The 58,253-nt window shown below is 55.9% G+C and overlaps 2 protein-coding genes across 2 annotated transcripts; both read right to left on the bottom strand.

Moving 5' to 3' along the window:
* Positions 1-5,256: 5,256 nt before the first annotated feature.
* On the bottom strand, positions 5,257-7,584 carry LOC142003541 (serine protease 1-like). The gene is made up of 3 exons (XM_074980579.1): positions 7,355-7,584; positions 6,576-6,712; positions 5,257-5,567 (listed from the first exon to the last, which is right to left on the bottom strand). The coding sequence occupies exons 1-3, from the start codon at positions 7,497-7,499 to the stop codon at positions 5,418-5,420; spliced, it is 432 nt and encodes a 143-aa protein (XP_074836680.1). The 5' UTR covers positions 7,500-7,584; the 3' UTR covers positions 5,257-5,417.
* A 16,110-nt stretch (positions 7,585-23,694) lies between these two features.
* Positions 23,695-27,826, bottom strand: APOC2 (apolipoprotein C2). The gene is made up of 3 exons (XM_074980606.1): positions 27,766-27,826; positions 25,385-25,514; positions 23,695-23,785 (listed from the first exon to the last, which is right to left on the bottom strand). The coding sequence occupies exons 1-3, from the start codon at positions 27,824-27,826 to the stop codon at positions 23,695-23,697; spliced, it is 282 nt and encodes a 93-aa protein (XP_074836707.1).
* Positions 27,827-58,253: the final 30,427 nt, after the last annotated feature.

Consider the following 58,253-nt stretch of genomic DNA (forward strand, 5'->3'; position numbering starts at 1 on the left):
CCTTTCGACTTTCCCCGTTGCTACTTGGATGCTGAACGTCGATGGCACCAGCCCTGGAGGCCGCGTAGACGATATGCGTCGAAGTCGCCTGTCGCGATGCTCTTACGTCGAAATAGGCGACTTCGACGCAGCGCGCTCGTGTAGACGTAGCCCTCGCGTTCTGGCCGCATTGTCACCCAATACCCAGCCAAGCCCGGCCGCTTGGGTCGAAGGCTGTTCCACCTCCCTGTTGCCAGCAGGGGGCGCGATGCTCTGGAACGGCGTCACAGGCAGCCAGCCAGGACTCTGGGCTGGCGCCTCCTCGCTCTGAGCGTGGCCACCAGGGCCAGACGCTTACGCAGCTCTAGCCGTTGTGGGTCTGACCTGGGAGCAGGCGGGAGCCGTGTCCCACACCGTGGCCAGTGTGTTAATTGCCTGTGGTGTTCGTTCCCTCCGGAGCCCTGGCATTGTCCACTGTCAGAGGACAGGGCACTGGGACAAGGGGACCATGGGTTGGACTGAGTATGGCTGGTCTTACAGGGGGATGTTCTCACCACAGGGCTCCACCCACTGTGTCTTCTGGGGAAGCTTTCCCGCAAATATGAGAGGGGTGGCCATGTTAGTCTGTACCCACAGAAACGAGAAGTCCTGTGGCACCTTGCAGGCTAGCAGATTTAGTGGCTGGGGGGGGAGGCTGGTACTTTGGGATCAGAAGAACCTTTAACTGGGGGCACTGGTTTTAATAAGCACTCACCTCTATAAGCCAGGGGTAGGGATCCTACAGCCTGCGGACCAGACTGGGCTCGCAGCTTGTCATGATCCAGCCCTCAAGGCCCAGGGCCTCCCCTCTCTTTGCAGTGGGGTGAGCCAGCACTGGCACTCCAACCACACCGGGGGGCACCCAGGGTCGGTGCCCCACCCCACTTGGCTGGCTTGCCCGCCCAGGCTCCTTGCTGCGAGGAAGGAGGGAAGCCCTGAGCCTCAGGTGCCGGATCAAGTCAAGCTGTGGGCTCTGCCTGGCGGGGGAAGGACATTGTAACAGTATAACCCAGCGGTTCCCAAACTTGTTCCTCTTGATTTCTGAGAAACCCTCATGCCCCCCCCACCTCCTCTTTACCAGCATCCAACCCCCAACAAAAAGCTCAATTCGTAATTTCAAATAACCACAAAAGCACGACATAAACATGTTCCTTCCAATTTAAAATAGGCACAAATAGTTTCGTTGGCCCCCTGTGGGTGCCTGGTGCAGCCCCCGCTGGCCAGCTGCCTGAGCCCCATGCCAGCTGCCAGCCCGACTGCCCTCTGTGCTGCCAGAGCTGGTTGCCCAAGCCCCCCAGCCCTGAGCTGCCAGGGCCAGATGCCTGCCAACCCGCCAGCCACTGGGGCCAGCCGCCTGCCCACCATCCAAACCGAGCTGCCTGAGCCCCACACTGCCGGGGCCAGCTGCTCGCCCGCCTACCCAAGCCCTGGCCCGCCCCGCCCCTCCCCCCCAGGCACCACCTCTCTGCTCTAACCCCATTCCCATCCCCCTCCCCAAGCCAGGCACCCCCAGCCCCTCATCCGATCCCATCCTCCTCCTCCTCCTCCCCCCCACCCCACACTCCCTCACTTTTGCAGGAGGCAGCCAGCTCCACATGCGTCTTCGCCAGCTGCTTGCTTTTTCTAGCAGCTGTGCTGGGTCACCCCTGTGAAATGGCCAGGGCTGAGAGCTGGAAGCAAAGGCTGGATTTCTCTTCAGGTGGCGGGGCATGATGCGGGGAGGGGGCTGGGTCACCTTGTGCCCCCCCAGGAATTTCTTCATGCCCAACGCCCCCTATTTGGGAAACCATGGTCTGACCAATGCAGTTTTTCTATAGCCATATTGAAAGTTCTTCTACAGCCAGTAATTGTGAAGCTACTGGTCACACCCTCACGTCCCATCTACATTTCAGTACAACAGAGTCACGTCAGGCTGTTCAGAGTAACAGAGAGGGAGCTGGGCTAGGCTTTATACTATCAAAACAGAACAACTGTCCAGTAGCATCTTAAAGACTAACAAAACAATTTATTAGGTGATAAGAGGGAGACCATGTCCTAATGCCACCCACTGTTACCAGATAAAGAAACAGATCTCAAGATGAGTAAAGAAAACTTAGTTACCAGCATTTCATCCGGTGAGCAATGACTCCTCAATAGCTGAGGTTGTGGAATCCCCATTCTATGATGATTGTCTTCCCTCTTCTATTGTTTTCTGTATAATTTCTGTCTGGTTTGTAATTGCTCCCATCAGATGTATAATGAATTTTGCTAGGTGTACATCTGTTAAGGTGGTGGGTTATGATTGGTTAGGTAATTCTGTTACAGTAGGTTATGATTGGCTAGTAAAATTATGCTAGAATAATTGGTCAAGGTAGAGCTCAGCAGGGCTCAAGTTTCACTACTTAAACTGGGGTCCAAGAAGGAAAAAGCAGGAAGGGAAAGGGAAGGGAAGCCGGCAGGCAGGGAGCAGCAGGATGGAAAAAGGAACCCAACCAGCACTGCCAGACCCTGCGGTGTGCAGCCACCAGCATCCAGACAGTGGCTCTGTTTGTCCCAACAGGGGAAGGCTGCTGCCTTATCAGGATTGGTGAGCGTGATCCTGAGTGCTCAGCATGTATTCTGCTTTCTTGGTAGTTGCAAATAACTAGAGAATAAGACTATTACTGTACAAGGTTTTTTCAGTGGCACAGATCCTGCAGACCTGCAGGGAATTACACCCTGAGCCCCACAGATTGGGTAAAGGTGTGTGTGTCTCTGAAACAGGGAAGGGATAAAGAATTTGTGCGGGTAACAACATGGTCCTCCAAGTTGTGAGTGAGGTGAGTGTGCCTCTCTTTATTTTCTGCTTATCAGTCAGGGCCGTGTCCGTGGGGTATTGGTTTTCAGTTTTACTTCTCACTTGTGTGGTCCCTGACAGATTTTTCTGTGGGTCCATGTTCCCAAGCCAGGATAGGTGCCTGTGATGGAGTGGGGGATACCTGTGTGTGTGTGTGTGTGTGGCTCACAGAGGGTGTGAGGCTCCTGCTGAGGGTAACCCTGATGACCAGGTAACACCTTTGTACTGCAGACAAAGGAGGAGGTGGAGCCTGAGGGGTTTGAACTGGAACTGGGAGTTGGAAGCAGTGAGTCTAGGCTGAGGGAGAGAGAGACAAAGGAGGGGGCAAGGCCCCAGCTCTGGGGGCCCCTCGGGGCCTCGTCTCCTCAACATGGATTGCACTGGCTGTCTCTGCCTGCTGTACTGACTCCTCTGTACGATGCTGTGTCCTGTTGGCTAATAAACCCGCTGTCCTCCTGCTGAGTGAGAGACTCTCCTGCCTGCGGACAGGGTGCAGAGCTTGGGGGACCCCAGAACCCCATCACAGTGCCCCACCCTCACTCTAACCAACACTTCCAGCGGGAATACTGAGGAATTGGAGTATCAGAGGGAACAGCTTTTCTGACTTCTTGGTAGCCAGCGCGGTGGGACGGAAGTTCTCTGTGCGGCTGGTTGGGTGTACGTTATACCTGGTGAATCGCCAGTCTTGGGCTGTCCCTGCCCACTCTCAGCAGTTCAGAGGTGCCCCTTCTAGAGAGGCAGGGATCAGTTCTGTATCTAAAGTTCAGAGCATTGGCTCCTCATCTGTACCACAAAAGTGTTTGCAGCTGGGAGCCGTCCCCCAGACAGAACGCAACTAGTGTGGCTGGCTGGGAACAAGTTGATGGGACCTTAGGGAGGTCACCACATCTCTGAAGATGCTCATCTAACAGCTTCCTGGAAACCTTTCCTGGGGATGATGCAAATAAACTTTGAGTTGTGGTGCAGGATCATGTGATCAAGTCACTGGTACTGAACGCCAGCTTGGCATCCCAGTATTTTTCCCCTAAGGAGCCGAGTTAGGAACCAGAGGGTCCCACCCAGTGCAAAACAGGTTTAAGGTAGGGGAGTGGCACAGAAAGGGTTGTTCTTCACTGAATCCCACCCAAGAGGTCTGTGGTGAACTTCGAAGCAGCAAGGGCAGAGCGAGGGAGGAAGGCGCGGGGCCAGGCTGGAGCTGGGCCAGTGCAAGAAATACTTGGGCTTTTGAGCTGCCAGGGAGAGCAGGTTGCCTTCAGGTGCTTCTGCTCCAAACACCAGGCAGGCGAGAAACTGCTCCTTCCAGCCACTTTCTTGTGTTTCGGGGGGTGGCCGTGTGAGTCTATATCTTAACAAAACAACCAAGCAGTCCGATGGCACCTCAGAGACTAACACTGCTATTTGTTAGGTGAGGAGCTTTCCTGGGACAGACCCACTTCTTCAGATCTGGAGAAGAACTGATAAGTGAGAGAAAACACCTGAGGCATCAGCGAGACGGGGAGGGAGGGAGGGAGGGAAAACCTCTGGGATGTCTCTGCAGGTCCAGGGGTGCCTGCCCATTGTGAAATTCTGACATGGAGGGCAGAGCTGCTCACATCTCCCCCACCTGAGGGACGAGGTGGACTCCAGGAGCAGACGCTGTATTATAAGCTCTGTGGTATAGCATGGGGAGAAGTGCCCGTGAGCACCAGGCAGTTCCCAGGCTGCATCTTCCCAGGCAGAGCCCATTTCAGTGTCTGTGTCTCCCGGTGGGGGGTGAGTCCCCACCTGTGTGTGAGCCGGAGGTCAGCAGGGCAGTGGCAGGGAGCCCAGGCTGATGAAAGAGGTGGGCTCAGTGTTACCCCAGCACATCGGCTGGCACCTCAGAGGGGACGTAACCCCTCCCACTGGAGTCCCTGCAGAGGACAGGGTCTGTGGGCATAACCCCTCAGCGTAACGAACCTGCTCAGGCACAGGTGCACCTGTGCAGCCATTCTGGCTCCCCAAGACTGGACCCTACTGCACACGAGCGCAGAACGAATGCAGGCTGGGAACCCCGCCACCGTGTCCATGCAATGTGGTGCATGGCCGCAGAGCCAGGAGCTGTCAGGTGCTTTGCAGCCAGGCCGAGAAGCCGTGTCTGGGGTCAAGGCCCTGCTGTGCCAGCCACGGTCACGTGATACCAAGGCAGACGACCGCAGCCACCCCTCTGAATCTGTCTGGGAATCCCCAGCGAGCACTCAGCCAGGAGGCGTCACTGGGGAAAGCCGCCTTCACCTCTGCTGCTCTTCTGTGGCGTGGGACGTCACCCCTCCCATGATGCACCTGCCCCCACTGGGCTGGCACCCAGCTGGCACCGCTCGGGCTACAGAGGCAGAGAATTCAGCGGGAGCAGGATGGAGTTTTATTGGGTCATTGGGGATTTCACAGCAGCATCAGTTGTTTCTTTCCTAAACATTTTGCATCTTCCCCTTTGGGTCCCTTAGTTTCAGGACACCCAGCCCCATTCTCGTCAGAAGGGTGCAAAGGCTTCTATCTAGGCGGCCGGCGGAGTCAACCAGGGAGGTGTGAACGCAGCCCCTCTGCCAGAAGAGTGGCTCTGGGCGTGTCAGTTGTTCGCAATGACCTCCTCGATCCAGGACAGATACTTGCACACTGCAGTGTAGACGCCAGGGTAGTTCTTCTGGGCACAGCCTATGCCCCAGGATACCACCCCCACGAGCTCCCCGTTGCAGACCACCGGCCCACCAGAATCTCCCTGCAGGGAACAAAGAGCCGATAGAGCAGGGCTGGGCAGGCCCCTTGATGGCATTAGAGACTGGCAAAGACTGGGCCCAGGCAAGTGGGAGTCACCCCCTGGGGCTGGAGGTGGCGGAAGGGACAGCAGACAAGTACACCAGGAATCAGTGAGTGCCGAGGCCCTGGGCTGGGGCAGAATTTCAGGACTTTGCCTTAAGCAGACATGACTATTGGTGTGGATTTATTGTCATGCATCAATTCCAGCCCCTGCTGATGGCTAGAGCTCTGCGCAGATACCAAATCAGTCACTGCAGCCGCAGCTGTATCCACCAAAGGCAGCCGCCGATATCCATGCTGAAAGCCCGGCGGCAGGCATGGCCCAGCCACCGCATCACTTCAGCCGCCCTCCGCCGGACCCTCTCCAACGCATCCACATCCCTTCTGTGCCGGGGCGGGGAGCAGAACCAGAGGAAACGCTCCAGATTCGCAGCCTCTTGCTCGTGTGCGTGCACACAAATGCCTGCACTGCTCTCAGCCGGGGCCATAGCCCAGAACCTGGCAGTGCACCCTATAAGGACAGCAACGCCCTCATGGATCCCTGAGCCCCACACCTCCAGAGCACAGGCCTCCAGCTCCGTGGGCTGGCACTAGGACTGCCACACGTCCACAATCCACGGCACAGTCCGTCATTCCCTGACAGGTCCCACATTGACACAGAAGTGCCCCCGGGGCTGCCCAGGTCCCGCCACCCCAGAGGCCCCAGGGGACATTGTTGCGTAAATGGGGAACTTGCCAGGGAAATGCGCCATCCCCAGCTGGGGATCCAGGGCCTGGGGCTGCCAGCTGGGCTCCATGTGCCACATACACATTTGGACAATCTACCAGCCCTCGCTGGCACACCCAAAGCCCAGCATGGCCACGGCTGGCTGCGTACTGAGCCAGCAGCTCTCCCAGTGAATCCTGCAGCAGCTGAAGGAAAGGCCGCCGGCCCTCATGCCTCCCTCCCACCCAGCCGTTCCCACCGTACCTGGCAAGAGTCTTTGCCCCCCTCCAGGTAGCCAGCACAGAACATGTTGGCAGTGATGCGCCCTGGGTAGGCGGCGCGGCAGGCGGAGTCGGAGAGGATGGGCACCTTGAGGCACTGTAAGGCGTTGGGGTACTGAACTGCGGAGGATAGAAAGTCATAGAATCAGAGGAGCACAGCAGGAAGGGACCTTAGGAGGTCACCGAGTCCACTCCCCTGCCCTCACAGGAGGACCAAGTGCCGTCCATCCGTTGCCCTGTCCTCAGAGTCCAAGGGGAACAATTTTTCTTCTGCCTTCTTGTAACTCTCTTTTAGGTACTTGTCAGCCTCTATCCTGTTCCCTCCCAGTCTTCTCTTTTCTGAACTAAACAAGCCCAGTTCTTTCAGGCTTCCCTCATAGCTCCTGTTCTCCAGACCTTAATCATTCCTGTTGCTCTTCTCTGGACCTTCTGCAATTTCTCCACCTAGTCCGTGAGATGTGGTGCCCAGAACTGGGCAGAATTCTCCAGGTGAGGCCTAATCAGCACAGAGTAGAGTGGACGAATGACCTCCCGTGTCTTGCTCACAACAAAATGGGGATCACATGCCACAGACCATTCAATGTCAGGGCAGCTGGGCCAGATTCCCACACTCCCAGGCCAGTGTAGATCAGGAGCCACCCCACTGGAGTCGGAGAAGCCAACTCCCCTCTCTCTCGCCCTGGTGGAAGTCAGGACTCTTGCCGAGGGCCCCTCCCTCCTGCCAACGCTCCCTGAGCTGAAGTTGTCCCCGATGGGTCTTACCCCCAGACGTGAGGAGGTTCCCCCAGCCGGAGACCAGGCACTCCTCCCCGGGCATGGGGCAGATGCTGGAGATGGGGATGGGCTGCACGTAGTCATTCAGCCGGGCCGGCTGGGCCAGCTTCACCAGCATGATGTCATTATTCATGGTGAATTTGCTGTACCGGGAGTGCGGGATGGCCTTGGCCACCTGGATGTGCTGCTCGGTGCCCTCATCGGTAGTGGTGTCGTGCTCCCCAACATGGGCCACCAGTGTCGAGGGCCTATGGAGAACAGCCACAGAGTCAGAGAAATGCAGGGCCGGCAGAGACCTCGAATCCTGCTGGCCAGCCCCTGCAGGGAGGCAGGGTCAAGGAACCCCAGCGCAGCCCTTGTAGAACAACCAGGGCTTTTTGTTCTTGAACAAAAGGTGCCGGCTCTCAAATCTGATGATTCCTCATAGGAGTCGATGTGTTCAGTTTTAATGCCCCAGTCCCTGCACTTCTGTAGGAGCAGCAGGGTCTCCTGCACCTCTCCTCGCTCTTCTGCAGAACCGGTGGTGAAATTTTTCTGCTGTTCTAACAGGAAAAAGGTGCCGAAACTCCATTCTGGTGCATTCCACCAGAAAAGCAGCCCTGAGTGCAACGTCCTGCTTTGGTTGCATGTAATTTAGGACAATGGTGCTACAATGTTGTCATCGTTTGCCTGTCTCTGCTGTTGAACTCAGAGTTTAAAAGTTTGAGGAGTGTTTCTTTGAATTCCCTTGATGTTCTGTGTCAACGTTCACAGACAGGTCGCCGTGTTAGTCTGTGGCTGCACACAACAAAACACCACCTGTGGCACTTTAAGACTAACGATATAATTTATTAGGTGATGAGCTTTTGTGGGACAGACTCACTTCAGTATTTTCCAGCTCTAGGCTACATATACACTTACAAAAAACTTCAAAACGGCCATGCCAAGGAGGCGCTGAAATGAATATTCAGGGCCTCATTCTCATGCCGCCAGCCACAGCACTTGGAAAGTGCCGCGGTCGAAGTGCCGTGGCTGGCGGCATGCTAATGAGGTCCTGAATATTCATTTCTGCGCCTTATTAGTATTCTTCAATTTGGCCATTGGTATGGCCATTTCAAAGTTTTGCATAAGTGTAGACATGGCTGTGAAGAAGTGGGTCTCTCCCACAAAACCGCATCACCTAATACATTACATTGTTAGTCTTTAAGGTGCTACAGGACAGTGTTTGGTTTGGTTTAAGTGCTGATATTGTCACAATGCTGATGAAAACCCTAGTTGGGTGAGTGAGGAGTGTGGGGCAGACCTCCACCAGATGTTCTAGGAAGGGACCAGGACAGCACCGTCTTGCTGCATATCCTCATTAAAGCCTGAGAAGTGGGCACACTGACAGCTCAAAGCCCTGCAATGCATCATTAAAAACCCACAACCTAGTCAGGGTGGTCAAACGCTGGAATAGATTGCCTGGGGAGGTTGTGGAATCTCCATCTCTGGAGCTATTTAAGAACAGGCTAGATAAACATCTATCAGGGATGGTTTAGACAGTACTTGGTCCTGCCATGAGGGCAGGGGGCTGGACTCGATGGCCTCTCGAGGTCCCTTCCAGTCCTAGAGTTCTATGATTCTATGATTCTAGATCCTGATGCTACACTCCAGAAGGCCCTGGGTGACTGGCATGTCCTCTCCTACAGACATCCTCCAACCCTAAGAGAGATTCTCATGAGCAATCACAGGCTACCCCACAGTGATACTAATCCTGGAACTCTTCCTTGCAATAAACCCCACTGACAACTTTGTCCACATATTTATCACTGGACCAAACCACTTTATTTACAAGACCAAGGGCTCGTTCTCGTGTACCTTAACCAATATTATATATTCCATTATGCGCCAACTATGCCCCACCGCTATGTGCATTGGACAAACCAGGCAAATTTTCGCAAAAGAAAGAATGGACACAGAGCAGACATCAGGAATCTCAATACATGTAAGCCAGTCAGTGAGCCCTTCACTGGGGTGGGCCGTTCTGTTAAAGACCTGAGAATTTGTGTTTTACAGCAAAGAGACTTTAAAACCAGATTACATAGAGAAAGTTGTGAATTGGAATTCATATTCAAATTCGACTTGTTAACACTTGGTATGAACAGAGACAACACTTACCTCACCCATAACAAGGACTGCTTCCCTTCCTTTGATGCTTGTGATTGTCTCAGGCAAGACACTTAACATCCCCCACCCCTCACCTGCCTCCTTCAGTCTTGTGTACTTGATTTGTCAGGTTTTTATTTTAATTTTTTTGGAACCTCTGCCACTTTTAGGTGCCAGTCTGTACTACTGAGCTAACGAAGTGGGTTTGTCCCATAAAAGCTCGTCACCATTTTGTTAGTCTTTCAAGTGCTACATTTCTACTGTTTTGTTTTGTCAGGCTCCATTGTTTTAGCCTGTCCTCAGGGGTCAGGTTGTCTAAACCTCTGAGTATTTCTCCTGTTGGTCTCTGGGTTTTCTTCTGCTTGTCCACGGCTGTCCCAAAGTGAGTTGCCCAGCTTTCGTCCCAGCATATCAGCCAAAGCATCCCAGAGCTGAATCAAACAGCCCAGGACCTCCTTTATCTTGTGGCACTTCTCTTAGAGTTATACAGGTTGAGCATCTCTAATCCAGCACTCTCCTGTCCAGCCAGCTCCGTAATCCAGCATAATTTTACTAAGCCAGATGACCACTTAGCTGGGGTGTGGTCATTCATCACATTCTCTCATTAGCACTGGTCAGGTCCTGAAGATGCCGGGCCAGAGAGGTTCAAGATGTATTGGCCTTTTCTGGCACCTGCACCACAGTGTTTCCCATGGTTCAGTTGCTTGGGAAATAAAGCTGAGATCCCACGTAAGACCCCAAGGCCCTGGGTGCCCCTGAAGACCTGTGTCATCTCCAATGGGGCCTGGGCCTCGGGCTTGGACGGGGACGAGTTCCTACCAGCTGCTCTACAGCTGCCCCAGCCAACTCACCTCTTGTAGCAATGTGCTGCCGAGATGATCCACTGCTCATTGATGAGTGACCCCCCACACCAGCGGTTGTCTGAGCCGTAGGTGAAAAAGACCTGCCAGGGCTGGGAGTGAGGCGAACACTCGTACCCGCCGACTATCTTGTCATCATCCTCCAGCTGGGAAGCTACTGCAAGGCAAAGGGGACAGGTGGGGATTAGCCAGGGGAGTCAGAAGCAGGAGAAAGGAGAGGCCGGTGCAGAGCCCCGTTACCTGTGGTGCTCAGGAGAAGAGCGAACAAAATTAGCTCCATGCTGCCAGGCTGAGCTGAGCACAAGGCAGGGGCTTTATACAACCTAAGCCGTGACCCTGATCGAAGAAAGCCCTGTGATTAGGAGCTCCATTTAGAAACAAAACCACATCTGTCTCCCCAGGTAAATAACTGTCTGCTCCACCTGTGGGTTTCCCTTGCTGACGGGGAGGCAACTGGGGCTAAAATTAACTCAGGGCACAATGTGCGTCCCAGGCCAGTTGGGTGAAATTTGCCCAGTGCAACTGAGTCTATAAGATGGGATGGCAGTGATCAGTAGATATTGGGTATGTCAAATTCACCAGCCCAAGGCTGAGCAGCCCACATAAGGCCTCCACTGGAATACGTGGGACGGAAAGGCAGGCCGTCCTGTTGAATGTGCTGGAATGGGAGTGGGGGTCCTGGGTGGAGCTGGTTGGGAATTTTCCTGTTCAGCTGTTGGTGGAGGTGTTGGGCAATGTCTTTTGCTCAGAACAGAGATGGTCTGTGAAACAGAGTCAGGCTTTAGGGAACAAATAACACAAAACAGTTTTGGTTTTAATCATTTCAGAATGGTCAGCCCAGGAAGCCACACTCAGAGAGTAGTTATTAATGGTTCTCAATCCTGCTGGAAAAGTATAACAAGTGGGATTCCGCAGGGGTCTGTGTTAGGACCGGTTCTGTTCAATAGCTTCATCAACGATTTAGATATTGGCATAGAAAGTACGCTTATTAAGTTTGCAGATGATACCAAGGTAGGAGGGGTTGCAACTGCTTTGGAGGACATGGTCATAATTCAAAATGATCTGGACAAATTGGAGAAATGATCTGAGGTAAACAAGATGACGTTTTATAAAGACAAATGCAAAGTGCTCCACTTAGGAAGAACGTAACACAAGAACATAAGAATGGCCATACGAGGTCAGACCAAAGGTCCATCTAGCCCAGTATCCTGTCTGCCAACAGTAGCCAATGCCTGGTGCCCCAGAGGAGGTGAAGCAAAGACAATGATCAAGCGATTTGTCTCCTGCCATCCATCTCCTGCCTTCGACAAAAGGCTAGGCACCATACCTTACCCCTTGCTCATAGCCATCTATGGCCCTAACCTCCAAACATTTATCGAGCTCTTTTTTAAACTCTGTTAGAGTCCTGGCCTTCACGGCGTCCTCTGGCAAGGAGTTCCACAGGTTGACTGTGCGCTGTGTGAAGAAAAACTTTCTTTTATTAGTTTTGAACCTGCTCCCCATTAATTTCATTTGAGCTGCGTCTACACGTGCACGCTACTTCGAAGTAGCGGCAGCAACTTCGACGTTAGGCGGCGAGACATCGAAGTCACTAACCTCATGAGGAGATAGGAATAGCGCCCTACTTCGACGTTCAACGTCGAAGTAGGGACCGTGTAGACGATCCGCGTCCCGCAACGTCGAAATTGCTGGGTCCTCCATGGCGGCCATCAGCTGGGGGGTTGAGAGATGCTCTCTCTCCAGCCCCTGCGGGGCTCTATGGTCACCGTGGGCAGCAGCCCTTAGCCCAGGGCTTCTGGCTGCTTCTGTGGCAGCTGGGGATCTATGCTGCAGGCACAGGGTCTGCAACCAGTTGTCAGCTCTGTGTATCTTGTGTTGTTTAGTGCAACTGTGTCTGGGAGGGGCCCTTTAAGGGAGCGGCTTGCTGTTAAGTCCGCCCTGTGACCCTGTCTGCAGCTGTGCCTGGCATCCCTATTTCGATGTGTGCTACTTTGACGTGTAGACGTTCCCTCTCTGCGCCTATTTCGATGTTGGGCTGAGCAACGTCGAAGTTGAACATCGACGTTGCCGGCCCTGGAGGACGTGTAGACGTTATTCATCGAAATAGACTATTTCGATGTCGCAACATCGAAATAAGCTATTTCGATGTTGGCTGCATGTGTAGACGTAGCCTTGGTGTCCTCTAGTTCTTATATTATGGGAACAAGTAAATAACTTTTCTGTATTCACTTTCTCCACACCATTCATGATTTTATATACCTCTATCATATCGCCACTCAGTCTCCTCTTTTCTAGACTGAAAAGGCCCAGTCTCTCTAGCCTCTCCTCATATGGGACCCGTTTCAAACCCTTAATCATTTTAGTTGCCCTTTTCTGAACCTTTTCTAACACCAATATATCTTTTTTGAGGTGAGGACACCACATCTGCACACAATACTCAAGATGTGGGCGTACCATAGTTTTATATAGGGGAAGTAAGATATTCTTTGTCTTATTTTCTATCCCTTTTTTAATTATTCCTAACATCCTATTTGCTTTACTGACTGCCGCTGCACACTGCGTGGATGTTTTCAGAGAACTATCCACTATAATTCCAAGATCCCTTTCCTGATCTGTTGTAGCAAAATTTGCCCCCATCATACTATATGTATAATTGGGGTTATTTTTCCCAATGTGCATTACCTTACACTTACCCACATTAAATTTCATTTGTCATTTTGCTGCCCAATCACTCAGTTTGCTGAGATCTTTTTGAAGTTCTTCACAGTCTGCTTTGGTTTTGACTATCCTGAGCAGTTTGCTGTCATCTGAAAACTGCCACCTCACTGCTTACCCCTTTCTCTAGATCATTGATGAAGAAGTTAAACAAGATTGGTCCCAGGACTGACCCTTGGGGAACGCCACTAGTTACCCGCTTCCATTGTGAAAATTTACCATTTATTCCTACCCTTTGTTTCCTGTCTTTTAACCAGTTCCCAATCCATGAAAGGATCTTTCCTCCTAACCCATGACCATCTAATTTACATAAGAGCCTTTGGTGAGGGACCGTGTCAAAGGCTTTCTGGAAATCTAAGTATACTATGTCTACTGGATCCCCCCTGTCCGCATGCTTGTTAACCCCTTCAAAGAACACTAATAGATTAGTAAGACACGACTTGCCTTTACTGAAACCATGTTGACTTTTGCTCAACAAATCATGTTCCTCTACGTGTCTGACAATTTTATTCTTTACTATTGTTTCTACTAATTTGCCCGGTACTGAAGTTAGATTTACCGGTCTATAATTTCTAGGGTCTATAATTGCTAGGAACAATCAGCTTCACACATACAGAATGGGAAGCGACTGTCTAGGAAGGAGTATGGCAGGAAAGGATCTAAGGGTTATAGTGGACCACAAGCTAAATATGAGTCAACAGTGTGATGCTGTTGTGTAAAAAGCAAACATGATTCTGGGATGCATGAACCAGTCCATTGTAAACAAGACATGAGAAGTCATTCTTCCACTCTACTCTGTGCTGGTTAGGCCTCAGTTGGAGTATTGTGTCCAGTTCTGGACACCACATTTCAAGAAAGATGTGGAGAAATTGGAAAGGGTCCAGAAAAGCCCAACAAGAATGATCAAAGGTCTCGAGAATGTGATTTATGAAGAAAGGCTGAAAGAATTGGGCTTGTTTAGTTTGGAAAAAAGGAGATTGAGGGGGGGACATGATAGAGTGTTTCAGGTATCTAAAAGGGTGTCATAACGAGGAGGGAGAAAACTTGTTCTTCTTGGCCTCTGAGGATAGAACAAGAAGCAATAGGCTCAAATTGCAGCAAGGGAGTTTTAGGTTGGACATTAGGAAAAGTTCCTAACTGTCAGGGTGGTCAAACACTGGAATAAATTGCCTGGGGAGGTTGTGGAATCTCCATCACTGGAGATATTTAAGAACAGTTAGATAGATGTCTATCAAGGGTGGTCTAGACAATACTTGGTCCTGCCATGGGGGCAGGGGGCTGGACTCTATGATGTCTCAAGGTCCCTTCCAGTCCTACCATTCTATGATTCTACAATTCCACGAGTTTCAGTCCAATTCATTTTTGTTTTAAAGCACTGGGACATTTTCACTAAAAGCTTGAAATGAAAATAAGGGGTTTTGAAAAGTGAGGGTTTGAATGGACAGACATGTTTGCCATGATCCAAAATTTATTTTGGATTTTTATTTCAGATTTTGACTTTTCATCCCAATTTGGGGTGGGAGAGAAAAAATCTGCATATGGAAAATTCTCCTGAGCTGGGTGGGAACCAGTGTTGTGCCCCATCCGCTCTTGGGTTTGAGCCTGGTTCAGCCACTGACTCTCCCTGAGCTCTGGGCCCCACCTGTAAGAGGACGAGTGTTACCTGCTTCCCCTGGGGCTCAGCCTGAGGCTCCTCTGGACCAGAACCATTACAGCGGCACTGACACAAGAGCGTTCTGCCATCGCCACACTAAACCAGCGCCACAAGAAGTGGTAGCTGTGTCAGAGCTGTCTGCACTATGCCCTAGTAGGGCTCCACCTATGTTACTAGTGAGCCCGCAGTCTTGCATGGCCTGTGGTCATTGTTAACCCTCCTCAGACCCTGGTGCCACCTGGCTCCGATAGGTCCTTCCCCTGTCAGAGCGCAGAACTGGCCTAACAGCTGCAGAGCGAATAAACCCTAATTGTTGATTTCCCCGATCCTTGATTTGCCCCTGATGGTGGTAACAACAAGGATTCTCGTACATGGCTCTACCTCTGAGATTTTGGTGGTGGTGGTGGAGGTGGTATTATAGGGCTTACTGAGTGACCTGCTCTTTCACAAAGAACAAGCCCTGCTGTAGCACCTTAGAGACTAACAGTTCTATTTATGAGGGAACGAGCTTTCGTGGGCAAACCCACCTCATCAGCTGAGACCAACCTTCCAACAATAGGGTAACCACACCACCTCTTGAGGTCTTCACAGAAGCAAGCACTTGGAATACAAACATATAGACTGGGGTCACCAACCCCCCCACGGCTGCCAAGAATGGCACATGATCCGATTTCAGGGGCACGCGAGGCAGGAGCTCAGCCCTACCCCTCCTCCCCCATGCAGCTGGGTTCTTGCTCAAAGCCAGGCCGCCCCTGGATTAACGCAAGACCAGCTAATCCTGCCAACCACCGCCTGAAAAGTAAAGTTCTGTGTCTTAATTGATTTATGAATGAAGCTGTTGTAAGTAGGACGCTTCGTGTCTTTTAAGAATCGCTGCCACTCAGACTGTACACACAGGTGAAAAGGTCTCCTTTTGGCACGTCGCCTTGGAAAGGAGCTGACCCCTGGTCTAGCTGGAGTTTGGCCCTGCTGTGAGCGCAGAGGACTGGACTCGATGACCTCTTGAGAGTCCAGCCTGTTCTCATGTTCTGTGATTGTGTGCCCATGTGGGGTGGAGGTTGGCTCCCCTTCGGGCCCTGGGCAGCAGGGTGGGTCTCATGTGGAAGGATGGGACTGAGGCCTGGCCTCCCCCAGCCCTGGGTCACCCCTGATACTGTGCCTCCTGCTCGGCATCTGGCCACTCTGGCTGGTCTGCTTGTGCCGGGAACTTGACCCTGCATTACGGATGGCCTGGTCTGAGGGCTGCACAGAGGTGGAGGAATCCCAGGTGCTGCTACAGGACCGACTGGCTATGCAGCAGTGGGGCAGGAAAGGGCCTGGGGATTACAGCGAACAGCAAGCTGGCTAGGAGTCAACAGTGTGCCCTCGTTGCTTGCATTAGGAGCAGCACAGCCGGACGATCAAGGGAAGAGATTGTCCCCGTCTGGCTGGCACTGGGGAGGCCACATCTGGAGTATTGTGGCGAGTCCCCGCTGCCTCCTTCCCCAACAGAAGGTTTGGAAAAGTTGGAGACTTCAGCAGAATAACTAGGGAGCTGGAGCACAGGACTTGTGAGGCAAGGCTGAGGGATTTGGGCTTGTTTACCCTACAGAAGGGAAGAGAAAGGGTCAATTTATAGAAGCCTTCAACTCTTTGAAGGGGGCTCTAAAGAGGATGGAGAGAAGCTGTTCTCAGTGGTGACGGGTGGCAGAGGAAGGAGCAATGGTCTCAGGTTGCAGTCGGGGGTGGTCTAGGTTGAGTATCAGGAAAAAACTCATTTGCTAGGAGGGCGGTGAAGCACTGGAATGGGTGAGGGGTCTGGGGAGGTGATGGAGTCATAGAATCCTAGGACACTAGAACTGGAAGGGGCCTCCAGAGGTCATTAAGTCCAGTTCCCTGCCCCCCTGGCAGGACCAAACACCATCTAGAGTAGAGTAGACCATCCCTGACAGATGACTGTCTAACCTGCTCTTAAATATCTCCCACGACGGAGATTCCAGAACCTCCCCAGGCAATTCATTCCAGTGTTTGACCACCCTGACAGTTAGGAAGTTTTTCCTAATGTCCAACCTAAACCTCCCTTGCTGCAGTTTAAGCCCATTGCTCCTTGCCCTGTCCTCAAAGGCCAAGAAGAACAATTTTTCTTCCTCCTCCTCATAGTCCCCTGAGATAACTGAAAACTGCTCTCACGTCCCCTCTCAGTCTCCTCTTTTCTAAACTAAACAAGCCCAGTTCTTTCCGCCTTAAATGTTTTTAAGGCTCAGCTGGAAGTAGCCCTGACTGGGATGATTTAGTTGGGGTGGTTCCTGCTTTGAGCAATGGGTTGAACTAGATGAACGCCTGAGGTCTCTTCCAACCCTGATCTTCTCTGGCTCTGCCCACCAGCAGGGCTTAGTCCTGGGGCGCGGGACTGGGCTTGGGCCTTGCTAGGACCACTTTCAGGGCAGGGCAACAAACAAACAGCGCTTCAGCTCAGCCCTCCCTGCAAACCCAGGTATGTGCCTAGAACAGCAAGCGGAGGAGACGGCAGGCCTGCCCACTCCCTTCACCCCTGCCCAGAGCCATCTGCCCCAGGGTCAGCGGAGATCCACTCCGCAGCACGCTGACCCTCCCCCAGCTCATATCTTGCAGGACCACAGGGGTACAGTGGGACCTTCAGCCCAGCTTGCAGCTCCTCTTCAGTGAGGCCCAGTGGTCCAGGCCAGTCCTCAGCCCCCAGCAGGGTTGTACTGGCCTCCCAGCCTGGGAGCCCAGGGCCGGTGTCTGCCTCCTCCTTTGGCTGGGTGCTGTGAGGGCTTATATACAGACAGCCCTGCCCCTGCCTTCTGGTCAGGCGAGGGCCTGGGGCTTGGCTCTGCCTTCTGGGGCTCAGGGATGGGTCTTTGCTCCCTTGCTCAGGGAGCAGCCATCCTGTTCCCCCAGGTCTGTGATTCCAAGGTGGCCGTGGCTGGCATGGAAAGGCTTGTGCTGGGCTGGGGCTGTGCCTGCCGGATTCCTGCTCCTCAGGGTGCAAAGGCCCCAGCGTTCCCTCCCTGCACACCCAGCTGACCTCTCTGACCCATAATTATCTGGGGGGCATGTGATAGGATGGGGTTTCTGGGCACAGCTAGAGAAATCAACCCAGGTACCCTTTGCTTAAAATCCAGCCACCTACAGCCCCAGGCTGGGATTTCCTTCTCACTAAGGCAAATCCAACCAGCCACCACAGCACCTCTGCCAGCCCCACTGGGCAGCCAGAAGCCGCACAAGCAAAACCACAGATTTCCCTGCTGCTCTACCAGCCCAGACCGGTAGCTCCCAACTTAGGTGAGAGGCTCTTAAGCCTCTTTCACCCAACCCCACACAGATTCTTCCAGGCCCCAAAGGGTCCAGCCCCAGCCCCTGGTCAATATGTACTTGGATCTCACCCAAGCAACAAACTCACCAATTCTTTAGATCTAACATCTAAAGATTTATTAACACAAAAGAAAGAACAGAGTTAGAGAGAAGAATTGTTAAAGCATCAACTTTACATCCATCAGTCACAACTACTGAGACAGGCCAGCGGTGTTATCTGCTGATTCTTGAAAGTCTCTGAAAATTCATTTCAGGTCACATAGATTCAGTCACTGGAGCATTGTAGGTCCGGCCCACTGGAGTCCACACGCTGCACATGGCCCCCTGGAGACCAAAAGACAAAGGATCCAAGATGGATACTGCTAAGGCCACAGCCTGGCTCTCCTCTCTCGACTCTGGTGTTCTCTTCTGTTCTTCCCAAGTCCCTTGAGGGTCTGTCCCCACCTGACTCAGGGGGCTGTTGTGGCAAACTGCCATTGGGCGAGTGCCAGGAGACAGACTCGCATTTCTGAACTGGGCCTGTTCTGTTGTTTGACCCAGGTCACTTGACCCTTGGGCCGTGTCCCATTGACAGGTCCCAAGCATCTGCAATGCGGATCTGGTGTCTGAGCACCTGGTATCCACCCTATTGTTCAGCCCAGTGTCCCAGCCGGGCTGAATTTGCACCTCCTAGTGTGAAGCTCAGCACTGAAACATCTTCTACCACAGCTCCAGAGCTAAAGTCTGTAACTTCACCTACACCCATGATACAGCCGCGTGAGCAGCACACACAGGTTCAGGGCATCATCAGCTTTCCAAAAGCCACAACGGACATTCAAATGGCTTCCAAACCCAACATAAAAATCCAGTCACATGACAGGGAACAATCAAAATCTTCCCACTAGACTCCTGACTCACACCCTGACTCTTCCCCGCCGGGTCTCCACGTGTCGAACATTAAATCTACACTGAACCCCCTCCCCGCCTGTGTCATCCCGAACGCTTCCCTCCAAAGGTACTTGTGATGCCGGGAGAGGAACATGTCCCCCCCCACACTCCTGCACATCTCTCTTTCACAGATCCCTCGAGCAACCGAGACCGCTCTGCCCCCCCCATTCCTGGCTGGCCCCCAAGAAAGCAGCACTGTGATGGGGTTTGGGGTCCCCCAAGTTCTGCACCCCATCTGCACGCAGGAGTGACTCTCACTCAGCAGGAGAACAGCGGCTTTATTAGCTGACAGGACACAGCCTCGTACAGAGGAGTCAGTGCAGCCGGCAGAGACAGCCAGTCAAATCCACGTTGGGGAGAGGAGGCCCCGAGGGGCCCCCAGAGCCGGGGCCTTGTCCCCCACTTGGTCTTGCTCTCTGCCAGCCCAGACTCACTGCTTCCAACTCCCAGTTCCAATTCAAAGCCCTCAGGCTCCACCTGCCCCGTTGTCTCCAGTACAAAGATGTTACCTGGTTGTCAAGGTTACCCTCAGTGGGAGACCCCCACCCTCTGTGAGCCACTCACACGCGCACAGGTATCCCCCACTCCATCACAAGCACCACCTGAGCCAAGCCGTGGGGGGGGGGCACAGGGTCGGGTCTGCCTCCAGCTTTCTGTGGGGCTCACACCACAGTCTGGCCTGCAGCAGCCGTTTGGTCCTGTGTGAGGGGAAGGGATGGGACCTGCTTCCAGCCCCAGTGCAGGAGGTGTGGGGGGTGACCTGGCTGGAGTCTTTGCACAGCTCATCTGTTTTCCCTGCCTGCTCCCCCACAGGTGGCAGCAGCTTGTCCCCTCTGCCCACCCAGCATCCAACAGCAGCTGGCACCTCCAGGCGGCTGCTGGCCACCAACGTAACCCAGCCACCTCCTGTTTGCCTGGCTACAGCCCGGGCAGGAGAGAGTTAATCCCTAATGCTGCCTTAGGTGCTTGGGAACCTGGGTGCAGGGCGTCAGTGAGCCTGGCCGGCAAGGTGGCTCCACAGGGCAGGGTGCCTGGGGGCAGAGCAGCCCCAGGCCCCCTGGAAGCCAGACTCAGGACAGGGCCTGGGGGGAGGAAGAGGGTGCTATGGCCATGGCCTGGGACGATGCAAAGCCTGCAGGTTTGGGGAGTGAGCAGGCTGGGACTCACTCCTCATGCTCACACCCCAGACCCGAGCTGAGGGGCAGGGAGACGTCCCCAGGCAGGTTTCAGCACCTCGGGCCAGTCCCCCGAGACAGAGGGTCTGTGGATTTCCCAGGGTGCAGTGGGGAAGTGGCCAGGCTGCCCCAGAGCTGAATGCTGTGACCAGGGGCTGGTTGGCGCCACAGCACTGGGAGCAGGATGAGATCCACCAGTGGGGCCGTGGAGGCGCGCGGGGTGAGCAGGCAGAGGACAAAATGGGGCCCTGCCTGGCACCTGCCCCCACTCCATGGCCCCCCGCAGCCTGTGGCCAATGCCAGCTGGAAGCAGAGCCAGCTCTCCGTGCCCGCACTCCCTGGGGGCTGAGCTGATAGGCCAGCAGGGGCACGGCCTGCCCCACACGGTGCAGCTTGGCCCCATCACCAGCCTCGACCTCCCCCTCCATTGTCACTCACCGCTGGTGGGAAGGCAGCCGGTGAGCCATGATCTGGCCAGCAGAGGATGTGCCAGGACTAACGGGAGTGGGGAGATACTAAAAATATGGGACAATTTGCCTGTGTCTGAGAAGAAGTTGGGAGATTGGCAGGACGTCTGGTCACCCTAAAACTCCGATTTCCGGTCCCCTCTATTTCAGCCCAGTTACTCCATCTGCTCCTCACTGAACACACGCCCGGTCACCCCCCTACCCCCGTCTGCTCCCACACCTTCCCTCCAACAAAGCCTGTGCTAAATCTCCCCCTTGCCTCCACCATTCAGCCAACTCCTACTGATCCTTTAGCGACCTGCCGAATTCTCCTATTTACCCCTTTGTGAGTCACCCACACTCACCACCCCATTCACAGGAGGGACGTGTGTAGGGTTAATTAGTAAAAAAAATTAATGATTCATAGTTGTATCGATTTATATTTGTATAATTCATATTTCATTATGTTGTGAGCTGTAATTTGTACCTGAACAAAACCAGACTCCATATTGTAACCAAGGACCCATTTTAACACCACACTCCATTTTGTAAAGCTCTCTTGGGGCTCAACCCTGGTCTACTTAAGTGACTAGGGTATCAATTGCATAAGTGCGTTAGATGTGTGAATGGGGTGTGTGTGATTGATCCTCAACACCAGCCTGTCCTGAAGGTCAGACACCAGTGGCTGAAGAGTGCAGACAATTCCCTGAAGGTGAGAAAAAGATCCACCCGGAAGAGAAAAGACCAAAGTCCCATTAAGGACATGCTATAAAGTCATGTCTGAACATGGAGGCAGCCTGACACAGCAGGACCCACAGGTCACATCTAGCTTGTAGCCTATAAAAGAAGGGGTGAGAAGGGAAGACCTCTGGGTAACGTTCTGCTTATAACACCAAAGAGCATCGGTGCTCCCGACCGAGACCGGCTCTTCCTCGTGCCCAGCTTTCCTGGCCGGTCAGCCGCCACGAGCTGCGAACTCAAGCCATGGACTCCAGCTATGATCAGGACTGGTAACTATACAGCAGCTGCAGAACACTTGTGTGTGTGTGTGTGTGTGTGTGTGTTGATTATTCTTATAATAAACATGGCATACTGCCTTGTCCCCTGAAAAAGATCCTGTGTGTATTTTCTGCATAACACGTGTGACCCACACAAGACCCTCTGTCACACCCACCATCTCGAGACACTCACCTTTACCCAGGTCCCGGGGCTCAGGGCGTAATGCAGGGCCTTTCACCAGCGAAAGAGCCTTACATGGCCATACCCTCACTCTCCATTTATTAACCATTACCAAGCGAGCGGCATACCCTAACCCTGACCCAACCCACAGTGCCGTGCTCCCCAAGGCAGGCGAACTTCTCCTCTCAGCCAGGCAAGGTCAGTCTTGTCTGGACTCGGTGCTGAACGTCGTGGACATGCAGAGGATTCTCGGCAGCTGCTGTCTTAGGTTCCGTCTTACAGGGGAGCTCTTCCCCCAGGTCTTTCCTCCTTCCTATCCTCAGAATTGTAGACTCCTAAGGCTGGGAGAGGCCTCAGGAGGTCAGGGAGTCCAGCTCCCCACCCCAAGCAGGACCGGCCCAACTCTTTCTGTTCCTTAGCTCCCTTTCTCACTGGACTCTTTCTTGTACCCCTGTTGATAGAGTGAAACTTGAATCCTGCTTAGCACGGCTGTAACTGATTATTTTTACCAATTGCTCCCCTCACGTTGTAACAGAATTCCCGAACCCGTTCCATTGCAGCACCTTCCCTGAGTCACACCGAGCAAACTTCAGCCTCGGGTGTTGCTGCCCAGGGCTGCGCAGGTGGCCTCAAAGCCCCGAGAGCCTGGCTGAGGAGCAGCACGTTGTGTATCTGACTCACCTGGCATTCGGCGCGAAGCCCTCGGGGGCAGCTGGCTTCAGACAGGGAGCAACAGGAGAGTCAGAAGGAGAGTTCGCGGGACGGCCCTCGGCACCGGCCTTAGGATTTATGGGGCCCTGGGAGGTGCCATTAAAGTGGTGCCCTTATGCCTGGGGCAGCCCCAGGGAGGGGGAATTATAATGGTTTTACTATTTGGTTTCATAACCTTCAGCAACACACTAAGGAAACATTTTAAAGCCACTTTGAAGCAAGGGTCCTGCAGCCCCGTCAATTCACACGCAGACAGTGTATAGCTGGGGGCTGGCACATGCCTGTTAAAGGGCTTCCTCACTGCACAACTGGCTCTTTCATGGGCCCTGCTAGTAGCTCCGGCAGGCTGTGTCACTTGTGAGTTACCTAGACCCCCTCTGGGGACGTGGAGCCAGACAGCAGGGATGGGAAGCAGTGGATGGAGGGACAGTAAGACCCAGTGGTGCCCCAAATTTTCAGGGACCCCTGCAGCTGCACATTCTGCGTATGGGTAAGGCTGGCTCTGAGGGGCTTCCCCACACCCAGCTCCGGCAGGAGTGCTGTCCTGTGGGTTGGACCAGAAGGGTGTGGGAGTTATGCACCCTGTGCGCTGTGCCTCACGCCTAGGCGGTGTCTAGTCTAATGGTGAGAGTGAAAGGGCCCGGGAGTCAGGATGCCGAGGTTCTCTTCTCAGCCCATTCACAGAGGCCTGCACAGACACATCTGCAAAACTGAACCACCAAGAGCCACAGCCACAGCTTCGGAAGCCCACGGCTAGCTGCAAACGCGCAGGTTCTGGGAACAAGCTCTTAGCCACAGCCCCACCTGCAGGCACCCAAGTGCAACGCCGCGGAGGTGAATCCCCGTGGGTCCGGAGCGGAGAGCTGCAGAGTTGCAGGGTTCCAGGGGTTTGTGCCTCTCTGCGCCTCACTCCTGCTGTGGCGTTTGCACAATGCGTCACTTGCCCGCAGGGGCCATGGGGTCCTCCCAGTAAATGAAAACGGGGAAAGTGGGCTGGGAGGGGTAGTCACAAGTACAACCCCATCAGCTGCAAGTTCTGAGTCACTTCCAGACCCACCTATGCAGCCGGGATGAGCCAGGCACGAGCATTTCTTTATTGACTTTGTATGCAGAGAGGTGTCAGCGTGTGAACACACATGTACCATGGGCACCAGCTCGCTGCCCGTGCTGGCTTCTCGCGGCCGACGTGGTCCCAAGGAGAGGGTGAGGAAGGCCGTTCGTGCTACTGCTCCCCATGCCACAAGTGGTAAAGCTGGTCCTGCAGGATTCCTGTGTAGGTCCCTGCAGCTGAGCTGGTTTTCTCATAGATATCCCTGGGAGGGAAAGCGGTGGGAATGAGGCCTGGAGCCTGGTCCCTGCCGGATCAGCTGCGCTGTCACCATCATTATTAGCTACAGTCAGAGTAAAACCCACCCCAAAAATCACTGACATGGGGGCCCGGCTTCCTGTGCGCCTAGGGCCCTTTCATGCTGTATGGGCACCAGACAGTAGCTTCAAAGAGAGCAGGACAGGCAGTGACCCCACTCCTCTGAGCATCCCAAAGGAGGCAGAATGCTGTGCCGTAGCTACAGCACCCTCCTCTGCTTTCCAGGGAGAGCCAGGCCAAGCAGAGCTCAAAACAGCCATACGGGGTCAGGCCAACGTCCATCTCACCCGGTGGCCTGTCTGCCCCAGAGGGAGCGCACAGAGCAGGGAACCAGCGAGTGATCCATCCCATCACCCATTCCGAGCCTCAGACAAACAGGCTGGGGCACCCTCCCTGCCCAGCCTGGCTAACGGCCATTGAGGTACCCAACCTCCAGGAATGTATTTCGTTCTTTTCTGCCCTGTCTTACTGCCTTGGCCTTTGACGGATCCCCTGGCGAGGAGTTCTACAGGTTGGCTGTGCACTGCATGAAGAAATACTGCCTTGGTTTGTTTCAGACCTGCTGCCTGTTCGTCTCACTTGGTGACTCCTAGTTCTTGTGTCATGGGAACAGCTACTTAACTTTTCCTTATTTACTTTTTCCACACCAGTCACGACTGTATAGACCTCTCTCCTATCCCCACCATAGTCTGCTTGTTCCTAAGCTGGAAAGTCCCAACCTTTTTAACCTCTCATCCTATGGCAGCTGGTCCAGACCCCTCAGCATTTCTCTCTCTTTTCTGAACTTTTTCCAATTCCAATCTACCTTTTTAGAGACGGGACGGCCGCTTCTGCCTGCGGTAATCGAGGGGTGAGCATATCACAGATTTCTCTGGTGCCGATAGGATATTTCTGCCCTGTTTCCCATCCCTTTTGGAGTGAAGCCTAATGCTCTGTGTGCTTTTCTGGCTGCTGTTTTCAGAGGACTATCCACCATGACGCCGAGAGCTCTTTCTTGCGTGGGAACAGCTAATGTAGAGCCCCACCTGGCCTATGGGCAGTTGGGATTATGCTTTCCAATCTGTGTTACTTCGCATGTCTTGGCGCTGAATTTCACCTGCCATTGGACTGTCCAACCCCGTTTTGTGAGGCCGTTTGGCAGCTGGCTTGAGAGAGCCTGTGGAAGGGGGATGTTTCCCTACCGTGAGCAGTTCTGAATCATCTGCCGATATTACAGCAGCCTCACTAGCGCCTGAACTGGGCCCCACCAGTTCAAACTGCAGGATCACAAAGGCAGCTGTAACCCAGCTGCCCCACACGCGGGAAGTGAGGCCTGGGAATCAGCCCCAGGGATGGGGAGGGGCTGGTCGGTCACAAATCACACCTGGTCTTTGCATCAGTGTGCACCCAGGATTGTAACCCCCATGGCACAGAGACAGCAAACCCTATGGGGCGGTGTGGGATCCAGACACCACCACCTCCCAGCCCACTTGCTCTGCCTGGAAACCACGGCTGTGCTGGTGGCTTCCTCCAGGTTTACTGCTGTTTCCACCTGGCTATCCCTTACCAGGATCGGACCTTATCCATCCAGCCCTGCACCACTGAAGTCAGCTTCTGCCAGTAATCTGTGGCAGCTTCCTGGAACCAGGACAACGAGTCCTGAGCCTCCCGTTTCTGGAGCCGGTAGTTGGAAGCCTCTGTGGAGACAGAAAATGGTGCAGAAGTCTCTCTTGGGGGGGAGGGGCCAGAGGCAGGAATCCTCGCCAGCACCTGCCACGACTGTCCTGGTCCCATTCGTGCATCACAGACAGCTGTGCTGACCAAGGCGCTGTTCATGCACTAACATGCACCAACAGCATGGCCAGGAAGGGGGCGCAGAAGGGAAATCAGGCTGGACAGGTGACCACCTCCTCCCCTGCTTCTGGTGCGGAGTGACGTGCAAAGCACAACTTATGAGAGTCCACAATGGCTCAGACACCCCAGAATCCCACACACTGGTTATCAACGGGCGGGCGTGAGCCCTGGCGCGGTCTTGGAAAAGAACTGAGGGGGTGTCGTGGGGCATTGCAAGTTGTGTTACTATTCTAAATCGCATTGTGGTGCAGCACCATTGTTTCACAATTCTAAATTGTGTTGCACCGCGGTACAATTGTATGACAATTCTAACTCATATTGTAGTGCAGTACAGTTGTGTTCCATTTCTGTCGTACGGCGGTACAACTGCATGACAATTTGAGATCGTATTGTAGTACAATTGTATTACATTTCTAAGTTGTGTTGTGCTGCGGCACAGTTGTGTTGTGGTGCAGTCCAATCGTCCTACAATGCTAAATTGTGTAGCAGTGCAGTACAACGGTATCAATTCTAAAGCAAAAGAAGAAAGGGCATTTCCAGAATAACGTCTGGGTAGCCGACGCCTTCGACAGGTGAGGGTCAGACATCGCTGTTGTTTTCTACAAGTTTAAACCCTGTTACCACTGCTAACTCCCGCTGCTGTGAACCTCGAGGTCGGGACACCTTTATGGGAACGAGGGGCTTTGCCTGGCCTGTTACTCCATAAAGGGTGGAGCTTTTCTGACACCAGAAGGAAGAGGCACAGGCTCCCTTTGAATCGCTGCTCTGGGGCAGGGCCGGGGTGTGGGGGGTCAGTATGCTGGTGCCCTGGGGAAGGAGAACCCCCCCAGCCCTCTCTCACTGCAGCAGCTTGGGGCCACGTGGTGGCAGCTCCGGGGGAGGGAAACATGCCCCTGGGCTGGGACTGGCCCCCCTGCCCCCGCCCGAGTGAGGAATGCAGCATACGGGGCGTTCCTCCTCACTCCCTGTTGGAGGGGAGCAGCCAGCAATGTTCCCGTATGAACGGGAGGAGGGGGGGGGGGATTCAGCCCCTCCCCCACCCTCCTGAAAGGCCACGGGGGTATGGTTTGGGGCTGGGGCAGTGCCAGATGGAGGGGACGTGCCCCCCGCCAGCCCCTTTCACCTGCCTGGTGCTTCCGGCTCTTGCCTGTGTGGGTTCGTGATAAGCAATCCCATCCCAGGCACGTCCCTTTCCAGGGCCAGGGCACAACCACACCCCAAGGAAGCTGCATACCACGTTTGGGTGGTTTTGGGGAACAGACAGACTCACGGACAGACAAACTATCTCAATTAGATAGTGATAAGGGTCAGTGCCAGGGCGCCCGCCAATTTTCTTCCATCCAGGCATGGAATAAATGTTGTTCTGTGCGCCAAGGCATCTGTGGATGTGCACCACCATAGGGACACGTCCTGCTGGCTGCGGGCGCGCTGCAGATCAGCTGGGCCGCACTGCAAGCGCTGGGTGGTGCCCAAGGGCTCAGCTTGCTGGGAACAGTGGCCACTGCTAAAACAAGGCTGCAAAAGGCTGGTCCAACAGCCGCCTGGGGGAAGAGGTGGCCAGGGCTCTGGGGCAATTGCTTCCAGGGCAGGCGGAGAACTGGCTTCGGCTCTCATGAACAAATGACGCAAACAAAGGCGTGTTTGTTTCCCTGCACCCCCGGCTCCCCATGGTCTTTGTTTAACTGCCACTTTCTCGCTTGTGCTGCTGGGCTTGGATTGCATCAACAGAGACCAAAAATGTTCCGGTTTGGGCCCAAGCCCACGCAAGGCACTTGAGATTGCGCATTTCCTTGCAAATTTCTGTTCTAGAGAATGAAAAGGGAAGAAAGCCCTGGGCAGGCGGCTGGGGCTGAGCAGCCTCTGGCACCAGGCAAGATGGAGAGAGCCAGCAGCCCTACAACCAGCAGCCAATACTGGGGTCCTTGGGTTTGTGCTGGGCCTGGATCCCCCGGACAGCAGGAATGGGGAGGGGAAGGTATCCCTGGGTCTGGCACAGAGGACGCAGTGGAGACAGAGGGTGTCTGGATCATCATTAGGAGTTTAACCTGCATCTCTGGTTCCCAGGACCCTCCCGCGCCGCCCAGCAACACCTACCAGTGCACAGAATCAGCACCAGGACCAAGGCCACGGCAACTTTCAGATCGAGGTGCCTCATGCTGGCTGGAAAACGAAACCTGGGGGTTAACGCAGCTTTTCCCTCGGCACCGGCGTGTCAGAGCTGGCTGAAGCAAGCCCCTTCCTCCTGCCCCGCCTGTGCCAGTGGGCATCCAGAATGGGTCACTCCTCTCCGCCCCACACAGCCGGCTTAGGGATGTGTCCTGAGCACAGCGTCTAGAACCCGGCTGGGAACCCCCCACCCAAGTGACACCCACCCGCCCGGGCTCCTGCCTGACTCTGTGAGCGGGGGCTGGTGTGAGCCCCAGAGCAGGTGGGAGACAAGCCAGATCCCAGCAGATCCACAGGAACGTCTCTTCCGTTTCCCACGCGAGCCCAGCCCTGGGCGAGCCGGGCCCACACCTGCTGTGCAGAGGGCGGCGCTGTCCTGAGCAAGGCGCGGACACCTACGAACCAAAGGAAACGGGCGCAGCCGGTAAGGCAGGAGAAGACCCTTGGGCTCACCGGCCGGGACCCCCAGCAGGGTGCAGGTCCCTAGCAAAATCCCAAGGAACCCAGCCTCCCAGCCTGGCTGGCAGCTGCTTCCCTCCTGGCTGTGCCAGCTCAGGCTGCAGGGAGGTGCGACAGAGCTATCCAGCTGGTCCGCCCAGCCCCTAGTCCTCTGGAAGCCAGACCAGGCGTGGGGGGGAGGGGGACGGCCATGTCCCCCCAGAACATAAGAACGGCCATACTGGGTCAGAGCAAAGGTCCATCCAGCCCAGTATCCTGTCTGCCGACTGTGCCGGGTGCCCCAGAGGGGGTGGACCGAAGACAATGATCAAGCGATTTGTCGCCGGCCATCCATCTCCAGCCTGTGACAGCCAGAGGCCAGGGACACCGTTCCTACCCTTGGCTAACAGCCTTTTATGGCCCGAACCGGCAGGAGTTCGTCTAGCTCTTTCTCAAATTCTGCTAAGTCCCAGGCTTCACCGTCTCCTCTGGCAAGGTACTCACGGTTGGCTGGAGGCTGCTGCTCAGTCTGGCTCCAGGGCCCGGGCCGCCTCCTTTAAAGCTCCTAACCCCCCTTCCGCAAACACAGCCATGCAGTGACCCCACCGTGGCGGCCCGGGCAGAGTCCAGGCAAACACAGCAGGGCCAACACTTCGACCTGAGGGCGGCTGCTGGACGTACACGCTCCCCCCTCCCCACGCGGGACGGCCACACGGAGGGAAATTCGCGCCCTCGGCTGTGGGGCCTGGCCTCCCGCACGCCACCAGGTCCCTGTCGTCCCCCCATCGCCCCCAGCACCAACTCCCGGTCTCACTGGTGGGACAGCAGAGCCCCCCCGCCCTGTCCACCTCAGCTCTCTCCCCAGCCCGTGGGGGAAGAACGCGCCCCCGATGCGCCCCGGGTGCAGGGCTCTGCCTGGCCCGATCCTGCAGATTCCAGCCCAGCGCCTGCAGCCCAAGGCCGAGCCTGGCCCTCCGTGGCTGTGTGGGGGAGGAAATCCACTCGGGGCAGGGGGCAGCCAAGGCCATGCTTGTGTCCCGCATCAGCCCCACATGCTGGCCCTCTGCCTGGGGGGTGGCCTCATTCCCCCCGGCTGAGTGATGCTGAGAATACAGCCGGCCTCCAGCCCTCATCCCAGGGGCAGCTGAATGCCCCGGCTGGTGGCCAGGCCGGCATGGACACCACTGGGCTGAACAGTCTCCCCAGTGTCTCTCCCCACCACATGAGCTGGCCGGCAGGACTCCTGGGGTCCAGCCCCTGCCCTGGGGAGGGGCTGGTGGGCTGGGGGTGTCCGAGTGAGACAGGCGACTGAGGTCAGGGGTCTGTGCGAGATCCCGGGTTTCTCGCTCTCACCATGACAAGACAGGCCTGGAAAAGCCCATCACCCGGACCAGCTCAGCCAGAGCCCCATGGCCCGGCCCTCCCCGGAGACATCAGTCCTGCTTCTGGTTCCTCGGGGTCCCTGTGACCTTGGACTCCAGCAGGGAGGGGGCAGACGCTGGGCCTGTGTGTCACTTGCTAAAGCCGCCTTTGCCAGCTGGCCTCATGCTGGCGCCCGCCGGGCACGAGCCGCGACAGCCGGCAGAAGAGCGCGTGGCCTGGAGCGTGCAGGCGATGGCCAGTGATCGAGAGCTGCATGGATCAGGGCAGGGCAGGGTAGGGCAGGGCGTCAGGCAGGGCGGGGCAGGGCAGGGCATGGATCAAGGCATGGTGGGGTGTGGGTCAGGGTGGGGAGGTGTGGGTCAGGCTGGGGGGGCATGGATCGGAGCAGAGCAGGGTGTGGGTCAGGTCAGGGAGGGGTGGGATGTGGGTCAGGGCAGGGTGGGGTGTGGGTCAGGGTGTAGGGGCATGGATCAGAGCAGGGTGGGTCAGGGTGTGGGGCAGGGCAGGGTGGGGCAGGGTGGGATGTGGGTCAGGGTGTTGGTCAGGGCCAAGGGGGTGTGGGTCAGGGTGGTGGGGCGTGGATCGGAGCAGGGCGGGGCATGGGTCAGGGTGTGGGTCAGGGCATGGGTCGGGGTGGGGGGGGCATGGGTCAGGGCCGGGGGCGGGGGGTGTGGATCAGGGCTGGGAGTGTGTGGGTCGGTGAGAGGGGCATGGGTCAGGGTGTGGGTCAGGGCCGGGGGGGCGTGGCTCAGGGTGTGGATCAGTGTGGAGGGTGTGGGTCAGGGCCGGGAGTGTGTGGGTCACGGGGGGGAGGGGCGTGGGTCAGGGCGTGGGTCCGGGGAGGCTCCGTTGCCGTTGGAAGGCCGATGGAGAGGGTTCGGCCTCGTTCCCCCAGGTTTCTGTGACACCCCTCATGTTCTGCCCTCGGAGCCCCCAGCCCCTTGCTCCGGTGATGACCGAGTGCGCAGCCGTCGGTTCTGCTGCGTTAATCCCCCGGCCGGTTGCACACGAAGCCCAGGACCCCGGCCGGCGCGGCCGGCCCCTTGCTGGAGGTGAGCCCCTGGAACCGGCCGGCCTGGCGCTGAGGGCCTGTGCGGTGCCCGCTGGGCTTCGCATGGCCCTGCTGCGGAGCCGCGGGCATGGCCTGGAGGCAGCCGCGTGGGCCGTTGTGCACACCCGGGCCCAAGGAGCTGCCAAGCCATCACTGCCCTGAGCCATTGTCGGCACACACGGGGGGGCCTGGCTGCTGGAGGGGGCACAGCCCCTCGCCCCCGGAGGCGGGGGGTGGGGGGCTGGCAGCACAGGGCCCTGCCCGGCTGAGCCCAGAGGCGCAGGGTGAGATGACAGAACGGTGCCCGCACACCCCGGGCCGAGTGCCAGGCCGGGGAGCGGCGCTAACGCCGGAGGGGTGCGCTGGCAAGGCCCTGTCCTGGGCCCAGACCTCTGCTCGGCCCCAGGCCTGCAGCACGGCGCCCGCCTGCCTCACCCGAGTTCGGGCTTCGGCCCTGTGATGGAGTGGGGGATACCTGTGTGTGTGTGAGTGGCTCACAGAGGGTGTGGGGCTCCTGCTGAGGGTAACCTTGATGACCAGGTAACACCTTTGTACTGCAGACAAAGGAGGAGGTGGAGCCTGAGGGGTTTGAATTGGAACTGGGAGTTGGAAGCAGTTAGTTTGGGCTGGGAGAGAGAGAGAAACAAAGGAGGGGGCCAGGCCCCAGCTCTGGGGGCCCCTCGGGGCCTCCTCTCCCCAACATGGATTGGACTGGCTGTGTCTGCCTGCTGCACTGACTGCTCTGTACGATGCTGTGTCCTGTCGGCTAATAAACCCGCTGTTCTCCTGCTAAGTGAGAGACTCTCCTGCCTGCGGACAGGGTGCAGAGCTTGGGGGACCCCAGTACCCCATCACACTGGTGTCAGAAGTGGGATGTTCTGCACCCCGAGGATGGAGCATCCAGCAGTAAGTGACCGGGGCCCCGGAAGAAGTGGGGCCTGCGAGACCCAGGTGTGCTGAAGCGCAGTGAGGTGCAGTTCCCCAAGGCGGAGGGGCCTGCGGCCGAACCCAAGCAACTGCGGTTGTGGTCCTCGAGAGGGGGTGTCACACCCGAGGAGGGGTTACTCCTGGGAATCTGTTGGAGTCGGTCCCAGAAGGTGGAGGGGCCGAGAGCCCAACCCCCAGGAACAAGTGACCCCTGAGGAGGCTGAACATAAGAACATAAGAATGGCCATACTGGGTCAGACCAAAGGTCCATCAAGCCCAGCATCCCATCTGCCGACGGTGGCCAATGCCAGGTGCCCCAGAGAAGGAGAACAGAAGACAATGATCAAGTGATTTATCTCCTGCCATCCATCTCCTGCCCATGTTATGAAGGCTAGGGCACCATACTTTATCCCTGGCTAATAGCCATTTATGGACCTAACCTGCAAAAATTTATCAAGCTCTTTTTTAAACCCTAATAGAGTCCTGGCCTTCACAGCCTCCTCGGGCAAGGAGTTCCACAGGTTGACTGTGCGCTGTGTGAAGAAAAATTTCCTTTTATTAGTTTTGAACCTACTACCCATCAATTTCATTTGGTGTCCCCTAGTTCTTGTATTATGGGAAAAGGTAAATAATTTTTCTATAATCACTTTCTCCACACCATTCATGATTTTATATACCTCTATCATATCGCCCCTCAATCGCCTTTTTTCCAAACTGAAAAGTCCCAGTCTCTCTAGCCTCTCCCCATATGGGACCCTTTCCAAGCCCCTAATCATCTTAGTCGCCCTTTTCTGAACCTTTTCTAATGCCAATATATCTTTTTTGAGGTGAGGAGACCACATCTGCACGCAGTACTCAAGATGTGGGCGTACCATAGTTTTATATAGGGGAAGTATGATATCTTTTGTCTTATTATCGATCCCTTTTTTAATAATTCCTAACATCCTATTTGCCTTACTAACTGCCGCTGCACACTGCGTGGATGTCTTCAGAGAACTATCCACTATAACTCCAAGATCCCTTTCCTGATCTGTCGTAGCTAAATTTGACCCCATCATGTAGTACGTGTAATTTGGGTTATTTTTTCCAACATGCATTACCTTACACTTACCCACTTTAAATTTCATTTGCCATTTTGCTGCCCAATCACTCAGTTTGCTGAGATCTTTTTGTAGTTCTTCACAATCCCTTTTGCTTTTGACTGTCCTGAACAACTTGGTGTCATCTGCAAATTTGGCCACCTCACTGCTTACCTCATTTTCTAGATCATTGATGAACAAGTTGAACAGGATCGGTCCCAGGACTGAGCCCTGGGGAACACCACTAGTTACCCCCCTCCATTGTGAAAATTTACCATTTATTCCAACCCTTTGTTTTCTGTCTTTTAACCAATTCCCGATCCATGAAAGGACCTTTCCTCCTATCCCATGACCACCTAATTTACATAAAAGCCTTTGGTGTGGGACTGTGTCAAAGGCTTTCTGGAAATCTAGGTATATTATGTCCACTGGGTGCCCCTTGTCCGCATGTTTATTAACCCCTTCAAAGAATTCTAATAGATTAGACAGACACGACTTCCCTCTGCAGAAACCATGCTGACTTTTGCCCAACAATTCGTGCTCTTCTATGTGCCTTGCAATTTTACTCTTTACTAGTGTTTCTACTAATTTGCCTGGTACTGATGTTAAACTTATCGGTCTATAATTGCCAGGATCTCCTCTAGAGCCTTTTTTAAATATTGGTGTTATATTGGCCGTCTTCCAGTCATTTGGTACCAAAGTGGATTTAAAGGATAGGTTACAAACCACTGTTAATAACTCCGCAATTTCACATTTGAGTTCTTTCAGAACCCTTGGGTGAATGCCGTCTGGTCCTGGAGACTTGTTACTATTCAGCTTATCAATTAATTCCAAAACCTCCTCTAATGTCACTTCAATCTGAGTGAGTTCCTCAGATTTGTTGCCTAAAAAGGCTGGCTCAGATTTAGGAACCTCTGTAACATCTTCAGCCGTGAAGACTGAAGCAAAGAAATCATTTAATCGCTCCGCAATGGCACTGTCTTCCTTGATCGCTCCTTTTATATCGTTATCATCCAAGGGCCCCACTGCTTTTTTAGCAGGCTTCCTGCTTCTAATGTATTTAAAAAACATTTTACTATTGTTTTTTGAATTTTTGGCTAGCTGTTCCTCAAACTCTTTTTTGGCTTTTCTTACTACATTATGACAGTTAATTTGGGAGTGTTTATGTTCCTTTCTATTTTCCTCACTAGGATTTGACTTCCACTTTTTAAAAGCTGCCCTTTTCTCTCTCACTGCCTTTTTAACATGGCTGTTTAGCCATGGTGGTTCTTTGTTAGGTCTCTTACTGTGTTTTTTTATTTGGGGTATACATTTAAGTTGGGCCTCTAGTATGGTGTCTTCAAACAGTTTCCATGCAGCTTCCAGGGATTTTAGTTTAATTACTCTACCTTTTAGTTTCTGTTTAACTAGCTTCCTCATTTTAGTGTAATTCCCCTTTTTGAAATTAAATGCCAGAGTGTTTGACCGCTGCGGTGTTCTTCCCAACACAGGAATATTAAAAGTTATTATATTGTGGTCACTATTTCCAAGCGGTCCAGTAACAGTTACCTCTTGGACCAGATCCTGCGTTCCAGTCAAGACTAGATCGAGAATCGACTCTCCCCTTGTGGGTTCCTGTACTAGCTGCTCCAAGAAGCAGTCATTTAAGGCATCAAGAAATTTAATCTCTGAATCCCGTCCTGAGGTGACATGCACCCAATCAATATGGGGATAATTGAAATCTCCTATTATTACTGTGTTTTTTATTTTGATAGCCTCTCTAATCTCCCTCATCATTTCAGCATCACTATCACTGTCCTGGTTAGGTGGTCGGTAATATATTCCTAATGCCATATTCATATTAGAGGAATGAATTGTTATCCATAATGATTCTATGGAACATTTTGATTCCTTTAGGATTTTTACTTCATTTGATTCTATATTATCCTTCACATATAGTACCACTCCGCCACCCGCACGACCTGTTCTGTCTTTCCGATATAATTTATATCCCGGTATGATAGTGTCCCACTGATTTTCCTCATTCCACCATGTTTCTGAGATGCCTATTATGTCAACTTCCTCCTTTGATATGAGGTACTCCAGTTCACCCATCTTATTAGACAGACTCCTAGCATTAGTGTAAAAGCATGTTAGAAAACTACCACTATTTATATGTCCGCCTTTCACAGACGCGTTGGATTTTTTTATGCACGATTGTTTCACATCTGATCTGGCCCATATATTATTTCCCACGTTCCCTATCTGACTAACTTCTAGGGAATCCCTGTCTATGGAGCCTCGTGTAAGAGAAGTCTCCGTCCGATCCAGGTGCTCCCCCGCACCAATCGGCTTTCCCCCACCTCTTAGTTTAAGGCTGACGCTGAATGAGTCCTTCCCAAGACAGTGTGCTCATGGTCCCTTAGAGCGGGTGTCACACTGAAGAAGGGGTTCCGCTGGGAGTCTGTTGGAGTCGGTCCCAGAGGGCAGAGGGGCCTACGGCCTAACCCCGGGCAGCTTGTGACCCGCAAGAAGCCTGGCACACTGAAGGGATTCTTCCAGGAATCGTGGGGTGCAGAGGGCATCAGCCTGAGAGCCTGCAACCACGCTGAGCAACTCCGCTGTGAAGTGGCAGCACCTGGAAACCGAATCGAGATTAAAGAAGCTGGACAAGGCAGCGTGGATGTGCAGTGGCGGAGCTGAGGGCTGGGGAGAATCCTGCAGAGATGAGCCCGGATCGGGGCAGGGAACCCTGGACTGCATGGAGCTCTGAACCGAGTGGCCTGCCACAGCTCAAGGAGGGAAGGAGCGATTCCAACCCATCATCTACTAGTGGCTAAGACAGACCTGCGAAGAGTTTTCCAGGCCTGGGCCAAGGAAGGTGCCTGTGTGTCTGTGCAGGAAAGCAGCTGATCCACTGGGAATGGCAAGTTGTCTGTGAGAGAAGCTGCTTCACCTTCTGTGTGTGTGTGGAGACCAGCCGGGGGGCTGGGACAAAGGAGAGAGTGTCTCCCATTGTCTGTCTGTGTTGAACAGCAGCAGCAGCAGCCTGGGGAGAGAGCAGAGCCTGCGTTTGGAAAAGGTGCCAATGAGGAAACTAGCCCATTGTCTGAGGAGGATTCCTCAGCCTAGGGTGGCTGGAGAAGGATCCACCAGAAAAGAGCATTCCAGGTGTGTCTCTGAATCCAGCCATGGGGGCTGGAGCAGAGGGAATGGCTCTGGGATGGGCAGTGGTATCCCTGCTAAGGACACTGGTCCTTGGTGCAAGAAAAGTGCTTCTGCTTCTGGGGAAGTGAATCCTTTGCCTGAGCCTGTGGGGGCTCGAGATGGAGCCAAGATCCCAGAGCTGGATCTGAGGGCAGCTGAAGCCCAGATGGGAAGTGGGCCTACCTCTGTGTCTCTCAGGGGGGATGATGCTTTAACTTGGTCTAATCCAGTTAGGATCATCAGGGAATCCCAGAGACCAGACGATTCTAGTACTTGTTCTTTGCCTGATGCTGAGGTGTTATTGGGAGGGGGTGAGAGGACTCTGTCCTACCAGAGTCATCCTCTCGCCAGGACACAAGAACAGACGGGCAATGGAGTTATGCTGACTGATGAAGATAAAGGAGCTGGTAGCAGAAGGGAGGAAAGGGATCCTAACCTTCTGTCCGGTGGTACTGGCTGTCTGCCTGGAGGGGGATTACATGGGAATCTGCCTGATGGGCCAGAAGTGATCCTGGGTGTAGGTGAACCCCAGAAGCTGGTTGTGGCTCAAGGGAGCAGTGCCCCTGTGGAGCCAGACAGGGGTGAGTTATTGTTTGGGGGAGCTCTTGAGGAAGAGAATTTCCCTGAAACTTTTCCTGACCCGTCTGTGGGGACTGCAGAAAATGGTAGTGAGGTGAAGGAGAGTGAACAGGAAAGGTGCTTGTCTGTAAGAGCCAGAGCAGCCCTTTGCCTGGGGAGAAGTTGTTTCAGCTCCTGATGGCCAGGACCTGCCTGAGAGTGAAACCACTGGCTGTGCTCTGCAAGGGTCCAAAGCAGGCAGTGTAAAAGTTTCTCAGGAATTGGAGGTTGGTGCATGTAAAGTGAAAACTATCAGGTAGTGTGAGCAGCCCTGTGAGAACCAAGTAAAACTGCTGCACAGTCAATGCAGGAGAGGTTCAGCAATTCCCCATCTCCAGATGGTGGAAACACTTATATTCTCACACTGGACTCCAATTCTGTTTCCATGGGGAGGCAGAAGTTGGAGGGAAAAGGACAAAGAAGCTGTGGGCCTGGTGGGCCAGTAAGGGATAAACAGGGATTCCTCCATGTGGATTCTGCATCTGGGACTCACAAAACAACTCTCAGAAAGCAGTTTGGTTTGCAAATTTCCAGACTGGCTGGAAGGGGGCTGTCTCCCTGAGATCATCAATGGCCCAGCTCTTGTTAGAAGGGAGGGCACAGCCAGAGAGATCAGATTTCCACCCCAGGGGGCAAGGGAGAAGATTAGAACTTGATGGTGCTAAGAAAGGCCTCAGCCATTTATCCCCAAAATACCAGATTCTCAAGGAGGTTACACAAAAGTTGTGGTCTACCAAAGAGCAACGTAAATGTACAGTTGCAATGGGTTTGTTCTGTTACTCACGCTGACTGCTGTAACCAAGGGGTGCTGCTCCCAAAAGCTGTAGAATTGTACCATGCACTGAATGTTTGGAAAGAGCCATGTGACATGATGACATTGATGTAGAAGCATGAATTGTATGTTGAAGGAGTCTGTAACTCTGAAATGTCACCATTGTTCCCTGTAACTAGTCTTGCAACCTCTGACATGAGAAGGAACATTCCAAACCTATTGTGTGGCATGAAAGGGGAAACTGAGGCACACAGCCATTGTGGTGGTCTGGCTAAACGCCAAGGATGGAAGCATTTGTAACTGGACTGTAACTGAATTCGAGACATTGGCTGGAGCAGCTGTATGGACTGGTGGTCAGATGGGGCAGGACCCAGACCACAAAAGACCTGTTTGATCTGTTGGTGCTGCAGCATCTGTATGGGCTCTGCCCGCCTGACTTGAGAACGTGGCTGACGGACCGGGGCCGAAGCAGCGAGACCAACCAACCCAAGGGAACTAGAGGGACTTGCCCGGCTGCAGCACATGAAAAGGGCCAAGACCAAGCTCCTGACCTGGAGCCTCCCCCAGCAGGACTATGACGTGGAGGTGGTGCACATCAAGGGGAGAACAGAGGGTACAGCCGATGCCCTGTCACAAGGGGAGAGCCCCGAACTTCCCCAGGTCACCAGTTGAGTGACCCCGCTCAGTTCGGTCTGGAAGCGGGGAGAGATGTGATGGAGTGGGGGATACCTGTGTGTATGTGAGTGGCTCACAGAAGGTGTGGGGCTCCTGCTGAGGGTAACCTTGATGACCAGGTAACACCTTTGTACTGCAGACAAAGGAGGAGGTGGAGCCTGAGGGGTTTGAATTGGAACTGGGAGTTGGGAAGCAGTTAGTTTGGGCTGAGGGAGAGAGAGACAAAGGAGGGGGCCAGGCCCCAGCTCTGGGGGCCCCTCGGGGCCTCCTCTCCCCAACATGGATTGGACTGGCTGTGTCTGCCTGCTGCACTGACTGCTCTGTACGATGCTGTGTCCTGTCGGCTAATAAACCCTCTGTTCTCCTGCTAAGTGAGAGACTCTCCTGCCTGCGGACAGGGTGCAGAGCTTGGGGGACCCCAGTACCCCATCACAGGCCCCTTGGCCCAGAGGGCGGCAGGCAGAGCCACGTGGTCTCGCTGGGCGGAGCGCCCAGTCCTCCCCCGCCTCTGGCTGAGCCCTGAAGCTATGGGGGCAGGCAGCCCCCCAGCCCCTGCAGGAGCTGCCCCCCTCCCTGCTGCCTCTGTGATGTCCTCCGCCACCCTCTAACTCTCTCCTCAGCTGTGCTAGTCTCTGCCCTTCTCTCCAGCCCCCCTTCCACTCTCCCTGCTGGGGGAGGCCGTGGCAGCCTCCAGTGGGACCAGCCGGCCCTTCGCTGAGCTGCAGCAGGCTCACCCCTGCTGCTCACCTCTGCTTAGCCCGGGCTGGTCCCATTTTCTCGCGATGCCTCTGGCCCCCCGGCCCCCGTGCACACTCACACCACAGGTGCAGCGCTCGGGGACGACAACTTGACGGCGAAGTGTGGAGCTTGCCATGCCGTGGGGGTGCCAGGGCCAGGCCTGCCGACGCGGGGAGGCAGCTGCCATGTGGTCTGGCAACTCAAAAGCACCCGAGGCTCCTGGCTAGAGCCCCAGGCCAGTTAAATTGCTGCTGGGCCCTGGAAGGCTCATTCCTTGCCCAGGGGCCCAGCAATTCGCTCTCCCTGGCCAGCGTAAACCTTTCCACAGCTTCCTGCCTTCAAGCCGGGGTGAGCAAAGGGGGGCTGTTGGGGGTCATAGACTCATAGAACAATCGAGCTGGAAGAGACCAAAAGAAGCCATCGAGTCCAGCCCCCTGCCCTAGGCAGGACCAAACCCATCAGATCAGCCCCGCCAGGGCTTTGTCGAGGCGAGACTCAAACACCTCCAGGGATGGAGACTCCACTACGCCCCTGGGGAGACCATTCCAATGCTTCACCACCCTCCTAGGGAAGGAGTTTTTCCTAATGTTCAACCTGGACCTTCCCACCACAACTTGAGTCCATTGTTCTGTGTTCTGCCATCCGTGACCACTGTGAACAGCCTCTCTCCAGCCTATTTGCAGCCTCCCTTCAGTAAGTTGAAGGCTGTTATCAAGTCCCCCTCAGTCTTCTCTTCTGCAGACTAAACAGTCCCAATTCCCTCAACCTTTCTTCATAGGTCATATGCTCCAGCCCCCTAATTATTTTGGTCACCCTCCGCTGGACCCTCTCCAGTGTATCCACATCCTTCCTATAAATGGGGGCCCAGAACTGGACACAGTACTCCAGATGCAGCCTCACCAAAGCCAAATAAAGAGGAATAATCACTTCTCTGGATCTACTGGCAACACTCCTCTTGATGCAACCTAATATGCCATTAGCTTTCTTGGCTACAATGGCACACGGTTGACTCATGTCCAGCTTCTCGTCCACTACAACTGCCAGGTCTCTGCAGAAGTACTTCCAAGCCAGTTGGACCCCCAGCCTGTACCAACGCTTGGGTCACGACGTTTCGAAAGTGGCGGGCACAGCAGGCTTGGCTGCAGGAGCTCAGACTCATCCGTCTCACTACACGTGTTGCCGTGGGCTGCTGGCTTTGTGCATTCCCCTTTATACACAGAGCAGCAACCATGTTATAGTCCACAGAGTTATTTTCCGACTGAAATGGTTATTTTTTTGTATGAACATAACCGACGTTTCCTTCCGTTTGGATTACGCCAAGCGGGGGCGGGGGCTGCTAATCACCGGGACAGAAAGTGGGGCCCAGCATCCAACGTTTGCACCCCCGGCTTTAAGCAGCCTCCAGAAAGGTCCCATCATCTCCCAAGTGGCTGCTGGCTGCCCTGCAGGCGAGCTTGTGTCTTGCAGCCCCCTGAGCAAATGGGTCAGAGGATGCTGAGGCGGGCGGGTGAGAGTGCGAGTGTTCAGAGAGCCTGGCAGGAAAGCGGGGGCTGATGTCGGGCTGTCTCCCGCTGCCTGCCTCAGCAGCGACTGGTTCCTGGCGCTGGCTGAACTGACAAGCCAGAGAGCCGGAGCCCCCAAAACACGTCTCTGCCCATCCCGCACGCCAGTGGCTTGCAGCTGGTGCGCCGTGGCACTGCCCAAGTGTGCCGTGAGATGTCGTCAATGTCCCCTCCCCTGGCTCTTTGCACAGCCTCCTCAGAGGGTGGAAATTGACCAGCCCCGCACCAGCCGGGGCTCAGGCAGCAAAGTGGGTGCAGGGTCGGTCAATTTCCCGCCAGGGTGGCTCTTTGCAAAGCCAACGGGAGGGGAAATGCCGACCCCGCAGGAGCCGGTTCTCACCAGGAGACAGCGGAAATGCTGCTTCGCGGCCGGGAGGGGGGCCGCCCCCATTCCAGCTGTGGCAAAGGGGAGACAGGGAGGTCGGGAACCTATTGCAGCTGGGACAGTTTAAATGCCACGTCCCAGCTCCAGCGGGCAACTTACGAGCAATCAATTCGGCTGGAAAAAGTGGCTGTGCCATGGAACGGTTTGTGGCATTGAAGTGTGCCGGGGTCTGGAAAAGGTTGGGAACCTCTGCTATGCACACACAGAGTCGCACACACACACATGCACACACAGAGTCGCACACACATGCACACACAGAGTCGCGCACACACATGCACACACACACAGTCACACACATGCATACCGAGTTGCACACATACATTCACACACACAGTCAGAAACACACACAGTCACACATGCAGTTGCACACACAGTTGCACACAGAACCTGCGTCTACACGTGCACGCTACTTCGAAGTAGCGGCACCAAGGCTGCGTCTACACGTGCACGCTACTTCGAAGTAGCGGCAGTAACTTCGAAATAGCGCCCGTCACGTCTACACGTGTTGGGCGCTATTTCGAAGTTGAAATCGACGTTAGGCGGCGAGACGTCGAAGTCGCTAACCCCATGAGCGGATGGGAATAGCGCCCTACTTCGACGTTCAACGTCGAAGTAGGGACAGTGTAGACGATCCGCGTCCCGCAACATCGAAATAGCGGGGTCCTCCATGGCGGCCATCAGCTGGGGGGTTGAGAGATACTCTCTCTCCAGCCCTTGCGGGGCTCTGTGGTCACCGTGGGCAGCAGCCCTTAGCCCAGGGCTTCTGGCTGCTGCTGCTGCAGCTGGGGGTCCGTGCTGCATATACAGGGTCTGCAACTAGTTGTTGGCTCTGTGTATCTTGCACTGTTTAATGAAAGTGTGTCTGAGAGGGGCCCTTTAAGGGAGCGACTTGCTGTTGAGTCCGCCCCGTGACCCTGTCTGCAGCTGTGCCTGGCTCCCTTATTTCGATGTGTGCTACTTTGGCGTGTAGACGTTCCCTCGCTGTGCCTATTTCGATGTTGGGCTGAGCAACGTCGAAGTTGAACATCGACGTTGCCAGCCCTGGAGGACGTGTAGACGTTATTCATCGAAATAGCCTATTTCGATGTCGCAACATCGAAATAAGCTATTTCGAAGTTGGGTGCACGTGTAGACGTAGCCCAACTTTGAAATAGCGCCCGTCGCGTCTACACGCGTCGGGCGCTATTTCGAAGTTAACTTCGACGTTAGGCGGCGAGACGTCGAAGTCGCTAACCTCATGAGGAGATAGGAATAGCACCTTACTTCGACGTTCAACGTCGAAGTAGGGACCGTGTAGATGATCCGCGTCCCGCAACGTCGAAATTGCTGGGTCCTCCATGGCGGCCATCAGCTGGGGGGTTGAGAGATGCTCTCTCTCCAGCCCCTGCGGGGCTCTATGGTCACCGTGGGCAGCAGCCCTTAGCCCAGGGCTTCTGGCTGCTTCTGCGGCAGCTGGGGATCTATGCTGCAGGCACAGGGTCTGCAACCAGTTGTCAGCTCTGTGTATCTTGTGTTGTTTAGTGCAACTGTGTCTGGGAGGGGCCCTTTAAGGGAGCGGCTTGCTGTTGAGTCCACCCTGTGACCCTGTCTGCAGCTGTGCCTGGCATCCCTATTTCGATGTGTGCTACTTTGACGTGTAGACGTTCCCTCGCTGCGCCTATTTCGATGTTGGGCTGAGCAACGTCGAAGTTGAACATCGACGTTGCTGGCCCTGGAGGACGTGTAGACGTTATTCATCGAAATAGACTATTTCGATGTTGGCTGCACGTGTAGACGTAGCCAGACAGTCACACACACAGCCAAAGACACACACAGTCACACACACACACACACAGAGTCTCTCACACACAGTCACACACATGCATACTGAGTTGCACACATACATTCACACACACAGAGTCAGAGACACACACACAGTTGCACACAGACAGTCACACACACAGCCAAAGCCACACACAGTCACACACACACACACACACACACACACACACACACATGCCTCCCCTCGCACGTCAGGGGAAAAGCACTGTTGCTGTAGTAGGACGACCATGGACCACTGGGCAAGCTGCCTGGTGTGGTGCTGCGCCTGCTACCACGGCCTTGCAGCCCCGTCCCGAAGGCCCTGTGACCAGCAGCACAATGGGCCAGGTCCGCCCACACACGGAACACGGGCTGGACGTATGACAGGAGCCTCGTTCCAGTGCATTTGTCAGACAGGTCTAACTTGCAGCACAGACCCGGCCTTTCTCATGCGAGTCCAGCTACTGGCACAGCCGCTGGCCACAGAGCAGAGGCACCAACAGGGCCATGGGGCTCAGCCACTCGGAGAGGGGCTGCTGACCTTGGGGGGAGGGAGTCCAAAAGGCTGTTTGTTTAAGCAGCCAAAGGGATGAGCAGGCAGGTGGCTGGCAGCCAGACTGCTGCTCCCAAGGTCTCTTTGCACAGAGCTTCTGCAATATTTGCACCTGGTGATTTCTCAACCTGGTTTCCTGGAGCTGTGTAAAGCAGAAGCATGTGGCTCGCTAGGCTCGACCTTCAGCTGGTGGCCCTGAAGGAGGGCCCAGGACGTCACAGATGCTCCGGTGATTTACAGCAGCCGAGGAGATAAGCCTCTGGAAGGACGCTGTGACCATCCCTGCTTAACCCAGGGCACCCCAGGGTCTTGAGGCACCAACGTGATTTCTAAACTATGGGACTGTTTTCCTAGCTCCCCCCCCTGCTCCTCTGGAGGCAATACACTCTCTCCTGTCCGGCAGCACCGGGACCGGGCGGCTGCCGGATACTCAAACACTCTGGATAATGGAGAGGCGTATCTGGCAAAGCGTAAAACTACAAAAAACAAGAGTAGATATTAAGAAACCAACAAAAATGGATGTGGAGTAGTTTTAAGTCCCAGCTTGACAAAGTCCTCGCTTGGACGGTTTAGTTGGGGTTGATCTGGCTTTGGGCAGGGGCTGGACTAGATGACCTCCTGAGGTCCCTTCCAGCCCTGGGATTCTATGATTCTGCACTGTATTATCAGCCACCATTATCAGTCCTGCATTTAGGCCAAAATGTCCCCTGGGGCTGTTGAGGTCCACCCCTCATCCCCGGGTTGCTGGGGATGGGGGGAACCTCAGCAGCCCCAGGGGACATTTTAGCGTAAATGTGGGATGGGGGAGGGATTTGACAAACCCCACACCTGCTGGGAATCAGACAGCCCTCCCTGGTGCAGGGTTGTCAATAATCTCCCCTCCCCTCCCCCAGGGTGGTGCTGCAAAAAGCCACAGGACAGGGAAATGGATGGTGTTTCATGGCATGTTCTGGGGCACACTGGCTGAAAACCGCTGCTCTAGGGGTCTCTCTTCCCCTGCAGGCGAGCTGCTCCTGGTAGCATATGTACACCGCCTCCTGGGAGGGGAACCCCCTTCTGTCCACACAGCACCGTCCATGCCAGGAGTTAGGCCTCAGTTTGCAGTGCAGAGCATGGCTAAAAAAGACCCCTGTCCCATCTTGATTTCAGGTGAGCTCCCTAGACGAGGTGTTTCACCAGCTAGTCCCTCACCTGGCTATAAATCCCAGCTTCATTTGCAGTTCAGGGCTACGTCTACACGTGAAGCCTACATCGAAGTAGCCTATTTCGATGTGGCGACATCGAAATAGGCTATTTCGATGAATAACGTCTACACGTCCTCCAGGGCTGGCAACGTCGATGTTCAACATCGATGTTGCGCAGCACCACATCGAAATAGGTGCTGCGAGGGAACGTCTACACGCCAAAGTAGCACACATCGAAATAAGGGTGCCAGGCACAGCTGCAGACAGGGTCACAGGGTGGACTCAACAGCAAGCCGCTCCCTTAAAGGGCCCCTCCCAGACACACTTGCACTAAACAGCACAAGATCCACAGAGCCGACAACAAGTTGCAGACCCTGTGCATGCAGCATGAATCCCCCGCTGCAGCAGCAGCAGCCAGAAGCCCTGGGCTAAGGGCTGCTGCCCACAGTGACCATAGAGCCCCGCACGGGCTGGAGAGAGAGCGTCTCTCAACCCCCCAGCTGATGGCTGCCATGGAGGACCCCACAATTTCGACGTTGCGGGACGCGGATCGTCTACACGGTCCCTACTTCGACGTTGAACGTCGAAGTAGGGTGCTATTCCGATCCCCTCATGAGGTTAGCGACTTCGACGTCTCGCCGCCTAACGTCGAAGTTAACTTCGAAATAGCGCCTGACGCGTGTAGCCGCGACGGGCGCTATTTCGAAGTTAGTGCCGCTACTTCGAAGTAGCGTGCACGTGTAGACGCAGCCCAGGTGTTCTCCACTCTTAGACCAGGGGTGGGCAACCACAGCAGCAAGAAGAGCCCTTGTTTTCTCATTTGGTAAAAACACAGTCATTCAGGAGCTGCGGGGCCTGTGATGGTCCTTACTAAATAGCATCAAACCGGACTTTGCGCAATCCCTGTGTTAAGAACAGCCCACACACAGGGGTTTGTTATGCAAGGCGTTCACAGCAGGATGTTCACAAACTTTTGACGTGCTCTATATCCTCTCACTTTTCGTGTGCCTTCGTACCTCTGACTTTCACTCCTGACCCTTCTCTCTCTTGGAGAACGCTAGGGGGAGTTAGCCAACGTTTCAAGATCGCATCTCGTTTGCTAGTGTACATATTGAATGCCGGGGGAGTGGGCAGGCATAGCCTGCCCACGGCTACAAGGCCCCTCTCACAATGAGAGGGGACCCATTAAAAACAGCCCGGTCCCAAATAAGTACGGGGGACAACGAAAGAAAAACCAGGAACGGGAGTGAGGGTCAAAGGTTTAAAATAAGGGAGCCAGAGAGGGACACCGAGCAGAAGACCCCGGACAGCGCCCACCGTTCCTCAAAGGCATCCAGGGAGTTGGTGGACGCCGCCCAGAGGAACTCTGCTTGGATTCGTGAGCGGAGGGAGGAACGGAGGTAGGCCCCACAGTCGCAGGTCGCCCCCCCTGCCAGCCTCCTCTCCCTGGTTTTGTAAATGGCCACTTTGGCCATGGCGAGGAGGAGGCTGACGAGGAGGTCCCGCGACTTTGTGGGGCCACGGATAGGGTGTGAGAGGATGAGAAGGTGTGGGGAGAAGTGCAGCCAGAACCTCAAGAGGAGGTTCTGGAGGAGCCGGAAGAGGGGCTGCAGCCTGGCGCACTCGATGTAGATGTGCGCCAGGTTCTCCCTCGTGCCGCAAAAGGTACAGGTGTCCGGGATGGGGTTGAACCGCGCCAGGTACACGCCCGTGCTCACCGCTCCGTGGAGGATTCTCCAGCTGATGTCCCCGGCGGGCCGTGGGACCAAGGTGGAGTAGAGGCCGGCCCACCGGGGCTCCCCACCCTCCGATGACGGCAAGAGGTCCCGCCATTTGTGATCGGGGCGGGACACGAGGGTGGGGAAGTGGAGCGTGTGAAGCACGAGCGCGTACAGAAGGTGCCGAGGCGCGGTTCGGAAGGGGACCGGCTGGACAGTGTGCAGCCGGCTAAGGTGATGGGGGGAGGGGGGCGGGCAGGATGGCGAAGCCGGGGGCCCACGGAGAGGTCCGGAGGGCTAGGAGTGGGAGGGGGGCGGGGTGCACCCTCTCGCAGGACCCGGCCGAGGTAACTGTGAGCGGTGGAGGGCAGGGCAGCCTTCACCTCCCGGAGTACGAGACGGGGGGAGCGTAGGTCGGAGAGCCCCATGCGCCGGGCGAGCGCTGGGGCCTCCATCCAGTCCCCCCGCTCGTAGTCCAGGAGGTCTCTGACCCTGGTGATTCCACCTAGGACCAGTCTCCGGCGCACCGTGCGAGACTCCGCCGCCTGCACACAAAGGTGGGGGTTGTGTAGCAGGGGCTCCGCGAGGAGGTCTTCTCCCACAGTGGCCCCTAAGGACCTGGAGGCTGCGAGCAGCCGCCAAGTGCGAAGGAGGTCCTGGTAGAAGGCCGGCAGCTCCGAGAGGCCTCGCAGACGGTCTCTGCAGGATAAATAGAGGAGCTGCCGGTCGCATCGGAGCCCACGGTAACGGCGGAGGAAAGGGTGCGCCAGCGTGCTCCACCCCGGACTATCTGCACTGTTGGTGTTGAGAAGCCTCTGCAGGGCCCAGAGGTGGAAGACATGGACCTGAGTGCGCGTGCAGGTCAGGCCCTGTCCCCCCTCCTCCGGGGGAAGATGGAGTACCCCTGCAGGGACCCAGTGCAGTCCTGGCCAGAAGAACTCCAGGATTAACCTCTGGAGCTGGTCCAGGAACCCGGGGGGTGGGACCAGGGTGCTGAGGCGGTGCCAGAGCATGGACAGGACTAGTTGGTTCAACACCAGCGCTCTCCCTCGGAGGGAGAGACACTGGAGTAGCCCTGTCCACCTCCGCAACCGCTCAGCGACCCTGCTCTCTAGGCTTTGCCAGTTTTCCGGCGGAGAGGGATGCGTGGCGGAGAGAAAGACGCCTAGATAGAGCAGCGGACCCGCGCTCCACCGGATGGCCTGAAGTGCGGGTGGGAGGCGGCTCGTCTGCCATCCGGTCCCGACCACCAGGCCAGAGCTCTTGACCCAGTTGACCCGGGCGGAGGAGGCTGCCGAGTAGATAGCTTGGCAAGCCTCCAGACGCGCCAGGTCTCCCGGGTTCTGGACCATGAGGAGCACGTCGTCGGCGTACGCCAACAGGACTAGCCGCAGCCCTGCCTCTGGAAGCGCCAACCCCGTCAACCTTCGCCGAAGGAGGCAGAGGAAGGGCTCGATGGCCAGAGCGTACAGCTGTCCTGAGAGCGGGCAGCCTTGTCGTACTCCCCGTCCGAAGCTGACCGGAGCAGTCAGGGTCCAGTTGAGCTTGACCATGCACTCCGAGGCAGCGTACAGCACCCGGAGAAACCCGACGAAGCGGGGTCCGAAGCCAAAGGCCTGCAGGGTGCCCAGGAGATACCCGTGGTCCACCCTGTCGAACGCCTTCTCCTGGTCCAGGGACAGGAGGGCGAACGACAGGCCGTCCCTACACCCAAGCTCTAAGAGATCCCGGACCTGGGACAAATTATGCAGGATGGTGCGGCCCGGGACGGTGTAGGTCTGGTCGGGGTGGACCACGTCCTGCAGCACGGACCCCAAGCGACGGGAGATGGCTTTGGCAATGATCTTGTAGTCCGTGCTGAGGAGCGAGATGGGACGCCAGTTCTTGAGGTCGCGGGGGTCCCCCTTCTTGGGTAGCAGGCTGAGGACTGCACGCCTGCACGAGAGGGGGAGCACCCCACTTTGCAGGGCCTCGGCCCAGACGCCGAGCAGGTCTGGGCCGAGGACGTCCCAAAACACACGGTAAAACTCCACGGTCAGCCCGTCCATTCCCGGGGATTTATTGGTGGGCATGAGACGGAGGGCTTCCAAGAGCTTGGCCAGAGTGAGAGGAAGCTCCAGCCGGTCCCGGTCGCCCGTGCTGGCCGACGGGAGTTGGTCCCAGAGCGCCCTGCGGGCGTCGGCGTCGGTCGGATCCGGGGAGAAAAGGGCAGCGTAGAAGGCGCGAGCCCTCTCGCGCATCTCCACCGGATCCGTAAGAGGGGTGCCATCCTCCGCCAGAAGGCAGAGGATATGTTTTTGGGCGCCCCTCTTTTTCTCCAGGGCGTAGAAGAAGCGGGAGCCGCGGTCCATCTCCCGGAGGAGTTGGATTCACGACCTCACCAAGGCCCCCTGTGCCTGATGGGCGTCAAGGGTCCTGAGCTCGTCCCGCTTCTCCTGGTACGTGCCGCAGAGGGATGGATCTCCGGGGCTGGCGGCTAGACGCCTCTCCAGCTCAAGGACCTCCCGTTCCAGCTGCCCTATCAACGCATCCCGCCGCCGGCTGGCCCCCCAAGTATAGTCGCAGCAGAAGAGCCGCGCGCGCACCTTTCCCAGGTCCCACCACCGCCGTGCCAAGGGAAAGGCGCGCCGCTGCTCGCGCCAGGCCAGCCAGAACTCCCGAAAGGACGCCACGAAGCCCACGTCCTCCAGCAGGCTGTTGTTAAAATGCCAGTAGGCCAACCCCCGCTTCCCCAGCGAGAGGGAAGCCTTCACGGCCACCAGATGGTGGTCCAAGAAGGGGGCCGGCCGTACGCTGGAGGCGTGGGCCTGGGAGAGATGGTGCCGCGAGATGTAAATGCGGTCCAACCGGGAGCGTGCAGATTTATGGCCCACCACCCGGACGTAGGTGAAACCGGCGTCCTCGTCCAGGTGGGGGCTGCGCCAGACGTCCACCAGGGAGCGACGGTTAATGAGCTCCCTGAGGACGTCCGCAGCGGCCTGGCACTTCTCGGTCCCCGTGCGGTCCCGCTCCTCGAGGGTGCAGTTGAAATCCCCGCCGAGGACCAGGCACTCGCGAGGATCGATGGTGTCAAGGAAGGCCGCCGCCTGCCGGAAGAAGGGGGTTCTCTCCGGGCCGAGTGTCGGGGCGTAGATGTTGACAAGGTGAAGAGGCAGCCCCTCCACCCGCACCCGGAAATACAGCAGGCGGTCCGTCACGACCTCGACACTCCCCAGCACCTCGGGCTACAGGTCTGGGGAGAACAGGGTCGCTACCCCGGCCCGCTGGGCCGAGAGATGACTAAAGTGGACCCCGTCTCCCCACTCCAGCCGCCACTTGGCTTCGGCGGCCAGAGTAGTGTGGGTCTCCTGTAGAAAGGTGACCGAGTACCCGCCCTCTCGGAGGAAGGAGAGCACTCGGCACCTGTGGAGACCCGACCCGCAGCCCCTGACGTTTAGTGTGGCAAAGATGAACGGCGCCATTTGGAGGGCTGGGGAGGATCCTCGCCAGAGGGAGCGCCGGCAGTTCCTGTGGGGCCACGCAGCAAGCCGTGAGCCACGCCAAAGGTGACGAGGGCGTCACGGAAGCCACAGGCCCGTTGGTAGACCGCGGTGTCCCTCTTCCCGGTCCCCTTGCCCTCCCTCAGAAGGGCCCTCGCGGACTCCAGGGCAGAATGGAAGTCTCCCCAGTGCTGGAGGGCGAGAGTAACCTTGTTCTTGGAGCCGCGAATGTCCTCCAAGAACTGGCGCATCTCACCCGCCAGCGCGTGGGGTGCCGAGGTCTCGGGGTCTTGAGAACCTGTCGGCCTCGCGTTCTTTTGGGCCCCCCAGCCAGAGAAGAGGTTGGGGTAGGGACTGGGGCCTGAGTTTGGGAGGGATGACGGCGGTGGAGGGAGAGCAGCCCCGGAAGTGCTGGGAGAGGGCAGTGCAAGAGGGGTCTCCTGAGGGGTTACGACCTCGGGGGCAGGTATGAGTGGGCAGGGGTAAAAAGGAGGGGGAGGGATGGGGGCAGGGGAGGTAGAGATCAGTGGGGGAAGAGAGGGGTCATGGGGGGGAGGGAAAGGAGGGAGTGGGGGGGGAGGAGGAAGGGGAGGGTTTAGAGTGGGGGGGATTGCGGGTTCTGGAGCGGGGCATTGGCCGGGAAGGGGTATGGCGGGGGTGGCAAGCAGTGAGGCCAAGGTGGGAGCAAGGGCGGAAATACAGGCCAAGGAGGTCTCCAGGAGGGGGGCTTCCTCAGGCAATGGCAGGGTAGAGGTTGAGGTGCCGGCACTCTCAGCGGGAGGCGCCGGCAGGTCGGGGGAGAGGGTATCAGGGTTTTCAGTTCCGGGGACGAAGGGCGGGGGGCAAGGGGAGCCCTAATACCCCTGGGGCATCCGGGGGCTGGCCGACCTCCGCCGGGGGGGCGTCCCTAGTCGAGGGAGGGGTTGCCCCTTGGGACAGCTCAGGGCAGAAGGAGGTGGCAATTGAGGGATCGCTGGTGGGAGGGGTGGGGGAAAGTGGGAGGGGTGGGGGAGAGTCCATAGGCGGCCCACAGGCCTCTAATAAGAGGCCTTCCATGTCCAGGGCCACCGGGGTGAGGCCCAGGGCCTCGACCTCCTGCGAGAGGAGGGCGAGGCCGGGAGCCACCTCCTCCGGGCGCTCCATTACAGCCGCCTGGGTAGCGGCCGGAGGGGTGTCGGAGGAGGGCGCGGGCACAGGGAGGGCCGTCTCAGCCTCTTTTGGTTCTAGCTCCGGGGCCGAGGGGGTGTTAATCTCCTCGGCCGCCGCGGCGGCAACCTCCGTCGCCCCCGGCAGATGGTTGGTAGCCGGGGGTTCGGCGGGTGGAGCGGGGCTGGCGGATCTCTTGGGCGCCTTGCTCGGCACCTCCACCCCGTCCTCCGGCGGGGTGGGGTGCCGGACGCGCACACCCCCTTTTTTCCTTTTCCACCCCACCAATACCCAGCCCTCCGAGGAGGCGGGCTGGGCGGTAGAGGGGGAGGGGCCAGGGGATAGGGCCGACAAGGAGGGAGGGAGGGAGGAGGGGAGTGGGGCGGCGAGGGAGAGGGGCAACCCGCCCTGGGGTGGGCCCTCTTTTGGTCCTGCCGCCGACCCTGCCTCCCTCTCCTCTGCGGGCCCGGCTTTTGTGCCCGCTCGGGCGCCGGCGCCTGCTTCTTCTCTCCCGGCACCATGCTGCCGGGCACCCTCCGACGCCCGAGCGGCGACGGATCCGTCCGGGCCTAAAGGAGGAGGGGCAGTCCCAGGGCCTGTAGCGGTCGGGGCGCCGCCGGTCTCGTGGCTGACGCCCCCCGGGTCAGAGGAGGTCCCGGGCTCCTCCTCTTCGTGCCGGGCCAGGGGGCAATCCCTCCAGACATGCCCCGCCGCCCGGCACCCAAAGCACCGGGCCTCCCCCAGGGTGTAGAAGACCCGGTACTGGGCCCCTTGATAGGCCACCAGTATAGTCCCCTCCTGGGCCACCCCGCCCTGTGCTGCCGCCGGCGGAAGGAGAGCACGTGCCGGAGGGAGGGGTCTTTGCAGCCTAGGGGGAGGGGACTCAGGACCGTCAAAGGCCGGCCCAGGGCGGTGAGGAAAGGCAGAAGGGCGGCGTTGGGAAGGAAGGGCGGGACGGACGAGAACACCACCCGCACGCCCAGGTCTTCCAGCGGCTCCAGGGGCACGTGCACGTCCCCAACCACCAGGCCCCTCTCCACCGCCTCCTGGGCGGCGGCCTCCGAAGCCAGGAAGAAGACAATCTTCCCGAACATCCGGGAGGCCGCCAGCACGGCCGCGGACCCCACCACCCGTGCCAACGCCCGCACGTAGGTCTCCACGTGGGACGAGGCAGCCACCAGGAGGCAGCGGACCCCGTGCCTCCTGGTGAGCGCGGGGAAGGGGCCGCGACCGTTGGGGATGGTAGTCCTGGTGGAGGCGGAAGAAGCAGGGTGCGGGGCGGCCGCCGCCGCCTGGGCGTACGACCTGGGGGCCGAGATGTCGGGGCCCCCAGGGGTGGTGGAGGGAGCAGGGGGAAGGGGAGAAGGGGAGGCTGCGGCGAGTGCTTGGGCAGCGGGGGGGAGAGTCCCCGCCAAGGGGGGTTTGGCCTTCCGGGCGGGGCTCTTGCCCTTCCTTTTCCCCTGGCCCTTCCTGCCCTTTTGGGGGGGTGGGTTCGGGGCCAGGTTGCTGGAGGACGCCGCGGCGGAGGTGGTGGGAGCCCCGGAGCCTGCGCCCGCGCCCTCAGCCGACCTGGCGGCAGAGTCTTGGGCGGCCCTGGATGAGTGGGCTGCCGTTTCGGGGGTGGGAGGGGTGACAGTGGAAGACGAGGGGAGGAGGGTGTCACCGGATGACCCTCCGGCGGGTGTGGGGGTCATGGTGGTGGGTTTGTAAGATGGGGGAAGTTTGTTGGGCACGGGGCCTTTAAGAGAGAGCGGGGGAGGGGAGGAGAGTGGAGGGGAAGGAAGGGTGGAGGCGTGGCTGCCCCTCCCCCACCGGCCGGGCTGAGGACCCAGTCAGGTGGGGGAAGGGCAGAGTGAGGGCAGTGAGGTCAGGGGAAGGTGAGACCTAAGATGGCCGCTGCTCCCAGCACAAGATGGTCAGATGGCTCCTTTTCTGCACTGGGATGTGAGGGAGTAAAGTTTATGCGTGTGTGGTGGGGGGGGCTCAGGCGCTTGGGTGAAGTGAAAGTAAAAAGGGGGGGAGGGGGCGTGGGCACAGCCAACCTGGTGGAAATGGGGGGGTGGGGGTGCCCACGTGCGCCTGAGGTGGGGGGGGGCCCACAGCAGCTGCTGCAGAGCCCTCAGGAAACCAGGGGGAGAAGGAAGGGGCAGCTGGTTAGAAGGGGGCCTAGGTGGAGGAGGGGCCCCCAGCGGCGGCTGGGTGTGGGTGGGGGGGCAGTAAGGGGGGGTGGCTGCAGGGGTGGGGCAGGGGCACACCCTAACACCCCACCCCTGGCTATGCAGCCACCCCTCTGGAGTCCCGGTGGAAAAGAAGGGCTCTGCCCAAACTCACCCCCCCCAGGCCACTCCACAGGAGGAGGCCTGTGGAGGGGGCCCAACCGCCGCTTTAAGAAGCCCCTTACCTTTCCTGGGGGGTGAGGATGCAGCAGCTGCTGGATGAAGAGGTGGGCTGCTCAAGTGGGGGGCAGCAGCAGTTCCCCCGTCTTTGCTTCTGCGGGGAATGGGGAGCAGGAGAACGCAGTGCTGCTGAAGGCTGGGAGGAATGTGTCTCCCAGAGGTCATCTGCATGAGAATGCAAAAGGTGTGCATGTGTGATACCTTTTCAGGCAAAGCCTAATGGGTAGCAAGTCAGCCATGAGATTTGGTCTATTGTAAACATGTAGTTGTAAAATCACAATTTAAGCTGACACCTAATGCGGGAGTTGTGAGATCTCACCAATGCTCTGGGTTGTTGTGGGGGACAGGGCAGTCGCCTTAGCTGTGTAAGACATCGATTACACAGGGCTCCCTGGTTTAAAGCATTGTGAGAGACAGGGGAGGGGCACTGGTTGAGCCAGCTTGCTGAGTGCCTTGGCCCTGCCTATGTCTTGGCCATATAGCTATAAGCCTGGCTTGACTAACCCTCCCCACCTGTTAAAAGATAGAGCTGGATACTAGGGTGTTTGTGAAACCCCACACTAGAGATACCAAGAGCTGAAATCACAGAGTGGCAGCTGAGGCCACCCAGAGCTGAAATCACTGAGTTCTGCCTTAGGGCAGTCCCAAGCAGTGGGGTTAAGACCAGCGGACAACAGCAGGACCAGCGGGCGGCCGGTAGGAGCGGCGGCGGTAGACAACGGCGACCGGCGGGTGGCCGGTAGGAGCGGCGGTGGTGGCGGTAGACTACGGTGACTGGCGGGCGGCCGGTAGGAGCGGCGGCGGCGGTAGACGACGGCGGGCGGCTGGTAGGAGCGGCGGCAGACGACAGCGACTGGCGGGCGGCCGGTAGGAGCGGCGGCGGACAACGGCGACTGGCAGATGGCTGGTGACAGCAAGGGGAGGCTACAGACAAGTGGACAGCTAGTATTGCCCTGGTGATGTATCTGTGGGCTCTGGGTTTGGGGCGGCACCGCAGAGGGTACACCCTGTAACTGTGTGTGTGTGGAAAAGGGCCAAGAGCCCCAGCAAGAGACTGGGTTCTACTACATATGGGGATGGTATCTGGGTAAAGGGGGTTTTGTCTCTTCTGTGCTGAGATATGCTGCATCTGTCGCTGTAACCTTGGGGTAGGTTATGGTCATTAAACAAGCCATTTCTATCTCAGACTCTGTGCTTGCGAGGGTGGGGGAGAACTGCCTTACAGGCACCCAGCACGGGGGTGAAATTGTCCCAGGCCACTGGGTGGGGGCTCGAGCCGGTTGGTTGTATCCTTGATAGAAGAACCCCACAAGAGTTGAACCCGGCCCTTCTGGCAGGCATCTGGCGTTAACAGAAGGGTTACATAAGTGGGGGCTCATCCAGGATCTCTTTTGCTGGGTAGTACCCCTCGCAAGCACACATTATATATATAACATTGTAAGAAGCAGTTGTTGTTGTGGGATAAGTTAGAGTTTATACCATGGCTGGCCGTATGCTAGAAGAGTGGTGTGAGGAGTTGGGTATAGACCCTAGAAATTGTCTATTAGTTTTAGGGATACCTGAGGGTATGGAAGATGGCCCGATTGAGGCCCTTCTAACAAAAGCCATTGATTCTCTAACGAGGTGTCGCATACGGGGGCGTAGACCTCAAGTAGACGACAAAGCATTTGTGGTGCTATGTGAATTGCCAGTAGCTGTGGACTCTTTGCAGATCCCAAGTGAGATAAAGATTCCCACTGGCACTTCAAAAGTTGTGATCGCCAAGGCCTTTGCAACAGGCCCCGCTTCACATGCTGTATTTGAGGAGAAGATGACAGCCTTTTTGGCACAGGAAGGAAAGACCATGGCTAACGTGTCAAGTCTACTGATTGCTGAACCATCGGCCCCTGGCCCTTCTATGGATGTATGGGCCAAAGCTTTGCGACAAGCATTGGAGAAGGTCCTGCAACCTCATCATGAATCTAGTTCATACCGTAAGTTACGCTTATTTTCGGGTGGTGCGGTCCCAATACCCGGGGAAGAAGCGTTTGAACCCTGGTTAGAACATACCACTGAAATGCTCCAAGAGTGGGCAGTACCTGAAGCTGAGAAGAGAAGGCGACTGATAGAGAGTCTCCGGGGTCCCGCGCTGGATGTCATTCGCACGTTGAAGCTGGGTAATCCGGAGGCTAGTGCAAATGACTGCTTAGAAGCTCTCAATCATGCTTTTGGGAGGACTGAAGATTCGGAGGAAGTTTATTGCAAATTCTTGAGCACCAGACAACAGAGAGGCGAAAAGTTATCAACCTATGTTCAGAGGTTGGAGAAACTACTGCAGAGAGTTGTCTTGCATGGATCCATCACAGCGGAGCAAATGGATCGAACTCGAGTGTCCCAAATTGTGAGGGGAGCGCAATACCAGCACCCAATCCTATTCCACCTTTGGTTAAGGGAACGACTGGCGGCCCCACCCAGCTATTCGCGATTGATTAAAGAGATCCGAGAAGAGGAAGAAAGGCAGGCCACCAGTGAGAGCGGGGGCACTCAACCATCCAAACATGGCAGCACGGCCCCCTCGCAACTCCCCAAAACATTGATGGTGAACGGTGGAGAGGAGCTCGCCCAAAGAGTGCAAGACCTGATGGTGCAGGTGGACGAACTGAGGGGTGCTGTAGGTTCAGCCCGGGCACCAGGGAGTGGTGAACAGCTAGCAGCAGCGGTCCATAAGACTGGGCTCAGGACAGCTACTTCTGCAGGCCAGCCAAGTATAGGATCCTTCTTCTGCTATAAATGTAGTCAGGAAGGACACACTGCAGCAAGATGTCGAAATAAGGAAAATCCAACACTGGTGTACCAAAAGCTGAGGGCCACCTGGGAAAAAGTTGGGAAACGGCTACAGGGTCTGGGAAAGGAGCCGCCCACACCCTCGGGAAGCGAGGGCTCCCCTAGAAGAGACAGACCCATGGCTTTCCCACGAGGACTAATAGGACCTAGAGCAGAAGTCAATGTGAAAATAGAAGGGGTGGAATGTACAGCCATCCTTGATACAGGGTCTCAAGTGACAATCATATTCCAGTCATTCTATCAACAAAGGCTTGGGCACCTGCCTAACCAGCCATTGACAGGTCTCGGCCTGTGTGGACTCAGCCTGAATGAATACCCCTATGCGGGGTATATCATCGTTCACCTAGAGTTCCCAGAAGATGTGGCGGGGGTAAGAGAGGAGGTGAACACAGTTGCCTTAATATGCCCTGACCCCAAGGGGATCTCTGACGTGTCAGTGCTCATAGGGACCAACTCCAGTCTCTTTAAAGTACTGGCAGAATATTGCAGACGACGGTCCGGGGACCAATACCTGAGCACCCTGATGATTCATGCACTCTGTGCTGAAGCCTACAAAAAATTTGAGGATTCTAAACAGGAGTTGCCTGAACTACCAATGGGTACCCTGAGGTATGCGGGCACAACTCCCATAGTAGTGCCTGCAAGGACAGAGCAAGAGGTGCTCACTAGAAGTACCTGGCTAAAGAGCAGCGGAGGGACTCTAGCTATGGTAGAGCAATCAGCTGACGGAGGCCTCCTGAAGGAGTGCTGGTTCCCAGTGGAGTTATAGCCTTACCTGCTGAAGCCCAGGAAGAGGTGACTATACTAATCGCTAATGAGACGAGTCGTGATATTGTTGTAAAGCGAGCGCAAAAGATAGCAGACCTTTTTGAGCCCGATGCAGTGGTAAAGCCCCAGTGTGGTACTCCAGCCCCAACAATAGATCCAGAAAAATTCGACTTTGGAGATTCACCACTGTCTGAGGAATGGAAGACACAGTTAATGGGAAAGCTTTGCAAGAGAACAAAGGTATTCTCACTGCATGAGTGGGATGTGGGATGTGCAAAAGGGGTTGAACATAACATCAGGCTGCATGATTCTCGACCCTTCCGGGAGAGATCTAGGAAGATCGCCCTTTCTGAGATGGAAGATGTGCGACAGCATCTTCAAGAGCTGGCAGAGAATGGCATCATTACAGAGTCCCGCAGCCCATATGCTTCACCCATTGTCGTGGTCCGTAAAAAGAATGGAAAAATCCGGATGTGTATTGATTACCGCACCCTAAACAGCCGTACGGTGACTGACCAGTACACTATGCCTCGGATCCAAGATGCCTTAGACTGCCTGCTAGGAAGCCAGTGGTTCTCAGTTTTAGACCTTCGAAGTGGATACTATCAGATTCCTTTGGGGGCAGAAGATAAAGAGAAGACAGCCTTCATCTGCCCATTAGGGTTCTACGAGTTCGAACGCATGCCGCAAGGGATTTCCGGGGCACCAGCCACATTCCAGCGTCTTATGGAGAAAGTTGTAGGAGACATGAACCTACTGCAAGTCTCGGTTTACTTGGATGACCTGATCGTATTCGGAAGAACATTGGAGGAGCATGAAGAAAGACTTCTTAAGGTCCTCAACCGGTTGGAGGCCTATGGGTTGAAACTTTCTATTGACAAATACCAGTTTTGTAGAACATCGGTGAAGTATGTGGGTCACATTGTGTCCCAGGAAGGTGTGAGTACTGATCCAGACAAAATAGAGGCACTGGTCACATGGCCACGTCCCAACAATTACCGAGAGCTTAAAACCTTTCTTGGATTTAGTGGATATTACCGTAGATTTGTGGAACATTATGCGTCCATTATCAAGCCTTTGAATGATCTCACTCGTGGATACCCGCTCAACAAGAGCAAGGCTAAGACCACGGGTAAGGGGGGGCCCTCAAGACTGCCAGGGCAGAAGTGCCATGGCCCTCTAGAGCCTTTTGGATCACAATGGGATGAGAGGTGTGAGAAAGCTTTCCGAGAGATCATTAACTGCCTAACTCATGCTCGAGTCCTCGTGTTTGCTGACCCAGACAAACCCTTTATCTTGCATACAGATGCCAGTTTGGAAGGGTTAGGGGCGGTGTTATACCAAGACGTGGACGGCAAACATAGGCCTGTGGCCTTCGCTAGCCGAGGATTTTCTGACAGTGAGACCCGTTACCCGATCCACAAGCTGGAGTTCTTGGCCTTGAAGTGGGCCATCACTGAGAAGTTTCATGACTACCTATATGGTGCTAAGTTCCAGGTATGGACAGACAACAATCCATTGACATATGTATTGACAAGTGCTAAGCTGAACGCCACTGGGCAGAGATGGGTGGCTGCCTTGGCCAGCTACGACTTCAGCCTACAGTACCGATCGGGCAGAAGCAACATGGACGCTGATGCATTGTCACGACGCCCACAGCCACCAAAGATTGCTGAGATTCCTCTAGATGGAGTAAGAGCCATTCGCAATGGAAGTTATCACAAGCCCCAGGCCC

This window comes from Carettochelys insculpta, chromosome 30, assembly GCF_033958435.1.
Source record: "Carettochelys insculpta isolate YL-2023 chromosome 30, ASM3395843v1, whole genome shotgun sequence".
NCBI classification, from domain to species: domain Eukaryota; kingdom Metazoa; phylum Chordata; order Testudines; family Carettochelyidae; genus Carettochelys; species Carettochelys insculpta.

Excerpts from the sequence above, each read along its gene's own strand:
- LOC142003541 (XM_074980579.1), bottom strand. The coding sequence starts at position 7,499 with ATGAATAATGACATCATGCTGGTGAAGCTGGCCCAGCCGGCCCGGCTG. Across the intron at positions 6,713-7,354 it reads GAACCTCCTCACGTCTGGGG|TTCAGTACCCCAACGCCTTA; the intron begins GTAAGACCCATC and ends TATCCTCCGCAG. Across the intron at positions 5,568-6,575 it reads GGGGCAAAGACTCTTGCCAG|GGAGATTCTGGTGGGCCGGT; the intron begins GTACGGTGGGAA and ends TGTTCCCTGCAG.
- APOC2 (XM_074980606.1), bottom strand. The coding sequence starts at position 27,826 with ATGAGGCACCTCGATCTGAAAGTTGCCGTGGCCTTGGTCCTGGTGCTG. Across the intron at positions 25,515-27,765 it reads GGTGCTGATTCTGTGCACTG|AGGCTTCCAACTACCGGCTC; the intron begins GTAGGTGTTGCT and ends CTGTCTCCACAG. Across the intron at positions 23,786-25,384 it reads ATGGATAAGGTCCGATCCTG|GGATATCTATGAGAAAACCA; the intron begins GTAAGGGATAGC and ends TTTCCCTCCCAG.